This window comes from Cnephaeus nilssonii (genome assembly GCF_951640355.1).
Source record: "Cnephaeus nilssonii genome assembly, chromosome: 13".
Taxonomy (NCBI): Eukaryota; Metazoa; Chordata; class Mammalia; order Chiroptera; family Vespertilionidae; genus Cnephaeus; species Cnephaeus nilssonii.
This window is the reverse complement of record NC_137084.1, coordinates 60,699,331-60,771,217: the sequence shown is the minus strand read 5'-3', so window position 1 is coordinate 60,771,217 and position 71,887 is coordinate 60,699,331. Positions and strand designations below refer to the sequence as shown.

General features: G+C 47.7%; 1 protein-coding gene and 1 pseudogene across 2 annotated transcripts; one reads left to right on the top strand and one right to left on the bottom strand.

The window, feature by feature from the left end:
- Positions 1-15,776: 15,776 nt before the first annotated feature.
- Positions 15,777-68,724, bottom strand: PANX1 (pannexin 1). The gene is made up of 5 exons (XM_079787135.1): positions 67,407-68,724; positions 39,603-39,742; positions 22,839-23,062; positions 21,115-21,773; positions 15,777-20,354 (listed from the first exon to the last, which is right to left on the bottom strand). Exons 1-5 carry the CDS (start codon positions 67,585-67,587, stop codon positions 20,275-20,277), a joined length of 1,284 nt encoding a protein of 427 aa, XP_079643261.1. The 5' UTR covers positions 67,588-68,724; the 3' UTR covers positions 15,777-20,274.
- Positions 41,493-50,203, top strand: LOC307109268 (small ribosomal subunit protein uS5-like; annotated as a pseudogene). Its single transcript has 4 exons — positions 41,493-41,619; positions 42,514-42,666; positions 43,859-43,929; positions 49,417-50,203. The product of its transcript is annotated as a small ribosomal subunit protein uS5-like (transcript).
- Positions 68,725-71,887: the final 3,163 nt, after the last annotated feature.

Here is a 71,887-nt window from a genome sequence, read left to right as displayed (position 1 = left end):
CATTATATTCCACAAATGAGTGAGATCATGTGATATTTATCTTTCTCTGACTGACTTATTTCGCTTAGCATAATGCTCTCCAGGTCCATCCATGCTGTTGCAAGTGACAGAAGTTCCTTCCTTTTTACAGCAGCATAGTATTCCATTGTGTAGATGTACCACAGTTTTCTAATCCACTCATCTGCCGATGGGCACTTAGGCTGTTTCCAAATCTTAGCTACGGTAAATTGTGCTGCTATGAACATAGGGGTGCATATAGCCTTTCTGATTGGTGTTTCTAGTTTCTTGGGATATATTCCTAGAAGTGGAATCACTGGGTCAAATGGGAGTTCCACTTTCAGTTGATTGGCCCTTACTTTTCAATTGCCACAGAAGCATTCTGTGTGATATCAGCCCTTCGTAGGTCAGGTCAGCCCTCACATTTTTTAAGCCACCTGACAGGACACTAGGTGAGGGGCTGCTTCCCTCGCCCAGCAAGTCCTCAGTTTCTTTGTCTAAAAAACAAGGGGAGACCTCCCTTATTTGGCTCAGTGGATAGAACCTCGGCCTGTGGACTGAAGGGTCCCGGGTTTAATTCTGGTCAAGGGTACATGCCCGGGTTGCAGGCTTGATCCCCAGTAGGGGGAGTGCAGGAGGCAGTCGATCAATGATTCTCTCTCATCATTGATGTTTCTATCTCTCTCTCCCTCTCCCTTCCTCTCTGAAATCAATAAAAATATATTTTTTAAAATAAAAAACCAGGGGATTAGACCTTTTTCAAGTTTTCTTTCATTAGGAAAAAAATATGAACACCCCTTGTGTTAACAGAAATAATTGTTATAGGATGCATTTTTCACATCCGATTGCCTGTTTCCCCCCCATTAGACTGAGATGTACATGTGGTACATTTCCAAATTCCCAGCCAATAGCAAGTGTCTGACACATAGTAGACACTCATAGAATATTTGAGGAATAAATGAATATATGTTTTAATGAGAGGAAAAGTGGATGGATGAGTGGATGTCTGAAGCAATCAGGAGGGCTGCTGAAGATGATGTGATGGTGGGTGATATCTTGTGCCAAATGACTGATGTTATACATTTCCATGTACATATGGGTAACACAGTACTAGTCAAGGACAGACTAGCACATAGTATTTACCCTTAAAAAGTTCATGGTAAGGATGGCAGACAAACATATAAACAGAATTATCACAATGTTGCAAGTCTAAAAGAGCCTATATCGTTCAGTACAGGCTAGTTAATGCTGCAGTAATAAATAACCCTGCATTTACATTGTCTTTTTAGAGCTCATGCTATATGACCATGACCTCCACCTGTACTGTTCTCAGTCCAGGGCCCGGGCTGACAGCCACTGTCTGGAACATTGCTAGTTGCTGTGGCAGAGGGAAAGGGAGCACTCCCTGCTCACTCGCTCTTCATGTGACTTGTCAAACTCACAAGGCCACCGTTAACTCCAATGGGGCAGAGGGAGAACTGGAAACATCTGGTGAACAGTATTCATGATTATTGCTCGGAGGTCCGAACAGATTGTGCTGGGAGCATGACTAAGGGCATTACCAACTCTGAGCCGGTGACTGGGGGGCTCTTCAAAGGGCAGCTGCCCCTTGAACGGGGTCCTGAAGTGCAAATACTAGTTACACTGCTGCACAGGGTCTGGGAAGCCAAGACTTAGGGTTTGGTCTGCAGGTAGGTCAATCGCGTTTGCGCTGCCTGAAGGTGCCCAGGTGTTCCACCAGTGCACGGTGCGCAGTGCATAACTCTGCAGTAGGAGTAATGGTTTCTGCTTTGCTGGTGCTTAAAATCACTGATGGTTCTTGGAGCACTGGCTCTGTGCCCAGAGAGGTGGATTGGGAGCAGAAGGGTCACCCGAGTAGCTCATTCACAGAGGACTACACGTTTAGACTATTAGTGTTATTTTCAAAAAGGTTATAAATATAACCACACAGACTTCCTGAGAAGAGGATATTCATCATACACTGTTTCTGAACATAGAGTCTACAAGCTCCTTGAGTTAATATTTTCTAGAATTCCTGTAATCGTCTTTCATTGTATTTTTGATATGGAAGTTATCATTCACTAAATGTTCACATTTAAGCTTTCCCCAATTTATGAAATACTGGTTAGCTGTTCATTTTCTATCCAGAGCCTTAAACAATGGAATGGGCTGAGCCCCTCTTGACCGCACACCCCTCTCACTGTTTACTTTACCAGGTTTACCACCATCCCCGCCTTTCTCTTGGGGCTTCTGCTTACAGTCGCTCCTCTGACTCAGATGGGGTGGTGCTCAGAGAAGAAGCAAGCCCAAAGTCAGTGTGGGGTGTGTTGTTGTTGTTGTTGTTGTTGTTGTTGTTGTTTTAGCATAAAGTCAGGAAGGAGTCCCACAGTTCTATTAGAATCTGATGGTTCCCATAGAGACAGAATGAATGGGTCAACCAACAAGAAGTTATTGAGAGTCCCTGTAAACTCAGCCCCTTGTTGCAGAGCCCAGTTGAGGAGTTTGGAAGAGGGAAGTGGGTAGGGAACTGGGATTTGAAGACAGGGAGACCTGGGCCGGGCAGGCTGTGGTGTGGGTGTGGCTAGTTCCCAGATCTGTGCACAGACAGTGGCTGTGATTCAGAGAGGCAGACAGACAGACATCATTTGGAGCTACTGCTCATTGCTCTGGGCCCCATTGCCACTGGCTGGTCCATTGTGGTCAGGATTTGTGTGTTTTTTTAAAAAGATTTTGTTGTTGTTGTTGTTAATCCTCGCCCCAGGATATTTTTTCCATTGATTTTTAGACAAAGTGGAAAGGAGAGGGAGATAGAGAAACATCTATCAGCTGCCTCCTGCACACCCCCTACTGGGGATTGAGCCTACAGCCCTTTGGTGCATGGGACGTTGTCTAACCAACTAAGGCACACTAGGCCAGGCGTGTCCAGGTATTTTAACAGGCACCCTGGCAGTTCCTGGATGTTGATAGAAAAGGTAATGGGGCAGCCATATAGTGGGTTTCGGTTTTGTTGTGAAATTATATTTACATGCCAGGCATACTGACTCTGACTTAAATTGCATCTAAATTTGGGAGGTGGGTCTGATGAAGGTTATGGGGGATTAACCCTTTGCACTCGCTTGCTTTTTTCTCAATTCCTGCTACCGATGCTAACCTTGTCCAGTCACACTCGACATCCGAGTGCAAAAGGTTAAGGAACTCCCTAACTCACACTGACAGGTATTTACTAAAGATCTTTTAACTTCACATCATTGTGCCTTTGCTGGGGATTTTACAGGCAGAACAAAGATTGAAGAGAATTGAGCGAACTCTAAGGAATGATGAATTTAATATATTTATACCTTAAACATGAATTTAAAAAACTGAAATATACCTTACTCCAGTGTAGCTCGGATGCCATCTCCAGGTCTTTCTCCCTGGGCCATGGGTAACATTCTCAGCAGGAAAGGCTGGGGCCTGGGCTCGTTCCACCCACGGACCCACAGCAGTTCTGGTGGCTCAGGGACAGAAGCCACGCCAGCCGCAGGCAGCTCTCTCCCCATTAGCTGCAGGGAGCAGAGCCTTTGCCAACTGGGCTCCCAGAGTGCCCGCTGCTTCCGCGGTGATGGCTTGCAGGTGCCTGTTTAAAAGTGGAACTGCGGTGTCCGGGGAGCTAGTTCCCAAGGCTCATGGCACAGATGAATCGCGTGCAGAGCCTGTGAAAGTGCAGCTGCCAGGGCTGCGCCGCTGCATCTCCATCAGTGGATTGGAGGCGGCAGGAATCTGCGTCTCCAGACACACCGGGGGATCCTGGTGGGGCCACCCCGGGAGACACTAGTGTGGGTGGCAGTTAGGACCATGAATTCTAGTCAGGCAAGTCTCAAGTCTGTGCTCCCGCCTCTGAAGCCTCATCCTCTTGATTTTAAGTGGGGAGAAGGGCACCTTCCCTTGGGAGGCCAGCGGCCCCCCCAAGACCATGAAGCTAGTCAGCGGCAGGGCCGGACTAGCGCTCAGGTTTGCTGGTCCTGATGCTGCACTTCGCCTGGTGGCAGAGCAGCTCCGGAGGCTGTGGGATGGCCCCTCCCCAGGTCTCCATCCCCTGCAGGTCAAGTGGGAGTGCTGGGCACAGAGGCGGTCTGAGGGAACATCTGGATGAACAGACTATTACAGTGGTATAATTTTGGGGGTCCCTTCTCTGGGCCTGGCTCTGCGCTTGTGCTTCTGAGTCCTGCCCTGCGGGAGCTGGGCTACCCTACCTATCCGTGCAGTGAGCACTCAGGTGATGGCTACCAGCTTTCCCCTCCCCATCTCGGGACAAATCAGGGCATGACTCCCTCATGCAGCCTCTCTTACCCTCCAATTTGCCTCCCCATTCCCTGTGTCAGCCCTCATGCTCCTCATCTATAAAATGGGCATAATCAGCCCTCTCACCTGCACAAGGAGATGGCACCAGTCCTATAACATCGTGCAAAGGGAGTTCCTGACCCCTTTGGTCCCCTGCTCACTAAGGATGGCCTTCACATTAGCAGCAACTAGCCCTGAGTTCAGAGTGGGCTCCACAGGAGCCAAGGGGTATGGTGCACAGGGGGTTAAGGGGTATGGTGCATAGGGTGGGTAAGGGGTATGGTGCACAGGGGGATAAGGGGTATGGTGCACAGGGAGGTAAGGGGTATGGTGCACAGGGGGATAAGGGGTATGGTGCACAGGGGGGTAAGGGGTATGGTGCACAGGGTGGGTAAGGAGTATGGTGCACAGGGGGGTAAGGGGTATGGTGCACAGGGGGGTAAGGGGTATGGTGCACAGGGGGGTAAGGGGTATGGTGCACAGGGGGGTAAGGGGTATGGTGCACAGGGGGGTAAGGGGTATGGTGCACAGGTGGGTAAGGGGTATGGTGCACAGGGGGTAAGGGGTATGGTGCACAGGGGGGTAAGAGGTATGGTGCACAGGGGGGTAAGGGGTATGGTGCACAGGGGAATAAGGGGTATGGTGCACAGGGGGGTAAGGGGTATGGTGCACAGGGGGGTAAGGGGTATGGTGCACAGGGGGGTAAGGGGTATGGTGCACAGGGGGTAAGGGGTATGGTGCACAGGGGGTAAGGGGTATGGTGCACGGGGCCAGGAGGGTGCCCCGCCCTTGGAACAGCTCACTGGTGCTGCTTCAGGGGTTCTGTGAATGCCAGCGCCCCTGCAGAGCACTGGGGATTTGTGTTGTCTTGGAGCTGGCGAAGGAAGTTAGAGATATGTATGTGAGAAGGTAGGGGTCAGCAGGCATCCAGAGGGCCCCGGTTAGGGGTATCCTTGGGGAACCTCATTGTTCCTGCAGTTCCTGAAAGCTTCACCGTTTTCCTAAACAGTGGATCTCAGCAGATTCTGAGAACCGCTGAAGGTTCTCTGCCCCTGCTGGAGCAGCCCCCTTCTTCCTTCCTCGGCCCAGGGCAGGGTAGGTGGTACGGCTCAGGGAGCCCCCCAGAGTCACCTCATTAGAGCAAGGCATTCCTATCACCTAGGAAATGACAAGGGTTTCAGCATCCCTGTGTCAGGAACCGGGGTGAAAGACCGAATACCAGAGCAAAAGATGCTCCTAGCGCTCTTACCACTTAGGAAGTTACCAGGGGCAGAGAGCAATGCATGTATTTTCTATTATCTCACAGGCAAGTAAGTCAATGCCTGTAAAGTACCCAGTGCCTGACACATGGTAAATTAATAATCCTAACTCTCGTCAAATGGCCTGGTCCAGCCACATACATGAGTGACGTTTTGTTTTATTTTCTGTGTGTGCTCTCCAAATTCTCCCCCTATGAGCATATATTACTGTTCTAATTAGGGAAACATGTATACACCCCGCTGGCAAATCCCACCCACCAGACCTGACTCCTTCGGGCCTGGATGCTGGATCATCAGAAGCCTACACCCCCGCATCCTCCTTTTTACGTCTGTAAATTGGATGGATTCTTATTGTGAGACACCCACTATGGACCTGCAAATGCAGTGGAAGATTACCACCTGCGAGTTAAAATAGGACAAACACAATGAATTCTGATAAAATAATGAGAACTCACATTAGGCTTAGACTCTCTGTGCCAGGCACAGGCACTGTCATAAACAAGTAGAAACCCACTTATGTGCTCCCACATTGAATCCTCACAATGGTCGTCTGAGGTAGGCGAGATTATCCCCATTTTCCCGTTGAATATGGAGTCGTAATGAGCTTCCTGAAGTCACGCAGCAAAACCACAACTAGGTGCCAGTCTGTCAGCCTGCGGAGCCCACCCACTCAACCCTCTTTAAATCTATTTGGGAAAGAATTCCTCCCAAGCCAGCAATGCTTGACTGAATTGTTGCGTGTTGACAGAAAAACACGTTAGGAAATTACGATGTGCGTTCTCTTCCTGAGTAATTCAGTCCCCAAATCATTCCGTGGGCAAAACAAGGCAGGGGTCTATGGAGAGCTGTGGCTCCATGTGGGGTGTGGGTACCAAGGTGAGTGAGATGGACAGACACCCAGCCATGACTGTGACTCCCGCAGGACAGAGGGACAGGGCCTGGGAGAGGGAACAGTGACTGCAGGACTTTGACTCCTTATGTTTCTGTATTGCCTGATTTTTTAATTTTTGGAAATGAATGTGTAATCTTGAAGAGCATCATCTTTATTTTTTTAATTAAAAAGAAAAGGAAAGAGAAAGGAAAGTAGAGACCAAGAGGAACAGTGACCTGTTTGGGGGTGAGGGTGGGGAAGGTTGGGCGGGAGCCCAAGGCTGGGAATAGGAGCGCTAATGCCTGAACTGTGTGGTTTCCATCAGCGCCCACAAAGGCTGCACAGTGGGCCTGGGGGCGGGGTTCCCCAGTAGCTTCTCCAGCCTCCGCTCCAAATGCTGGAGCTTCTCGCCCACAGGGCCCATCTGGTGTATCTTCAGGGGCTCTCTGAGTCAGGGATATTCCTGAGTCGTTTTGAAAATACCCGTCACTCTTACAACCCTCCCCTGTCTTGGCTGCCATTCACTTGGGGCCCAGCCACAAAACTCTCCTCTTGGAAAAGGTGGAGGTTTTCTTGTCTTAGAAATGACCTTTCCACAATCTTTATCAGCCCAATGCCCTACCACTGGGTTCTGTGAAGACACTCCCAGTGCCTGCCCTTGCAGCTTACCTGTTGTGAGTGGGTTTCTATTTGAGATAAGATAATAGGTACTATTTGTTGACCTATTGAGTGTGACCTTGGTTCACATTATCTCACTGAATCCTCACCACCGCCCTGACAGGCAGACATTGGTACCGAGAGACATTTTCAATGACTTCCCCCAGTCACTTCTTATAAGTATTAAAGCTAAGGCGCCAACCCAGATTTTCCTAATCAGAACCCAAACTGAATCTTTCAACATACCACACTGCCTTTTTATCATGCTGCAAAAGTTTGGGATTTTTTTAGGTTCGAACAAAGTTTACTTGTGCTGTTTGACCTTTTTTTTTTTTTTTTTTTTAAGGATTGAGAGTTTTCTATGAGCTGACACTGTCTAGTGCCTATATTTAGACATCTACTCCAATCCTCATCCAACCCCCCTGACTCCTGTGTGACAGATGAGGAAATCAGTAACCAACATCTCACAGTGGCCAGTGGTGGCCTCGAGACAGAACTCGGGCAGCTTGTCGTAAGCACCCTGTCCCTTAACCCCTTGACTATGTGCCCCACCCCAAAGCTAAGGGAACATTCTCACGGGCTTGTGGAGATTTAGTGAGCTAATGTACATATTCACAGGCTGTTTATGGAGCCCCTGACTGGGCAGACAGCTCACAGAAGGGAAATAATTGGAAACATACCCCGAGTCTTTCTCGGCCTTCCCCTCCCTTTTTGCCACCGTCCTTCCCAGAAAACTCCATGAAGCCAAAGGGCCTATCGGTTTGTTCAACTTTACAGCCCCTTCGCTGGTCACAATAGGAGTGGAACAGCCTTTGTTGAATGAGTGTATGCCACCTCATGGTGCCGCTGAGCGGAGTTTGGCCACGAAGGCTCCTCACCAGAGTTTTGTGTCTAGGGAAACCAACCATCTTTGGCTCCCTGCCCCAACTAGATCAATGTTCAGCTTGGGGAGAAGCCCGGTTCATCAGCTGATGTGCTGAACAAAGACTGTCCTGGGTCAGATGGGAGAGTACACTCGCCAGACTGCAAGCCTGGAAGCAAGCACCGTAGAGTGAAAAGAGCCCTGGGCTGGGAGTCCAGGACCTGGGGTCTTATACTCTCGGCCTCCTCCCCTCCCTGGGCCTTACCATCCTTGGCTCTAAAAGGAAGGAGTGGACCAGATGAGCTCTGGCCACAGGGCTTTATTCAGCAGGAAGACAGACTGAGCAGGAGTGTGAATTCATGGTCAGTGGGAATCGCTGCTCCAAGCTGGTGCCCATCTCCAGCTAGAGCTCAGAATCAGCTGCCAGAAAAGAAGGCCTGACAATTACTGAGCTCTCTGCAAGTGACATGCCTTTGTGCTATTCTGTGAGCTCCTCCAAACAAGCCTTTGTAGAATCCTCTTCAGCAATAAAAAGGGACCAACTATTGACACACGCAACAACTTGGACGAATCTCCAGGGCACTGTGCTGAAAGGAAAAATGCCATTTCAAAAAGTTGTATGGTATATGATTCCATTTCTATAGCATTCTAGAAATGACAAAATTATAGAAATGAAGAACAGATTAGTGGTTGCCAGGGCGTGGGGATGGGTGGGTGGGGGCTGACTATACAGGAACAGTTCTCTATTTTGATTGTGGTTGTGGTCACACACATCTGCACACGTGATGAGGTTGCACAGAACTATGCACATACACACAAATGAGGGCATGTAAAGCTGGGTGAAGGGGAGAGGAGACCTCTCTATTGTTGCCATTTCCTGTGGGTCTCTAATATTTTCATCTGCAGATGGAAGATCTGAGGCTCTTGGAGCTCACACACCTCTGAACAGGGCAGAAAAGATTCGATTCCACTTCTCCTCTGACCCCTGAATTGTGAGCTTCTCTCTCCACTGCAGCCTTGAGAGTGGAAAGGGAGCTGCCGGAAGGCGGCCCACACAACCCTGTTATTCTCCACTCCAGGGGAGGATGTGGAGGGCCCATTTCTTTTTCCACCTGGGCAGTGAGACTGTATGACGGAGCCAGCTCATAGGTGGGAACACGCTTCTGGAGGGTGTAAACCATGCCCTCTTATTACCCTTCTTTACCCACCTTCATCAAGGCTTTGATTGAAGGAGAAAGAATGACCCTGAACACGTACAGTTTGATTGCTCTCACATTTCCTCACTTTCTCTCAGCTACTTCTCATCTCACTTCATCTTGCTGTGTGCTTGGCACTTGCTAGACTGAGGTTGGGTGGAGAGATCTACTGTGAAGACACTAAGACAGGAACTGACAAGGACTTAATGAAGCCTATAGCCTTTTTGAGTAGAACAAGAGCAAGTAGCAAAAAAAAACCAAGACAAACAAAATAGCAACAGCAATTAAGTCAAAAGAGTGTGTGGGTTGGGGAAGCAGCCACCGGCTCTTACTCCAAACTAAAGCTGCTTCAAAGGGAGAGGTCTTGTGAGCAGGTGATAAGTACTCCAGATTGTTGAGTTTCAGGATAGCAGAGAATACATATCCCATTGTTTCTGATGGGAAGGACAGATCATCTTTCAGAAAGGAGTTAGACTTCAAGGGAAGAGAATCCCAGGCCAAAAGAACATCTACAAAGACACAAGTACATTAAAGTGCATGTCATTAGGTAGGAGCAGCCATGGGTAAAACATTGATTTGACCTATTCTGTCCTCTATGGTGGCCACTGAACACATGCGACTACTGAACACTTCATTTATTTAATTTTGAAAAATTCTCATCCCTCCCCTCCCCTTTGGTAACCATCAACTTGTTCTCTATATCTATGGGTCTGTTTCTGTTTTGTTTATTCATTTATTTTGTTTTTATTTTATTATTTTTCAATATATATTTTTTATTGACCTCAGAGAGGAAGGGAGAAGGAGAGAGAGAAACATCATTGATGAGAGAAAATCATTGATTGGCTGCCTCCTGCATACCCCCTACTGGGGATTGAGCCCACAACCCCAGTATGGGCTCTGACCTGGAATCAACCACTGAGCCATACCAGCTGGCTGGGCTATTTATTGTGTGTTTTTAAATTCCACATAGGAGATCATACAGTATTTGTTTTTCTGTTTGATTTATTTCACTTAGCATAATACTCTCTAGGTCCATTCATGTTGTCACAAATGGCAAGATTTCATTCGTTTGTATGGCTGATTAATATTCCATTGTTTATAAATACCACATTTTCTTTATCCATTCTTCTATCACTTAACTAGGTTGCTTCCCTATATTGGCTATTACTGGTAATGCTGCAATGAACATGGGGGTGCATATATTTTTTTCAAATTAGTGTTTTTGTTTATTTAGATAAATACTCTGAAGAGAAATTGCTGGGTCATAAGATAGTTCTATTTTTAATTTTATGAGGATACTTCCATACCTTTTCCCATAGCGGCTGCACCAGTTTGCAACCCCACTGTCGGGTTGCAGCCCCTCTGCTAGGGGCTGGACCTCCGTGGACATGGCAATTGGAAGAAGACATGAGTAGCAGAGGGAGAGGCATAGGGGAGAGACTTGACTGCAGACCATGTAGCCATTGCTAACACAAGAGCCATCAGACAAAGCAGTTCTTCAAAATAGCCCCCGCAAAGCAGCCGCGCACCGGCTGGTCAGCAACACATATTTGTACCAACTTAGACAAAAGAGGCTTCTTGCCAAATGGTGACATCAATATTTGGGTTCTAGAAAGGTACACCTGTGCAGTGCATACAGTAAAACTGCTGTGGCATTGCCTTTGCACATGCGTAGGGCACATGGGCCTTGAACATTCGGTGTACTCTGGTCAGGGTACAGCAAAGGAAAGCAAACTGGACAGTGAAGATTTGGTTCCACTTCTCACCAACAGTGCACAAGGGTTCCCTTTTCTCCACATCTTTGCCAACACTTGTTGTTTGTTGATTTATTGATTTACTCTGACAGGTGTGAGGTGATATTTCATTGTGGTTTTAATTTGCATCTCCCTGATGATAGTGGTGTTGAGCATCTTTTCATATGTCTATTGGCCATCTGTATGTTCTCTTTGAAGAAATGTCTATTCAGGTCCTCTGCCCATTTTTTGATTGGATTGTCTGGGGTGGGGGTGGTGTAAGTTATATGAGTTCCTTATATATTTTGGATGTTAACCCCTTATCAGATGTATCATTTAAAAAAATATCTTCTCCCATTCAGTAGGTTGTCTTTTCCTTTTGCTTTCCTTAGCTATGCAAAAGCTTTTTAGTTTGATGTAGTCTCATTTATTTTTTCTTTTACCTGGTATTTCCTTTGCTTGAGGAGATAAATCCAAAATGATTGCTAAGAGTTTACTGCTTATGTTTTCTTCTAGGCGTTTTATGGTTTCAGTTCTAACATTTAAGTGTATAATCCATTTTGAGTTTATTTTTGTTTATGGTGTAAGAAAGTGGTCTAATTTCATTTTTTTGGCATATATCTGTCCAGTCTTGCCAATACTACTTATTGAAGAGACTGTCTTTACCCCATTGTATATCCTTGCCTCCTTTGTCCTAGTACTGAGCTCTTTAAATGAGGCTAGTCTGAAATGAGATGTGCTGTAAGTATAAAATCCACACTGGATCAAAGACTTAGAACAAAAAAAAATGTAAAAATTCCAACACTTCTTATATTGGTTACATGTTCAAATAATTATATTTTGTATGTATTAGGTTAGTTAAAATTATTACTTGTATTATTGTCAACTGTTTCATTTTGTTTTTTTATGTGGCTTCTGTTAGGGTCGCTGAAGGAGGAATGCACGAGGCCAAAGTGATTCGGGATTATAAATGTATTAGGTCATCTGCATAACAGATGGGCTGAACCCCAAAATGGCGCCTGCACCCAGGGATGGGGAGTCAGAGATTTTAAAGGACTCTAGGTGGGCTTTTTCTGGACAGAGAATTCTCTATGCAGGTCCGGATCCTGGGAAAGTCTGGAGGGGAGAGATAATGATCTTAGCAAGTGGAATGTGGTCTAAGGGCAAGGGAATGTCTGTTGTGAAGTGGCCGGAAGGGCAGTTTCCAGAGGGAGGGGGCATCGATTCAATTATTTGACTAAACCTAACAGCTACCAGAAAGTTAAAATGACTTATGTGGCTCTCATCGCAGGCTATTGGGTAACCTGTCTTGACCATCCTTTTTCTTTGTCTAATGCTCTTTTTTCTGCTCATTTTTGAAGCAGCCATAGTTTGGGGCAATTTCTTTTCTTTTTTCTTAAATGAAGCCTCCCTTATCTCAAGAGATGATATTATTTATAAAGTACTTAGAAAGATGGTAAAGAGCTTCAACGGCCTCTGTGTTTATCAGTACTTTCTTTGTAACAGACAGTTTTGATATTCAAAATGAATAAATGCATTGACAAAATCTTTAGGGTCTCTTTACCTCTGAAATCACCATTAGAATACTTCGTTTTGCATTCCATAAGTTTCCATGGAAGCTGGGGTTCTATTGGACTCCCTGTTTCCTGAAGTAATGCAAATTACATTTCTGGGGATTTGGGAGTGATTTCTGACAGCACTTTAGAGTCTCTTGTTTTCCTTTCCTTGTGTCTGAGAAAAGACACAGTGAAATGCTGGAACAGGTCTCTTGCTTTTCCTTCATTCCCCACACTTGAGTTGCTTCTCCTTTCCCGAGGGGTCTGCAGTGTCTAGTGTACCACACAGTAGCATTTATTTGTTCCTTCTCTTTGTTCATCTCAAAGTCAAGAGGGGAGCATAGAGCCAGAGGCCCAGGTCAGCAGCCTCCAGTTCGGGTCCCTCCCCAAACCCTGTCCTCACCCCTGGGTGGTTGTGGGGGTGGTGGTGGTAGTGGTGGCGGTGATGGTGGGGTGGTGGTGGTGTGGTGGAAAGTATCATAGACGAAGCCTCTTTCCTGACTGGGCACAGATCATGAACAGAAAAGGTGTCACCATTCTCCTCTTACTACAGTGGTATCAGTGTTCAATACTAGTTCCGACTGCAGGGTTCCAATCAAGTGGTGTATGTTAGTGAGGAGACAAAAGCAAGCTAGTAGTCAGGATTCGGGGCCATGGTGAGGGGGAGAAAGTAGACTCGGGAACCCAGCTAGATGGAGTTACTAAGGCAACCCAACTGGGCAGGGATGGGAGGGTGCGCGAGGGAGACATAAACTTTAAAATGTATGAATGTTGCTCAGACAGGCAGCTTGCAGATAACCAATCACAGGACAGTGAGATATATAACCAATCCCAAGAATGTTATTAGTATAGAATTCTTTGAAAGGACCAATCAGAAACTAGCAAGCATATATATAAAAAAAGCACACCCCCTTCCACTCCCTCCTCCCCACACACACACACTCTAGATTCTTGGATTGATGGCAGGAGACATGCTCCCCTGCGCCCATGTGGCTTATGGCCATGTGGGGTTCCATACATGTACTAATAGACTTCAATTTGCTTGAACTACACCCAGCTGCAACATGGAGCCTCAGCTGCCCCTTTTCCAGGACTGGCTTCTCTCAAGCTTTGCCTCTGTTAACCGTTTTTGTCGGTGAATTCGTTCTTCAGTTTGTGAGACAATGGACTTGGACCCAAACCCCACATTTTGGTTTCATTAGAACCTTTAGAGCATGAAGTGAGGCAGCTCAGCTGTCAATGAGCATGAGTGCGGGTGGAGAAACCGCCAGCTCCTTCCGAGCGGCCCCCGCTAAGCCCTCCATCACTGAAGTGGGAGGATGGACGATGCCTTGTCCTTGGCCGCCTGGAACTGGGCAAAATGGAGGAGCAGTAATGAGAACCATGGTGGGCCCGGGGTCAGTTCCCTTCTAATCTGGTGCTCCTCTCCACACTGGGCATCCTCAGAAGGTATTCATGGGGAACATGAAGGCATAAATAATTCCTTAGTGTCAGGCCAGGGGCCAGGTGCTGGGGATACAGGGACAAGGAAGGCACCACCCCTGCCTTCGAGGGCCTCCCACGCTGGTGGGAGACAGACAAGAACACCAGTGCAGTACTGCAGTGCGCTGAGCATGGAGGCAATATGCAATCCCCGGCGCAGGAGAAACACCTGGATTGGGGAGAGGTCACTGAGAACCTCCCTCGGGGCACGTTACAGCTTTGTTTTTCTATTGCGGTAAAATATACACAAAAAACCTACCATCGTCACTATTTTTAAGTGTACAATTTAGTAGTGTTAAGTACATTCACATTGTTGTGCAGATCTCCAGAACTCTTTCCATCTTGCAAAACAACGCTGTACCCATTAAACAACTACTCTCCGTTCTCCCCTGCCACAGCACCTAGCAACCACCATTCTACTTTCTGTCTCTATAAATGTCACGGTTCTAGTGACCTCACATAAGTGGAATCATATGTATGGTTTTTGTTTTTTTGCTTTGGTGTGTGTGTGTGTGTGAGAGAGAGAGTGGCTTATTTCACTGAGCATAAAGTCCTCAAGGTTCATCCATGTTGTAGCATGGGTCACAGTGAGACTTTTAGAGGAATTCAGGAAGTGACCAGAGCCTGACATTAGCACTGGGAATGGAGAGGGGCCTCAAAAAGATGTGCAGGAGGTTATACTACAGCTCAGAGACTGAGAGGTTGGGATTAGGACAACTTCCATGGCAGGCAGAGCCTAGGGTGACCCCCATGGTCCCCCAGATGTTCATGCCCCATGTAATCTCCCCCCACCTGACCCCACACCAAGTGTAGGTGGGACCTGAGACTTGCTTCTAGGCAACAGAATATGGCACAGGTGAAGGGATTTTACAGATGTGGTTAAGTTCCCAAAGCAGTTGATTCTGAGTTAACCAAAAAGGAGAATTATCTTGACTAGCCTGATGTAATCAGGTAAAAACCCTTAAAAGGGGGATGGGATCCCAGCTGAGGTGAGAGACAACCCTTATAGGCTTGATGCCATCAGCAGTCATGTCAAAGAAACCCATGTGGCAAGGATCTGTGGGCGGCCTCTAGCCAACATTCAGTAAAAAGAAGTCAGACAATCAGAAGGAAATGAATTCTGCCAACAACCTGTGGGAGCTTGGGAGCCGCTCCTTCTCCAGTCAGGCCTCTGATGAGAATGGAACCCATCCACACCTCCACTGCAGCCTTGTCAGACCCTGAGCGGAGGACTCAGCTCAGCCATGTCCAGACTCTTGACCAAGGGAACCTCAAGAATTTAATAAGTGTGTTGCTTTAAGCTGCTAGGGTAGCGGTAATCTGTTATGGAATGATAAGAAGACGAATACAGCTTCCAAGGTTCCTGGGATGCCGCCCTAGGAAACAGCCAGGAGCAGGAGGAATATCACCGCAGCTACCATGTCCGGAGCACTCACTCGATGGCAGGCACTGTACTAAGATCTTGAATGGCTCTGAATTGTGTTAATTGACCATTGTACAAAGGAGTCCCCCTCCCGGGAGAAGTGGGCAGGCCAATCATGTTTAGCAGCATAGAGTCTGTACTCCTTCCTCTCCAAGCCCAGCCAAACAATCCCCAATCAGAAAGCCTGTGATTTCTGCTTTAGAAATTCCAGAATCCGTGGGCCCTTAATCAAGCCTTTCTTCCTTCCGTTATCACCAGCTGGATTTTAGTAAGTACCATGGAGCCCACTGAATTTTATGCATCCAGCGGAGAAGAATGAGCCTCAAGACATTTCAGGAATCATCTTCCCTGAAGAGGAGGCAAGGAGTATTCAGACATTTTTTATTACTCAGAGAAGTTTTATTTAGGTGGACACAACAGTGCAGAACCAAAACAGCGTTTCACCTTTATCCATGGACACTACAGCCTTGATTTTAGCTTGTCATCCCCCCTTAAAAGAAGTCAGCACGACCAGAAGGAAGATCTGGGACAATTGACCCACGTGGGAATGAATGCAAAATACAAGAGTGATAATCACCCAAACACAGAGCTTTCAAGGTGCTCGTACTGGTTTTAAGGATCGTTTTCTAAACCATATGTTCTCATCCTTCGTGGAGTAGAAGCCATAATTTTTTCCAAATGACACAGCAAAAAGAACATACACATTTTCCTTTAAAAGTTTTGAAGAAATTTAGTCATTAAAAAGAATTTAAATTACACCCAGAAGCACCACTTACAGAATACCATTAAATTGTACTTAGGATGCTTTTAAAAAGCCACCTTGCTACAGAGGAGCTGATGGCTCCAGTTTTGTAGGGACGTTGGTGACGCTGTAGAACTCTGCAGGATTTTCCTCTTCTGGTGGGCAGCGGGGAAGCACTCAAGGCACCAGGAGCTTTTATAACTTTCAGGAACTTGAATAACAATGACTGATCAAGCCGCATGCTTTAAGTGGCAAAGTGTTTTCACTGCTACCAAGAGAACCCAGAACACAAAACATTTCATTTCCAGCAGGCAAAACCAGTCACAGATGAACATTTATGATATTCCACAAATAACACATTATCATCCTTCTTTAAAGGTTTCACTTGTGAAAAAACGAGCCAAAAGGCCAATGATTGCCCAGCAGGAGCCAGTTCATCTCAAAGCTCCGGGATGAAACCTCAATTACCGACAACTGCACATTTCAATCAACAGCCCTTTTCATGAGGTTCTTCTGGGAAATTACGGAGACCAGGACCTCTAAAACGTCAGTCGCCCTAATCATTGCAGAGCAACACTGAACTCGTACTGAACTTGGAAAGTGATCACGACTAACTTCACAATGAAAAGCTAAGAACAGTCACTACTTATCTGTAGAAACCTATTCATCTGCAGAAATAGTCCCCCCTCTACCAAGAAGCTAAGTGAGCTCCCTTCCCCCCTCTCCTGCAGAGAACCATCTGCCTTTTAAAATCAAATCACAGTTGCCAACAAATGAGGAGTTATCACACTGGTGTGTTTATGGATTCAACAAACATTTGAGAATGCCTCGTACACGACAATCATTGTTTTAGGAGCTTCGGGTACAGCAGTGGGTAAAAACTCCCACCCTTGTGGATTTTCTATTTACTCTGGACTGACAATAGCAAAAGGAACCAAACATGCACGCATTTAAAAAAAAAAAAAAAGTGTGCACCTGCCTCTAAGAGCTGAACTAATTCTCCCAGGAACGAGGCCCTACTGCCCTGCAGTCCTGCCTTGGCTCATTCTTGGATAGGAGAGGATACCCCGTCAATGGGTTGCTTCCACAAACGAAACATGAACATGCCACAAGACCCACCACGCAACTGGAAGTTCCCAGCTCCCTCACAGGACCACTACGGAGCAGGACAAAGCATTTTACAAGTGTTAGTCCACCCTCCTCACCTTCCAGGGAGGCTGCCTGGGGACAATGATTCGGATCTGGAATACGTAGCCCCTGGTGGCCAGAGAGAGAACAGTGGTCAATGCCACCTGCCTGACCAATCCAGGCTACCCACGCCAATTCTTGTAACTTTTCCATCTGACTTTAGAAAACGAAGTCAGTTACTCAATAGGTACCCTTCACTCAAAAGCGAGCCTTCCGCGGAGGCTCCCTGTGGGAACACAAGGGCAGTGGGGGTCTCCGCGCTGCTGTGCGGTGGCCTTCAGCCATTAAAGCACAGCTTAACCCTGGGTGTGTGGGCTGTGACCCCGGGAGGTTTGTTTAGTGTGTGTGTGTAGATCTGAAAAGAAGGTATAGAGCTTTAAAAAAATATTTCCAAGGGAGTTTGTAACCTCCCAGAAGTTTAAGAACCTCTGCATGGGAGGATCTCCGCCTGTTCCTTGGTAAGATTATACACGCAGCTGGTCACTGCATTCAGAATGAAGGGCCCAGTCCCAGCTGCAACACGGGTGCGACGAGCCTGGTTCAGAGGCTGCCTGGTGGTTTACTAGGCAGACCTGGGTCAGAGACAAGGTCAAGTGCTACTTGGGGGTGGGGGGCAAAGAGTTCATTTAGGAAGTTTGTCTCCTTTTATAGAGCAATGAATGTCTCCTCACCCTCAGGAATCTGGCTGCTCAAATTAGTTCACTAAGCCAGGAACACACAGTGGATAGATGGGTTAACTTTCCTAGTAACACTTTTTTTCCAAGCAAAAATGTATGCCATCCACCTCAGCTTCCTGGCGGCATGACTGTTGTTCTCAGGCAACCAGCCCATGGGCTGGTCCTCCCCACCCCGTGCCAGGGCAGGTATGAAAGGTGATTGGAGTGACTGCAGCTCTTCACTGTTCAAAATCACCGTCTATGCCATGGTCTTGCCCAGGTTTCCACCTGGGGGGCATATGGCTATAGAGCTACTGGGAAAAACTGGAACTAGACTCTCAAAACCATCAGCCACGGACACTACGAAAAAGAGAAAGACGACAGGTGTTTCCCAGGAGCGCAAAGCACCGGCTGTGCGTTTTCTGGAAGGGCCTTTATTGTGGCTCCTCTTCTTCTTGCACCTGCCTCTGTCTTCGCTGCCTTTTACTGACTCTGCACTCCTCAAAGATGGGGACCTGTCTTTTTCATGCCCACCTGGTCGGTGACTAGTGTCACAGACCCTCTCAGAGCTCCGAGAGTGGGAACGGGGACATGAACAGAAGCCAATTATAACCCTGATGGGAGGATGACACATGGCGGGACTTAAGAGAATTCCTGTCTCCTAAATAATGTATCCACTTTACTGCTTCAAAATACACATCAGGGACAGTCTACAGGGAAGATGAGGCCTTTTGAAAGAAAAGCATAGCATAGAAAAATATATATTTTCAAATTATAAAAAGCAATGAATGTAGAGTATGGTGACCGAACATCTCAGATACAATGACATGAACATGTAGCAAAATTGGTTACTTAAGATTACTGCCAACTCCACTATAATTTATTGGTAATAAATATCACATAATAAGAATAATTTAAAGCATTGATTGCATCCTTGATTATTTATTATTAGCTCTCCATCTCAGAAACCATCACAGAAGCACAAATGAAACCCGCCTGCCTTTGTGAGTATTCTGAAAGACAAAGAGCAGCTTATATAACTTTTGTTCTTCACAAAACTGTTACTATATCAGGTCAACACTGTCCCTAAGAGCCACATGTAAACTTCAAGGTTCCTGAAGACGGCTCGCGTTAGCAATGTGTTCTCTCTCTAAGAATAAAAACGGGGAGGTCCACAGGTGTCATTTTTACAAAGTTTGTATAAAATGTAAACATAGTTAGGATGTCTTTACATGGTCAGAATTGGTTAGAGTTTTTATATAGTCTTAGCTTGAAAATGTTTACAAAATGATGCTTGGGTATATTAGGTAGCCTTTTGTCACATTTATTCTATAATTCTCCATCAATGTTAGAGTGTTCTTCCCAAATGGCCTCAATTCTGACACCATATGACACTAAATTAAATGTGTAAAAGATGTGCTTAAATATAAATAAAATACACTGCTAAGCTGTGCTGGCTTCAGGCCCACGGTATGGCAGCTGTCGTTTATATGTTCTGATCACGGTAGGTAAAATGTCCCTCGTTTTAAACATCCTGTGTTCAGTTCATTTGTTTACGCAGCACCCTGTTTCAAATGCTTCTGGACAGTGCCTGAACCAACCTGTGCTGAATGTGCGGATTTCCCCGAGGGCTCTTTCAGAAGCCTTCTTTCCTGTACAGCAGTCACAAGTCAGGACCCTTTAGACTCTGCCTTATAAACTAACTTGTCAGGCAGAGCAGTGCGTGGACGGGTGCCCTCCATACCAGGCTGCAACCAATAGTGGTTAGTGTGGTTGGCCAAGGCTCTCAGGTGGCAGTGTAGAGAGCGCCAGGGTGTTTCTCTACAATTCAGGACAAGGCCAAGAGCAGGTCCACCTCTGGGTCCACAGCCAGGGAACATTTTTCTTGTCCAGCAGTCATTAGGGCACGTGGGAGATTCATACGGAGTTGTATCCTGACATGCTTATTATTTCACAAAACAATAGTCTCCCGAGGTCCGTGCTTTCCCGTAGCTCCGAGTCTCATCGCACCATCTATACAGAAAGGTGTTGCTTTGAGGCACTAAAAGGGCTACCACTCTTACTCTGATTAGCCTTTCCACTTTTCATCTGATGAGAGCTCACAGACTTGCTGTGGCTTACTCATCTCTGCATTGCTTCTCAGAGGAAGTGCACGAACGGCTCTCCCACAGCATTCGGAGGGCCATCATTTTCATTAGGGACTCCATAAGTCGTGTCCCGCCATTACCAAGAGCCATTTACTGCGAACCAGATGAAACCTCACAGAAGCGCTGCAGCCAAAATGAATCCCACGTCACAGAAGTCACGGCTCTGAAGTTCCTGAAAACGATCATCAGCAAGAAGAATCCAGGAGTCTCTGTCGAGCATTCCTCTCCCCATTATTTGCTTTAGTTTCACTGTGTGCATTCAAATCTGTCAAAATGGAAAGCATCTATCTGTGACAGAAGTCACATAGCACAAATTAACTTCTCTGCTGTTATACATCTATCTCATGTTCTTTGCCTTAGCCAATTTCACTGCAAGTGAAGTTAGGTCAGGGCAACAATTAAACCAATACACTATCATTCCCTGCCCACCCCCCACCCCCCTGCTACTCCCTTTTTTAAAAAATATATTTTTATTGATTTCAGAGAGGCAGGGAGAGAGAGAGAAGCATCAATGATGAGAGAGCATCATTGATCACCTGCCTCCTGCACACCCCTTACTGGGGATGGAGCCTGAAACCTGGACATGTGCCCTGACCACAACCTTTAGGTCAATGATCAAACAACTAACCCATGCTGGCCGGGTCTTTCATTCCCTTTTGAAAGAGACAGAGAATAAAAGACAAAAGGATCAGAGGTACAGGGAGAAAAGCCAGTAAAACAAGACCAAAAAATAAGCAAGAATGACAATAAGGGGTAATGTTTGAGCAAGAGGCAGAGTATGGAACAGAGAGGAGGAGGAGAAGGAAGAGAGAACGGTCTAGAAAAAGCACAGAAGCTTTCCTTCATTGGAAATTTGGGGCCGCCCCAATTCTTTCCCTTTCTCTCCTAGCACTGAAGGGTTTCACTTAAGATCACACTAGGAAAATGGTTTAATGCGGAAGGGAGGGGTGGCAAAGACTGTCAATCATTCATAAAAGGGTGCTGCTAAGGCTCTCTGTGGGTTCCCAGGTGAAAGCTAACCCTACCTTTGAGCTCTGCCGTCTGGTTCCCCTGCTCCTCTCCCATCATCTCAGACTGCTGGCGATTTTTGCCGTCGACGATATCCATCTTGATCATGCCAAGGTTCGTCAGGAGATCCATTGGGTCGATGCCCTGACAGTTGCTTTTAATATTCTCCAGTACCTTCAGACACTTGTACGACTTGAGTTCACTTATATTCTCCTCCAAGAAAAGGTTGTAGAGGCTCAAGTCGTTGTACCCTTCAGACTTGAAATGCAGAACACCAAAAGTGGGCAGGATTTCATATACTTTGAGAACACCTGTCTTCTGCCGGAACGGAACAAACAGCGTGTAGACAACCACAGGAACCAGCAGAACGTAAACCACCAAGTTAATGAAACTGAGCAACTGGAAGACGCCAACTGCGATGAGCTTGCACTGAATCTGATCGGGGACGGTGCTGTCATTTCTCAGGATCCCTGATTTGATGCTGCAGACAAACTCATCTGAGAGGGAGGAGAGGCTAAAGTAATAGCCCAGGTAGATGCATGCTAGCAGTAAAATGCTGAGTGTTAGCACCCGGCAGGTGATGTACTTGACAATTAAATTATTAGAGTTTTTCTTTGTCTTCAGGTACTGTTCCACAATTGGGTACTTGAAGTGGCTTTCAGATATCTCCCACAAACTAATAAGAAAATAAAAAGCATTTAAACCCTTACCAAGACCATCAGATAGTAAAGACATAAACACATCTAACAATATCACACTAAAAATCTCAAACGCCTTCCTTCACAAACTCCTCTACTGATAACTTCACTCACGTACAAGAGAATCAAATCGGGTTTGGAAAAACAAAGAATGAAAAGCAATAACAAAACACCTTTCCCCTTAATATTTTTAAAAAGGTCTACTTAGTTAAATGAGTTACATTTGTAAATTTGTTGAACACCTGTTACCTAGTGAATGTACACATTGGTTACATAAATTTGATAGTTCTTATTCTGCTGCTTTTTTTAAACTATAATTTTCTGCTCACTCAAATGTGCAGAATAAAGTAAAGAAGAATATTCTGGCCCAGCTAGAACACAAGTGCTTCCTGTTGGCAAGGGCGGGAGGCAGACCACACAGTGGGTGTGGGCCCAGGCTGTGGGCCAACAGACCTGGCTCAGGCCCCATCTCGCCCACTGATTGCTACAGGACAGTGTTTTTATCTACAAAGCGGGAAATAAATGCTCTTGATGCTCTGAGGATCAAGCGAGATCATGTTCTTAGAGAACACAACATGATGTCTGGGATAGATTAAGTATTTTTTAAATGAGAGCTATTAATACTGTTACTATTGTTAATAACAAGAATCAGAGGAAGAATGTAAAAAAGGCAAGGCACCGCCTACTCATTCCCTTCTCTCACACCTCCTTTCTAAGCTCAGTGGTCTCATAATCCTCCGTGCTCCCCCATTAAGGTGTAGGTAAAAGCAAGTGAGCCACACCCAGTACCCTAACCTGTTACCTCTTCCAGTGAAACAGTGATGGTTCACTCAACAAGGAGGACTCTTGATGTGAGGACAGATGCTGGGGCATACAGGTGGGGGTGAGATGTAGGGAGAGCGAGTCTTCCCGGCCCCCCTCCGCCCCCCGCTCCCACCCCCCATCTACTGGCAATGGGAACCCGAAGCCCAGACGGGCAGGAAAAGGGCATAGAATGTGTGTACGACAAAACCTGACTCGGTACCTGCAGGGGACTAAGTTACCTTTGTCCTACGTTCTCATTAGAACCGGGAACTGTGCAGGGACCATCTCTCAGGTCGAGGTCACGCACGCTCTTCGCGGCTTTAATGGCGCGGTTGTAAACTTTGTCAAGTTCTTCTATGATGAACTTCAAATCTGAGCAAATATGCGGAGCAGCTGCAAAACGCCAGAACAGGGAGGGCAGGTACAGCAGGATGGCGACCAGCAACAGGATGTAGGGGAAAAACTGAAACACAAGAGCACACCATGGGATCAAAGGTCCTCGGAGGCCACCTCACGCGCGTGTGGCTTCCTCATTCTGAGACAGAGGCGAGCGCCCATGCCGCTTGTGGGGATCAGGCTCATTACCGAATAACTGCTTCTAATGGCTAAATTCACTTGTCCAGGTGAGCTTTGATATTGGTAATTACCTTTGTCCTTCCTTTCAATAGACTTTAATTGGAAATAATTGGCCATTACAGGGTGACATAGGATGTCTCCTCTCTCTCTAATCACAGAAAGAAACAAAAACAAATAAATAAATAAATAAATAAAAGTACTCCCATATCCTTTTGAGTAATCCCTCAACAAAACCCCAATCAAAGAAGAGATCAGTGTCACAGTGGCCTCTGCTAGGCTCTATTTTAAAAATTGCTGTAGTTTTAAAAGGTCACTAAGAGTTAGAGCTCCGCTTTTTTCTTTTTTTTCCCCCTCTCTCTCCTTCTCTGGAATCTGGGAGAACGACACAGAAAGGCATAACTTCGCTCACAACAAATGAGAAAAACTCTGGCTTCAGTGATTTAGGAGTCATCCCACCCAACCGCTGAAACAAGCAGCTCACCATCGGGAAACGAGAACAAACCTCCCACACCGGGACAGACCTGAGCGCGGCCCAACACCCGCCCTTTCCAGCTGGACAATCTCAAGTCGGGAGAAGCCGACCACACGGGCAGCAGTGTCAGGAGGAGGAGGGCATCCGGATGGAGATGGTTGTGCAAAACAAACAAGAGGGGGTCCAGAAGTCGGAGACGGCAAAGAGCACCCTGCAACCAGGTCTGTCGGGTGGTCAGGGAAGGCTTGGCCTCAAGAGAAGATGCAGGACGTCCATGAACTACAGTCAGCACCGATCTGAATTTCAGCTCAGCCAGTGGCCTTGGGCAGTGAGGTCACTGAGCCTCTGACCCTCAGTTTCCACAGCTATAAAGTGGTCATGTAATACAGATATTAGGAGAATTAAATAATTTATGAAAAATGCTTAGCGTGGCATGTAATAGGCACTAAACCATACGAGCTAAAAGCAACGAAGGGCTCCCTGACGGGCACGTTATCTTTAGTCCTCACGATGACCCTGGCGAGGCCTTGGCGATGGCTGTGTGCTGCAGGTGGGGAGAGAAGTCCACAGCCGTTGCCTGGCTGCAGAGCACAAGGCTGGTGACAGAAACAGAACATGAAGCCTGGCTTCTGACCCCAAAGGCATGCCTGTCCCACCATAATACACTGCAAATTGGATTCCTGCTTTTGGATTGCTCCCTTCCCACCGTTCCTCGGAGTTGGATCGGGAAGAGGTCCGAGCTGACACAAAACCTCCACTCTACACCTCTCTGGGAGCGGCATTAGCAAGGGTACAGAGAGTTCTCGAATAGCCTCTGTTACCATCTATGTTTCCATGATATACCCGTCAAGACTAAGAAACCATCATTGGCACATTACTAGGAACTAAATTACAGATTTTACTTAAATTATTCCAGTGTTCTCATGACTGTCTTCTTTTTGTTCCCAGAGCCATTTTGGGGCATCCATTACATCGAGCTGTCACGACTCCCTAGTCGTCTTGGTTCCGTGACCACTCCTGGATCTTTCCTTGTTTTCCAGGAGAATAATATTTATAAGTGCATAAAATACTTCAAACAATTTTGCATGAGATTCTTTTTTTTATTTTATTGATTGCACAAAGAGAGAGGGAGAGGGAGAGGTAGAAACATCAATGATGAGAGAGAAACATCAATTGGCTGCCTCCCGCACGCCCCCTACTGGGGATCAAGGCTGCGACCAAGGCATATGTCCTGACTAGGAATGGAACAGAGACCTCCTGGTTTATGGGTCGACACTCAGCCACTGAGCCACACCGGCCAGGCTTGCATGTGATTCTTTATTAACACATTCATAGAATCTAACAGATGGTCTCACAGCAGTAACTCTAAGTCATGAGGGGGAGACAGTATTCCTAGTTATCTGTCGTTTCTGTGGGTGAAAAGTCCCACCACTATGGACTGTGGCACGCACACTTTAATGTTAAGTTCCTTAGAAGTGCATTAAAAATAAAGCTGGCATGTGTTTCCCATCCCAGTTACAAACTCCCTGATGCCATCACAGACCCCAGGTTAGGTATCCCTGCCACAGAGGAAAGAGAGAAATCACACGAATGGCTCTGAGCTTCGCCAAGCCCTCTCACCAACACAGCGGCTTCGCCTAGGGGTTCTGGCCTAGGACGGGCCTTCTCAAGATTATTAACCCAATTTGCATAGGGCTGCCGCACACTGACACCACAGGCAGTGGGTAGCTGAACTGGGGCTGCATAATTCGGGGTTGGCTGCATTGAGAAAGAAGCGGTGTTCCTTCAACCCTTGCCCACTGTGAAGGGTGCCCATTAGCATAAAAATGTAACTGGGCCACAGAGTTTGTGGTGTTTCCACCGCCAGGCATTCTTCTTCTTTTAAAAAAAATATATTTTATTGATTTTTTACAAAGTGGAAGGGAGAGGTAGAAACATCAATGAGAGAGAAACATTGATCAGCTGCCTCCTGCACACCTCCTACTGGGGATGTGCCTGCAACCAAGGTACATGCCCTTGACCGGAATTGAACCTGGGACCTTTCAGTCTGCAGGCCGATGCTCTATCCACTGAGCCAAACTGGTCAGGGCCAGGCATTCTTCTTGAGAGTCACAGAGGGAACTATTTCTAACTCAGGGACGTGAGATCTATTTATAGAACACTTTTCCTGTCAAAGTTATGTGAATAATAGCATTTTACCTCAAACTGTTCTGAATTAAAAAGTGACTCTTTTACACGCTGTGGCAATTTTTCTAACATGCCCACTTGGTGTAATAATTAGTACCAGTTCGCCGTTCTGCCTGGCTTATTATAATTAGGAAAATGAATGTTTAAAGGTATTATGTACTGGGTGTTTGATTTCTCCCCAAAATATCCTTGTACCTTGACCACCCCTTAGAAACATGGTTGAATGCCACCATTCCTTGGTGTTCTCCAGTTAAACCTTATTTCCCACCATCAAAAATAAAAAGGCAACTTTCAGTGAATCTGTAACAAGGTGGTATTAAACTCAATTCAACTAAAATACAAATTGAAAAAAGCATTCAATTATAGCCAAACCTTGGTTCTCGAACATCTCCCTCCTTGAACAATTTGGCTCTCACCTTGACAAGCCTTTCATGCTGACACCTGTATGACCAGTCGTGTCTCTCAGGTGACAAAGGAGCGAATGTGCAAGTAGGAGTCCGTTTACCGCTACATCTCACGTTGTTAACATGTCAGGAAATTGTTCTGTGAATATTTTTGTGATTTTTTTTTGCTTTTGTTGCTGCTTATTATTATTAAATTTTCAATTTTTACTGTACATTTCATTTTTTTGTTAAATTTTCATTTACATTTCATGTCCTTTTTGTTTTTAAAGTGTTTATTTATTTTAAAAAATAATTCTTTATTGTTGAAAGTATTACATATGTGTCTCCTTTTTTCCCCCATTGACTCCCTCCAGAATGCCCCACCCCCGCCCCAAGACCACACTGCCCCATTGTCTGTGTCCATGGGCCATGCATAAGTGCATACACAGTCCTTGGTTGATCACCTCCCACCCACTCACCTTCCCCCATCTCCCATCCAAGATTCCACATTCTGTTCCATGCTTCGAGTCTCTGGATCCACTCCCTTCATCAGTTTGTTCCTTAGATTCCACATATGAATGAGATCATGTGATACTTGTCTTTCTCTGACTATTTCACTTATCAGGATACTCTCCAGGTCCCTCCATGCTATCTCAAAGGGTAAGAGATTCTTCTTTATTATTGCTGCATAGTATTCCATGGGTTAAATGTACCATAGCTTTTCTACTGATGGGTACTTAGGCTGTTTCCAGATCTTAGCTATTGTAAAGTGTGCTGCTATGAACACAGGGGTGCATACATTCTTTCTGATTTGTGTTTCGGGTGTCTTAGGATATATTCCTAAAAGTGGGATCAGTGGGTCAAATGGCAGTTCCATATTTAATTTTTTGAGGAAACTCCATACTGTTTTCCATAGTGGCTGCACCAGTCTGCATTCCCACCAGCAGTGTACTAGGGTTCCCTTTTCTCCACATCCTCTCCAGCACTTGTTATTTCTTGATTTGTTGATGATAGCCATTCTGACAGGTGTGAGGTGATACCTCATTGTCGTTTTAATTTGCATCTCTCTGCTGATCAGTGACTTGGAGCATTTTTTCACATGTTTCTTGGTCATCTGTTAAAGCCATGGTCAGCAAACTGCGGCTCGCGAGCCACATGTGGCTCTTTGGCCCCTTGAGTGTGGCTCTTCCACAAAATACCACGGCCTGGGCAAGTCTATTTTGAAGAAGTGGCATTAGAAGAAGTTTAAGTTTAAAAAATTTGGCTCTCAAAAGAAATTTCAATCGTTGTACTGTTGATATTTGGCTTTATTGACTAATGAGTTTGCTGACCACTGTGTTAAAGGGTTTACCTATAAACAGTATATTAGACATGTGCTGTATATAAGAAAGGTTAAAACAGGGAATCATTTGGGGGTCTAGAACAGATTTATTAAATTTATGTTATTTCTAATGGGAGAAAATGATTTGGTTTTCAAACAGCCTTCTGGAACGAATTAAGTTCGAGAACCGAGGTTGCACCATATAGTCTTTACAATCCTTCCACCCAAATAAGGAGCACGGGAGACTGCTGAGTTTTATGACTGCATCTGCGGGATGGACACAGCTCTGTCCACAGCACCGTCTCCGCCCAATTAGGTCTGAGATGCTCAGCACCTCTCACAGCTGTGACGGCAGCGTTTCTGCACGATGTCCGAGGGGCACTGAGTTCTTCCAAAGACAATGAAGCTTCTGAAAGCAGCGCGGGAACAAGCAGTTGGCACACTTTTCCGTCTACCTGCCTTAAAATATTGTGTTTTGCCCAGCCAGCGTGGCTCAGTGGTTGAGTGTCGACCTATGAACTAGGAGGTCAGGGTTTGATTCTCGGTCAGGGGTTGCAGGCTCGATCCCCAGTGTGGGGCATGTAGAAGGCAGCCGATCAATGATACTTTCTCATCACTGATGTTTCCACCTCTCTCTCTCTCCATCTCCCGTCCTCTCTAAAATCAATAAAAACATTTAAAAATTGTGGGTTTTTTTTCCTATAAGGGGCTATCATGAGACCAACAGAACCTCCAGGTAGGAGGAGGCATGGAGGGGATCCAGTATAACCTCCCTCCATGTTCAAATCCCCTCCGCCTCATAAGGCGAAGAACTGTCCAGTTAGGACTGAACAACTCCTCCCTGAAACGTATGTGATCATGTCTATGGGATTAAATGCAGATGGGAAAATTCATTCAAAAACATCTCCTGGGCACCTGCCAGGGGCTAGGCAGTGGGCTGAAAGTGTACAACCAGCATGTCAAACTCACGGCCGGCACGCCTCGTTTATTTAACCAACCAAAACATAAAAGTGATGGCCGCAAGAGACGTAGGTACTAAGTACTGAGGGAACAGAAATGTTCTTGGGGAGGTCAAGGAAGGCTCTGAAAAGGAGGTAACATCTGAGCTATGCTTTAAAGCAGCGGTTGCCAACCTTCCGGACCTCACAGACCACCAGTGGTCCACAGACCACCAGTTGGCGACCGCTGCTTCAAAATACAGTGAGGCAAAAACAAACAAAAACACCCCCCTACCTCCCACCCCACCCACCCCCCACACACAAAAGATAAAGCATTACTATATTATATTAAGACTCAGCTCAAATTTCACCTTCTCTGTGGCCCTTCAGACATCCTCTTTCCTCTACTGGAATCCTTTCTCCTTGCCTGCTTGGTGAATTCTCTCCCATCCCAGGCACCAAATGTAGTGAGTGAGCCCACAGTGAGGAGTTGTCAGAGCTGAGGCTGGAAGTGTATACTAGGTCGAATGGCATTCTCCAAAACTCATGTCCACCTGGAACCTCAGGATGTGACACCGTCTGGAAATACAGTCTTTGCAGATGTAATCAGTTAAGCTGAGGGCATAATTAATTAGGGTGGGCCCTAACCCGGTGACTGGTGGCCCTCTAAGAAGGCCACAGGAAGACAGACACACCGGGAGAAGCTATGTGAGGACGGAGGCCGAGATTGGAGGGATGGTGCAACTCTGAGCCACGGCGGATGGCTGGCAACCACTAGAAACTAGAAGAGAGGCACAGATTTCTCCCTGTGAGCCCTCAGGAAGGAACCAACCCTGCTGAGACCGATAAGGGCAGAAGTAGAATGTTGGGGAACCAGCTAGAACTGTAAGAAATATTAATCACGCTCTGTTAACCGTGACTGTTTTATTCTGATTAAAGAAGGCACATTCTAACCTGGCTGGCAGCCGCACTCCAGATCTGGGAGCTCACCTAGAGATGCAGCCCTTCCTCCCCTTTTGGAGCGGCCTGTCATCATGGAAAGATGAACAACTTTGCTGCAGAAACCAGAATCGCCAGCCCTTTGAAGACCCCAGCCCTTTGCATATCACCAAGCCCTTTGAAGACCCTAGCCCTTTGCATATCACCAAGCCCTTTGAAGACCCCAGCCCTTTGCATGTCTGTAAACTGCCCATTTGCCCTTTTGCCTGCTTTCTTTTGCCCTTCTACCAATATAAGCAGCCGGCTTACGGTGGGGTGCAGAGCAGATTTGTGGATGACCTGCTGCTCTCCCGCGCTGCTGGCAGTATTGGAATAAACGCTCATATGTCTCTGCTTAATTGGCTCAAGTAGTGACAGGCAGCACAGACCCGTTGTTTGTCTGGTTATTAACACTTTGATTTCTAACTTCTGGCCTCCAGAGCTATGAGAGAGGAAATTTCTGAAGCTACCACGTTTGTGCTAATCTTTTATGGCAGTCTTCGGGAACTCACAAAAGGGTAAGCAGGGACTGAATTATGAAGCCCTCGGCTTCCTCCCATACACACAATGGGAAGTCACTGGTTGATGGCGTGATAAAAATTGATTGTAGAAAGACTATTCCAGCCAGCAGTGGAGACTGGGGAGCACTGGAGAGGAGAGAGACACGGCAGGAGGTTCCTGCGGCGGAGGCGGAGAGTGATAAGCGCTGAGAGTGATAAGCACTGAACTGAGGCCGAGGCAGCAGCAGTGGGGAGAAGGGAAGGTGGGTCTGAGAGCTACATGCAGGGGGAAACATACAATTCAGTGCCCACTTGGTGGTGAGGGATGAAAAGGGGGAAAAGTGAGGCTAATTCTGGGTTTCTAGCTTATCCAAGGGCGTGGTGGGGGTACCATTATAGTTAAAATGGAGGGACAAGAAGGAACAGATTCCTAGTAGAAAAGGGTGAGATGGGAAGCAGACCCTACGATGAGAAGTTCTGAATGTGAGATACCTGTAGTCAGGGACATCCTGGTAGACACACATCGTAGATAACTGAAAATAAAGGGAGAACGTCTGGCTGGCCTTCTGACTCGGGACTTTGTAGCATGTAGATGGTTGAAGCCAAGAGCTTAGCTGAGATCATCCAAGGAGAATGTGTAGGAGGAGGAGATAGGAGGACCAGGGAGAGATTTGAGGGCCTGCCATTTAAGGGTCGAGAAACAAGAGAATTGAAGAGATGTGAAGGAATTGTCAGGAAGCAGGAAGCAGATAAACCAAGAACAAATTGTACTGAGGAGGTGAAATAAAAAGATGTGCAAAATATATTTGTTTTTGGTTTTATGATGTTTAGACAGTACCCACTTTTAAAAAATCCCAAATATGGATGTCAAGAGTGAGGGGTTACCCAAAAAGGCTAGTGCATTCCATGAGCAGCTGACAGAGGACAGAGAAGAAGGTGGTAGGTCATTCCACTCTGCAATCAAGGGAAGACACCCCAGGCTCTGTGCTGGGTGTTATTCTGGGTTTCTAGCTTATCCATGGGACCTAACATAAGGAGAAACATGGAAGAGAGATGGTAAGCACAGCATTTGTGTGTGTAAGAAGGAAAAGACTCCTGTCAACGGGATTAGAACCCAGTTAATGGAAGCAAGGAAAAACCTTCCTTAAGCTCTGTATGAAAATGGAATGGCCCTGGCTGGGTGGCTCAGTTGGTTGGAGTATTGTCTCATACACCAAAAGGTTGCGGGTTTGATTCCCGGTCAGAGCACATACCGAGTTGTGGTTCGGGCTCTGTTTGAGGTGCCTACAGTAGGCAACAGATCAATGTTTCTCACATGGATGTTTCTGTCTCTTTCTCTCTCCCTTCCTCTCTCTCTGAAGTTAATGAAAACATATCCTCACGTGTGGATTAAAAAAAAGAAAAAGAAATGACTTGTCCTGTGAGGCAGGGAGTTCCCTTTCCACGGATCCACTGGACGGGCTTTAAGCTCTAGATCAGGGGTGGACAAACTTTTTCCTGCAAAGGGCCAGACAGTAAATGTTTGTGAGCCATATGGCCTCTGTGGCAACTATTCAACTCTGTCACAGTGTGAAAGCTGACCCAGGCAATGAGCAATGGAATGAGCATGACTGTGTCCCAGTAAAACTATGTGTAGAAACAGATGATGGGCTGCATGTGGCTGGAACACGAACATGATCATTTGCCAAGTCCTGCTCTGTCTGCATCCTTGCTTCTCGAGAGTGATCCCCAGACCAGCAATCTCAATATTGCCTGGGAACTTGTTAGAAATGCAGAATGCAGGCCCCATGACACCCACTGAATGTGAGTCTATATTTCAACGAAGACCTCCATTGATAGGCCTAGGCACAGAGAGGTGATTCACATGCACACAGAGTTTGGGAAACATGGGTGTAGATGAGTGCTACCTACATTGGAATTCAACCTGGGCCAACAGCATCAGGAATCTCCCCAAAATGGATAAAAACCATACTCTTGGCCTTGACGCTCCCCCCCTTACCCCCCCCCCCCCCCCCAGGTTCCAATCCAGTGGTCTGGATGTGGCTCAGGAGCCTATATTTTCACACAGATAATGCTAAATTTTGAAACCTCTGGTCTGGAAGCCTCAGAGGACCCCTCTAAGTGTCTGTAAAGCCACTTAAAAGAACTAAAAAGAGCCCTAACCGGTTTGGCTCAGTGGATAGAGCATTGGCCTGCGGACTGAAGGGTCCCAGGTTCGATTCCGGTCAAGGGCATGTACCTCGGTTGCGGGCACATCCCCAGTAGGGGGCGTGCAGGAGGCAGCTGATTGATGTTTCTCTCTCATTGATGTTTCTACCTCTCTATCCCTCTCCCTTCTTCTCTGTAAAAAACCAATAAAATATATATTTTTAAAAAGAGAACTAAAAAGATTTGACAAATCTGTTAATTTTACTTTCTTGTTCTTGTTGTTTTCCCTTCTGTTTTTCAGTGTTTTTTAAAAAAACCCTGTTTTCCTGTTTCAGAAAGAAATCTTGCCTAACAGTTGCCTACGCTATGAACTTGACAAAGAACGGAACACCCCAAAAAGCCAGTTATCAAAAAGTCCTTCGGCGCCACCTGCTGGTGTCCTTGAGTGCACCCACATTTGCACAAAAGATTTCCCTCAGGGGGTACCGGAGGCCACCAGCAAGAGAGGAAGAGAAAGGAAAAGGGAAAGGAAAGGAGAAATGGAAGAAGCAGGTGGGGGAGAAATTACAGTATTCATTATACCACTGCCATAAACTCTATGCTGATGACAATCACATTGAAATATTACATGGAGTAACTTCTTTGGGGGGAGTTTGGGTCTCCTGGTTTTAACCCTGGCATCAGAACTGAACTGAGAAGTGTCCACCTCACCTCTGTGCCTCTCACCCAGAGTCAGATGCTCCTAGAGAGCTACGCCTGCTTCTGGACAGGACGTACGAGCTCCCCGTTCCTCTCCTTCCTCCGTGTGTCCTTCCCTCCACGGATGTGTTCACACCCACCACGAGTCACACACTGTCCTAGCTGTACACCAACGAGCAAGACCCGAGCATGGTATCTGCTTGTATGGAACCGAGTCCTAGAAATAAACCATCACTTCAGTAGAATTAAGGCAAGTAATTGCCATAATCCCCGGGTGATCCCAGGGAATGTACAACCAGGCAACACAAACCACAACGGGGTGCAGCTGGTGTTCTGCTTAGCCAGCACCCCCTTCTTAGGCTCTGTGTCTTAGGCAGGGCACGTGGCATTTCCTGGAGGCTTCACGTCGACCCCGCTGGCTCTGGAAGCAGTTTGAACTGGCAACAACCCTCAGTCTAGGGGTTCAGAGGAAGCTTCTAGGTGGAAGTGACATTGAAGCCACGGCCAGAACAATACATCAGGAGTTCGCCAGATCTGGGGGCGGGGGAGGGTGGCCAGGGGAAGAGTCTTCGAGCAGGGTGTGTTTGCACAGAAACCAGGGACCTGAGGGAAGTCAGGTTCCCTGGAGCACACGGGGTGGTGAGGCTGCATCGAGAAGTGAGGCTGGGGTGGTTCACAGGGGCCAGAGGGAGAGTGAACACAGTTAAGACAAAATGGTTTGCTTTTTCAAGGCGATAGAGACATTTCATAGGGACTTGAAGGGCTGTTGTTGTTGTTTTAGGGAGATGACAGTCAGACAGGCAAAAAAGAGCACCCGTGATTATGTGGAAATGGCGGGAATGAGTGCAGCAAGGTGAGGGATGATGGTTGGCCACCCTAGAGAGGTGGACGGAGGGATGAAGGATTTGGACGGAGGGATGAAGGATTTGGACGGATGGATGAAGGATTTGGACGGAGGGATGAAGGATTTGGACGGAGAGATGAAGGATTTGGACGGAGGGATGAAGGATTTGGACGGAGGGATGAAGGATTTAAGAACTACAGAAATCAGAACTGATGGGACTCGGGGACTGACAGGATGTGGGTGGGAGAGGAAAAAGAGTCAAAATGGCTCTGATTTCTGGCTGAGGTCACAGGGTGGATGGTGTGACCTTAACTGAACTACAAGTCCAGGGGGGACAGGAGGGAAGGTGAGTTCAGCCTTGAACTAGTGTTGGAGGCGCATGCCAGACCTTCAAGTGTTCAAGTTCAGGACACACTGGGAGTGTGGACGGGAGCTGAGGAGAGCAGGCTGGTCAGAGGTCAAGCCCTGGTGTTGGTGGCATATGGAAACTGAAACCAGGGGGATGATGTGACCCAGGGACAGGGTGCAGTGGGAGAAAAGAAAGTAGCCTAGGACAGAGCCCAGAGGAGCCCCAACTTCTCAGGATTGGGCAAAAAGTCTGCCAGGGAGACTCTGCCCCAAGGCTCAAGCATGGTCCACAGAATTGGATGCCAAAGCAAAGCCAAGGAGGATGAACCCTTATGAGTGAGAATTAATTTAACAACAGTTGGTGATCTGGGCAAGATCAGGTTGGTGGAAAGAAATGTGAAGTGTTAATGGGAAGAGAACATGCAGAAAAAAAGAGAGAAATGGGGGCTGAGCTCCTTCAAGCAGAGATTGGGGAGATCTAGAACACAAGTGGGGCACAAAGGGGTCTGGCCTTGGGTCAGGAGAAGGGGCCTCTTCCATTTACCAAAAGGGAAGGAAAAGGCTGGTGCTGCCACCGGGACACCTGGTAGGTCTGATGGCAGAAGCTGAGCTTGTTTTCATGTCCGAGCTTCCATTTGCTTTGAAAGTGGTGGGGGAGGGGGGGAGATGATGTAGCTGGGTGTCAAGTACATCCTGGGAGCCAGGATTCTACATGAAGGAAGTGCGGCAAGGGTAAGGAGGAAAAATATGGGAAGAGGACACACAGCTTCGTGCCCAGCCTGAACTAAGGATCTCCCAGTCAACTGTGGGCTCTGCTGCTGGACAGCATTCTGCTGGAAAGACTCCTTGTGTCCAGCTGGGAACTTCCACCCACAGGTTAGAGTGCAGATGTCTGAAGCCACACACGTGTGAGAAACATCTGAAATCTGAAGGAGGCCATGGGACCTTGCTCTCCCACTATCTGGCCATGGGACCTTGGACAAGGCATCAACTGCCATGGTCCTCAGGGTCCCCTCTGTGAAGTGAGAGCCTGGATGAGGTGACCCCAGTCATCCTCACAGACACAGGTTCATTGAATGTGGGCAGGGCTAAAGAAAACGAACGGGAAAAGTTTTCTGAGCTTGAAAAAGAAGCCAGCAATCCCACGTCTGGGTATCTACTTCAGTTCTTTTGAAGTAGGGACAACAGATACCTGTTATACCAATAAAGGCCTTCTTACAGGACATCAGTCTTTCGTTTGCACAGCACACCCTTCTCATTTCCCCATGATCCCCAGCTCTCTCTCCCCTGCCAACGCCTCCTACTCCACCACCTCCAAAGCCGGAGCACCCCTCAGACCTCGTCCCTGTTACACTCACTCCCGAGCCAACCCCATCCAGGCCCACAGCTTTTAATCCCACCTATCCTCTGACAACCGCTATACAGGGTGGGGCAAAGGTAGGTTCACAGTTGTGAGCACACGAAACAGTTTATTCTTGTATTATTTTTTAACTAGAGGCTTGCTGCACGAATATTCGTGCAAAAATAGGCCTTCCTTCCCCTGGCTGCCGGCACCCGTTTCCCTCCGGCATCCAGGACCTGGGCTGCTTTGCTGCAGCCGCCACCAGGCATCTGGGACCGGGGTTGCTTGGCTCCGGCTGCTGCTGCCACCCACCCGGGACGTGCTCCAAGCTGTGTGAGGCCACTCGGAGCACACTCCCACCCCTGGTGTGTATGTGTCCGCTGGAGTGGGGGCGGCAAGCAGTCCCCTCCTGCCCATCTGTGCGTGCAGCTCCTCCTGAGCGGTTGTGATGCAGCCTCCTCAAGCCGGTCATGACGCTCGGCTAATTTGCATATTACCTGTTTTATATATATATATATATATATATATATATATATATATATATATATATATATATATAATTGTATTAGTTTCCATACAAACAACTGTAAACCTACTACCTTTGCCCCACCCTATATTTATGCCTCCACCCACCCTCGGATCTCCAGAACCACAGCCCACCGCCTACCTGGGCCATCAAGAATCTCTGATTTCACGTGTTCAAGCAGAATTATTTGGTTTTCCTCCTAAACCTTCTCCTTCCTCAGACTTCTTCAGTGTAGCAAATGGTCTCACCTTTACCCAGAACCTAACACCTTGGTCATGTCATGTCCTTGATTCTAATCTTTCTTCTTCTTCCCAGTCCAATCAGGACATCTTGTTGGCTCCACCTTCTGCGATGCCCCAGCTCTGTCTCCTTCCCACCAGCCCTGCTGCTATCAACCGCCTGAGCCCAGGGGACCAGCCCCGCTGCCCGAGAGCCAGGTCCAGCCACAACCAATCGTGCACATGTCCTCCACCTCGGCAGAGCCGAGTAACGGCAACGGTGACCACACCTGGCAACGATGAAAAAATGTGCCCTCTGACCCTTCAGGGCAAAGTTTGCTGACCCCTAGTTTAAGCATCTGATCACCGTTGACAATCCTTTAGTGCAGTGGTCGGCAAACTGCAGCTCGCGAGCCGCGGTTTGCCACTCTGTTGACTAACGAGTTTGCCGACCACTGACCTAGACTCTCGATTCCAATAATTACAGGCTGTTGTTGTTCCTTGTGATTAAGCTCCTAGTGTAATCCTCTAACCGGCAATAAAACACCACCTGCTGCTCTTTGAGTGTTTGTTCTTTGCCTTCTCAGAAATAATGACGTCCCTTCCTCTCCATTTTCTGATCAAAACCCTGTGCCTACCAAGTGGCGCGCTCCCTGCCTCTGTTCGCTCCAGCAAACCTTCACTGAGGATTAAGTCCTGGAAACACCATGCTCACCCTGCTCAAGGACCTGCAATGGCTCCCATTGTCCCCCACCGTGTAGTCTGTACACCTATGTAGTTTTCAAAGATTCTCTATAACCCGGCCTGACCCTCCAAAGTTGATCAAGGCCCCACTGCTCCCCAATAGAATAAACCAATGCCTTCCCCTCTCCCAGAAGGTGCCATGTGCCTTCCCCAGGCAGTGCCTGCCATCCTTTTCTTTCTCTGCCTTCTTATTTCTATCATTCCAATAAGTTCAAAACTCTCTTACACTGAAACAAAACCAAACTTCCTAGACCCCAAACCCTCCAGTTACCATCACGTTTGTTGCTTTCCTTTCTAGGACAGAGATTTTTCTAAAAAGGAAAACACATCTGAAGAAACTGTCTATTACTGTCATCTTTCCTCACTTCCCACTCACCCACTGCCATCCGGTGCCCACTTCTCCACTAAAATCACTCCTGTCGGGATGACTAATAATTTCACCAAATCCAGTAAGTTCTGTTCCACCTTTAGTGCACTGTTCTCTCAGCAGCATTCAACCACACTCTCCTTTTTTATCTAGCTTTCTGTTTATTCCTTCTCAGTATCTTCAGTATCTTCTTCACATGTTTGTTTTCCCCACTAAACAGTGAGTTCCTAGAGGAAGGGACCACGTCCTGTGTGGTTCTCTGATAGCAAATATACTAGAATGTATATGGCAGGTCCTCAGCCAATGTTAGCAAACATCAACTCCCTGCCACTTACTATTTACAGTTTGAGAACTCCCATTTCCCTGGGAAATTCTCCATATTATCTTGATTCTTTGAACATTACATTAATGATTATTTTCAAGTGTGTGTCTGATAACTACTATTATCTGGAACTCCTATGGGTCTGTTTCTAGTTCTGGTTTTTCTCTTGACTTTCTTACACCCTGCTTATTTTTAACTGAGTGCTGAACATTACATGTAAAAAACTGGTGCAAGAATCTGAGGCTCTGGATGAAGGGACCCCTCCTCCAGAGAGACTGGTTTATTTTTGCTTCTGGTTGGCAGGTAGGCTGGAGAGACACTGACAATCCCATATCTCACTCATTCCGTTGGTATTGAAATGAATCACACCAGGGCTCTAGTCCCTCTGAGGGCTGGTTTAATTTTGGATTCGCACTTCTCTTCAGCAATGGCCTTTCAAGCCTTGGGTGTTGAACAATGTCCTTCCAACTAAGGCAGGTCCCAATTTCAATTTTTGTCTCCAGCTCTATGAACCTGGCAAGAGCTCTGCTTAGATCCCAAGCCAAACTTCCATCCAAACAATCTAGAGCGCCACCGCCAGAAGAGAGCTCCTTAATCCTCACTCATACTCAAAACCTAAGGCTTGCCTACCATGCTGCTCTGTAAGATCTCCCCTCCCACCTGCAGGAGCAATGGGAGCCCCGAGACCTGATTCTAGTCTCAGCCAGCAACTCGTCCTGTGACTCCTAGGCTTGGCCTTTCCTGGGGCCCTTATCCTTCTGTGTAAAATGCAGGTGGATCAAAATCTTTGGCTTTCTTCCTGCTCTAAAAGTTTTGCAATCTCTCACCTTCCTGACGTAAGGACAATCCCAGGCTATACATTCCTCTTCGGCGGATCCATCATGGCCCAGCCCGGTGACCGATTACAACTTTCTATTCTCATAAGAACATTATAACAAATGGACGTAAAACAGCATGGATTTAGATTTGCAAGCAAAGTTGTTCAATTTCTGGAACTGTTGTGCCCTTTCATACTGAAGAGCCTTATTATTTCTTGCCCTGGCTATAAAGTCATGCAAAATTGATGAGAACCCCACCAACGCTAAGGCTGGAAAGTCAAAAGAGGAAAGCCCAACCCCAAAGAAGAGAGTCACTGTAGGGCATCACTGTGCCCAACGGCACGCCATCAATAAACATGAGGGGAACAGGCCTGAGTCACAGCCAAGGACTTAAATTACCCTTTTTATACAAGAAGGACGCTGACTGTGTTTGGCAACAGGCCAAGGCGGGGGAGAGTCCAACAAACTTCATCCTTCGCCTTTTCAGAAGCTAACCTACCACACTTTCCTCAGTGGAGGAAAAGACACACACGTGTTCTGTCTGTGTTCACCCTGGACCAAAGAACCAGTGGTGGAAGATAATGACAGGCTGAAACCAAGCCCTGCTTCCATACATGCAGAGAAGACCTACTGGGGCCTCTTCACTCTGCCCAGCCTCTTTGCTCCCTCCCTCCCCCACCTCCACCACAGAGCTCCTGGCCTGCACCTCTTCCCTATAGGACACAGGCGTCTCCTATGCAGTGGCCCCCCTTCCTTGCAGTGTCTGCGTCCGTCAGAAAGCAGAGGAATCTATTCCAAACGCTGTGCTGCAGCCCAGACGCCCAGAGGGAGTCATCCCTGGGTGTCTCGGTGCTCAGTCACGCGCTGGCTAGAGGCAAATGAACTCTCTGTTGGTCCCACAGCTATGTTTGGGTCCTCTCTGCCACTACCTAACAATGCTCATTCAGGCGTTCAAAATGTACTGAGAACCCACTGTGGGCCAGACACTCAGGCGGGCATTAAGGATAGAAAGGTGACGAGCATACATGCGGTGCCCGCCGTGACGGAGCTACAATGCAAAAAGTGCCTCAGTTTCCCCATCTGCTAAATGAAGGTGCTGGACCAAGTTCCTCTGAGGCTCCTTTGGATTTTAAAGTGCTGCGGTTGTACAATCGGAGTTAAGCCCTGGTTGGCCGTATGTTATCTGGGTGGCAAGGGATGGCCCAGCCTCTCTGGGCCACGGTTCCCACATCTCTAAAGCAAACAGGTGACATGTGAAAAAGTCCCCATTACCTTGTGCAGGCACAGTGGGAGGTTTCCAGAGTCGCCCGGCAAGGAGTCCGTCTGCTGAACGGCAGCCCAACAGTAAGAATCCACGAAGGCAGCCTGACGCCAGGAGAAAGAACTCGGGGAGAAACAGCTTATCTGTGTACCTGAGAAACAAAAACAGATCGTACCCAGGTGAATGGAGGCGCAGGGTCTGGACCCCTCCCACCCCGCCCACCTCTCCCTCCTGCCTCCGGTTTTCCAGTGTGAGCTAAGTCGGGGAGCACCACGCAGGTGTAAGGGCAGAGCTGAACCAAACGCCCACGTGTGTGGTAAAGCTGAGCATTTGAGAGTTTTGGGGGCCAACACTGGTCATGACAGCAGCTTGGGCTCAGGTGGGGAAAGACTCTTGAAAGAAGTAAAACCACCATAAAAAGGAAAAGTGAGGCCGAAACCGGTTTGGCTCAGTGGATAGAGCGTTGGCCTTCGGACTGTAAGGTCCCAGGTTCAATTCCGGTCAAGGGCATGTACCTTGGTTGCGGGCACATCCCCAGTAGGGGGTGTGCAGGAGGCAGCTGATTGATGTTTCTCTCTCATCGATGTTTCTGACTCTCTATCCCTCTCTCTTCCTCTCTGTAAAAAATCAATAAAATATATTTTTTTTAAAAAAGAGAGAGAGAAAAAAAAAAGAAAAAGTGAGGAGGAAAAGAACCAGAGCCGAAAATGTACAGAGGAAACCTACATAGAGTTGGTTCCCTTTGGGGTGAGGAATGAGAGAAAGGAGGGGGACTATAGGGTGTATGTGTGTGTGTGTGTGGGGGGGGGGGGGCAGGGAGGAGGAGAGTCAGGGCAGACAAGTAGACTAGACAGGAAGGCCTCCTGGAACAAAGAAACAAAGACCTTTTAGCCTGAGGAAGGGAAGGCTAATGGAACATTTGGCAATACTTTGCCTGATGACAAATCAGCAGTTTTCCATCTCCTCTAACAAAACAGGCGCAGGCTGAAACTGCAGCCCAAGTGTTTACATTTGGAAGGAAGATGCTCCAAAAGGCAAGCCTCCAGGCAGGGAGACGGGTGCTGGATGGGGAATCGGGAGGGCTGGGTCCTGCTCGCTGTTACCTTGCTCTTCTGGGAGCTCGGAGCTCAGTCTTCTCCTCTGCGAACTGGGAGGACATCACTCTGCAAATGCTACTACTGCCTACTACCTGAAGACGCTTCATGCTCCCCGAGGGTCCCTGACTCACACAGGCCATGTGGGAAATAGGCCGGGACTTTTGGGGTGCAGGGCTGAGGCTGTGTCCCCCCTCCTTGACAGCAGGCAGAGCACCTGGCACTGAGCCTCTCCTGGCAGCGCCCAGCCCAGCCGTGCTTCCCTGTCCCATCAGCACCCGTAGGAGCCTGGGTGTGTCACGGGGACCAGCTGCTGAGGCCAAGGGCAGGCACACTCTCGTCCACATCCTGTGCAGCATGAGAGGAAGTGTCAGACGCCTGGGCTCTGATGTTAGCTGTACTGAAACCTAACTCTGCCACTCACAGCTGCGTGACCTCGGGTCACCGAGCCTCCCAAAGCCAAGGATCTCCAAAAGGGCGATGGCATTAACGTCTACCTTCTTAGTACAGCGCCTGGTTCCCAGTAGTGGCTTAATAAGCACTATACTCTTCTACACGAAGTAACTAGTATATTCTGTTACGGCTTTAAAGGTGGGGGCATGCCCACCTTCCTCTCCTCCCTCCCTACAGAGAGGGGACAGGGATGGTAAGAAGACACTGAACCGAATTTCCCTACTCCCCAGGACACAAAAAGCCTCGAAGGGTCACCTTTCCCTGGGGAGGGGGTGGCCTTTATAGCTGCGACAGGAGAGGGCAGTGATGGGGATGTTGCCCACAGAGTAGATTCTTGTGGTGGCGGAAGGCGCAATGGGCAAGGTCCTGACATCCCTTCTCCTTCATCGGTGCCTTTACGTCCACAGGCATCTAGAAAGGACCTCTCAGGAAGAGCCCGTGGAGATCACTGTGAAAAGCCAGGTGCCACCAGAACATGCCGGTAATACCTGCTAGGAACGGCTTACAGATGAGTTGGGGGTAGGTAAGGTATTTCAAGGTCCCTTCCAACTCTCTCATCCCATTCAACTTGAGTTCTTACATTTTACAAGTCAGGACAGCACAGGACCATGGGGCCAACATCACACTGCTCTCCCATCAGCAGGACTTGGTCAAATGCTTCCCATGTGGTCCCGCCCACCAAGACATCCTGAGCATGATGACAGAGGCAAAGAGGGACAGGCAGGCTCAGGTTACCCATGGGTGGGTCCTGGCAAGTCGCTTGCTTGGCAACATCTGCCCAACTACTTTTTCATGAAAATGGACAATGCTGTTAAGATTTCGTGAGAACCTGTCTGGCCCATGTGTTCCTTAGGTATTGTGCTCTTAGTACATGTAGCCAACATGTGGCAATATTTTTTTTTTCTTTGGAAAATGGGCTTCAAGTTCTGTCTTGGGACCTCAGAGGACTACACCAAGGCAGTGGTAGAAACTGCTGGAGCATAAATATCTAAACTTTTTATTTCAAAGCTTTTGCAAAAGAGCAGGAAAGGAAATACAACTGAGTCACGAGAGACAGAGATGAGGATGTGCTGAGCTCACAAGTAAATGTCCTTCATCTGGAATAGAAGGTGAGAGGAAAAGATGGCGGACAACCACTATTCAGAGGACACCAAGCAGCTCTTAAATCATGACCTCATTTAAACCTCACAACCAAGTTGAAAAAGGGAGAAAGAGGGAGAGGGAGATGGATAAAGAGATAGAGATAAAGAGATCCGTGTTATTTTCATTTTATCCTGGAGGAAACCAAAACTCAAAGTAGTTCAGTAATCCCCCACCCAAGCTAGAAAATGGTAGCGCCAGAATTTGAAACTGTGTCCGACTCTCATTCTCTTAGAACACTTTAAGGCCATGCTGAAGGAGGCCCTGGGAGCCAGGGCTCAGCTGGAGTTGAGATGGTTTGAACAAATAGTTCCCCCAAGTGACCAGAACAGGCAGAGCTTCCTGGGAAGGGTCGGGGACAAATCTGGGGAACCAGACCAAGCCCCAGGTACTGGGTATTCCCAGGCCAGAAATGGGAAACAAAGGAAGTCAAGAGCCAGGCAGGTGCAGAAGCCAAACTGGGCGTGAAGAACAGGAGTCAAGGAAGGGGGCAAACAAGAGGGTGTGGGGGAACGAGCCTGTGCTGAGTGCTGCAGCCCCACACCTTCACCCAGGGCATGACAGCTCAGCCTGGCTTAAAGGCACCCGGGTCGGGGTGCTCAGCTGTTGCCATGGGGCTAGGATGCTTGGGTCCTGGACCATCCTGATCCATCTCCAAATGTACTCCCACATCCTTTACCCCACTTTTCAAAATAGTATCGAAAGGTGCACAGGTGTTTTATATTTGGCCTAGTAACCTTCCCATTAGGAAAGCTTCCAGTTTCCCCCTGGATTATTCGTCCTAAAGCTCAGTTCTAATCCTGGCATTCCCTTGGCTCAACTTTTTTCACGGGTTCTCCTTTGCACAGCGTATAAATCCAAACGAATGCTCCAGTCCAACCCAATTATTGCTGCAGCTTGCACAGGCCTCATTCATTCCTAACTCTGAGCCTTTCCTTACAGTATTCCCTCTGCCTGGGGCCCTCTCTCCAATACTTGTTTGTTAAGTCAGTGCCCCTCCTCGTCCACCTCCATGGCTCATCTTTCAAAACCCACCTCAGATGGTCACCTTCACCATGAAGCTTCTTCCCCAGTGAGTTCCCAGAGCTCTTTAAAGCCCTCAGAGACATGCAGATAATCACCTTCATCCATGCTGTATAAACATGCAGTTATGTCTCGTCTCCTCTAGTAAGATCTCAACTCTTGGCCGGTAGGGTTGACAGAAAATCAATCTCTCTCTCTCTCCCTCTCTCTTATATAAATAACACCTGTCTGGTGTTTTAAACATTTCAAAATACTAATATAAAGACTGTCTCAATGTTCAAGTATCCCTGCTTGATAGCCAAGAAAACAGCCCCCTGACCCACAGCGACCCTCTGGCCCAAGGGCCCGAGTCCCACACTCTGCCTCCACCCTGCTGTGTGTTGGCTGAATGAGCACTGATTCCTAGCGGGGAGCTTTAGTGAGATACGCACTGCCCTCACAACTGCAGAGCAAGCATGCAGCGAGTCTCAGGTTTATACTGGGAACAGAGAACACCACTTTCCCCTGGCTGAGAGTGCAGAGGGAGCTGTGGGCTTTACCCTCCTGTGTCTGGCCAGATATTATGAAAGACCACAAGGAGGAAACATGTGTTCATGGGCACTGTGGAAGCAGCGACAACAGCTGCCAAGTAAGTAACCCAACCACAGACGTCCTCCCTGCCCCTCTTCTTGGACTCGGCGTGGAGCCCAGGGAGCCCAGGCGAGGGTCACACCTTCTCCCTGAGTGGCAGCCCAGGCAGCTTACACCTGTAGCAGCTGGTGGAGCACCCGCGGGTGCACAGGACCAGAGCCGGAAAGGGCAAGTCTGTCCAGTGGTTTCTCAATGGCACTCACGCAGCTTGCGCAAGGCCCTCTCTGTTCCCAGTCCAGCCTCGGAAAGAGGGACTTTGGCCTAGTTAGCTATGGTCCCGCTCTCTTGAACAGGCTTTCATTTCACTCTTACGCATCACTAACCCCCATCTGAGGGGCTGTAAGTTCTGAGCAAGCCCCCCATGTCCCCTGACAAACGCAGGGGTGCTGTGTGAGCATGTTCCCGGTATTCGCGTCTGCATTTATATGCTACATACAACTGTGAGGTGGCACAGGACTCGGGCCTCTTGAGGAATTAAGAAAACTCACCAAAACCACAAGTTTAACAAAAAATAAAAACACGAATAGAAGGATCTAGGTAACTGGCTGGGAGAACTTTAGAGGACCTTTCAAATAGAAGAGATTTGAAGCTGAAATGACCGATGCATTGGAAAGGGTGAGGGGGCAGTAGAAGGCAAGCACAGGGAACTTTCCCTTGTGTGTACTTTTAGCCCCATTTTAAAGATGAGAAAAGTGAGGCACCGAGATCACGTGGCTAGTAGGTTGTAGAGCTGGTTATCAACCTGGGTGTCTGCCTTCACCTTCCAGACACAAGAGAGAGGAGACATAGAGCACGGGTTGTTGACAAAGGTTGAGTCAGAGATGGTAGAAAGAGAAAGGAGGAGACAGGAGAGTTTCTTTGAGGGAGACAATAGATCCTGGGGTTGCTGTTCAGAGGTACAAAGTAAAAATAGAGTATAATAATGATGATATCAATTATAATCATTACTATCTATATAACTTCTTAAAATGTACAAAATATTTTTATTTCACAAAACAAAAATTCGATTTAACCCTTTGCACTCACTTTTTTCTCGATTCCTTTATTCTAATGCTAACCGTGTCGAGTCACACTCGACATCCGAGTGCAAAAGGTTAAATTCAAAGTAATATAAATTATATTCACACACCACACACACACACACACACACACACACACACACACACACTTATTTATTTATTTATTTATTTATTTATTTATTTATTTAGATCATAATACAACCTAGAAAGAACCGAACTTAAAAATTCTGCCTCAGCCCTAACCGGTTTGGCTCAGTGGATACAGCGTCGGCTTGTGGACTCAAGGGTCCCAGGTTCGATCCGGTCAAAGGCATGTACCTTGGTTGCGGGCACATACCCGGTGGGGAGTGTGCAGGAGGCAGCGGATCGATGTTTCTCTCTCATCAATGTTTCTAACTCTCTATCCCTCTCCCTTCCTCTCTGTAAAAAATCAATAAAATATATTTTTAAAAAATTCTGGCTCATTTTAAGGTTGCCAAAAAAAACCTGAATACTATTACAAACTCTCAAGTTCAATGAGAATAATCATGTGAACAGGACCATGAATGTGCAGAACAGAGAAAGAGATGGGTAGTGGTCAGATCTTAAACACAGAACAGTGCACTCCCAGGACAAAACGGGCCTGGGTCTGTTTAAAGTACTTTTGACCCCAACATGATAAAACCGATGACCCAAAGGGTCTGCCCCAAAGGACCCTACCTTGCCAAATACTCCCAGCTCCCAGCTCTCATAAACTGCAGCAAAATTCTAAGACTCTCAGAATATCTTCTCTTTCTTAAGAAAGAGCCAAGGAACACCTTTCTGTTTTCTAGATAGATGCTGTCTGATTCATGAATCGTTCAATAAAGCCAATAAGATCTTTACATTGAAAAGAAAAAAAAGGGGCAAATTTCTCCCCTTTCACCTCCCCATCAGACTTCCACCCAGACCAGCTTTTAAACACAAGCAACTAAATATATCCTGGAAGTTCCAAACTGCCCACCACTGCCTTTGTTTTTGCAGGAACTGACCCCAAGGCACACATGAGTTTTAAACTGGCACAAAAATATAAGTACTCTCTGTAGCCCAAACAAAACAAAACTGAATTGAAATGATAGTCTTCTTTTCCTTTAAACCAAACGGACTCACCAGATCGCTTGTGTCCCCAGCTAAGCCTGACTTTTAAAGAGAAGCCGACCAGCAGGGCTAACATCTGCTCCTTTGCTAAGACGGACATCTTCAAATGTAAACTTCTAAACCAGTTCCAAGAAGTCCCCAGACACTTCGCTACCCACGCCACATTGTACAGAGCAACACACAACTGCTCAGCATTTCAGAACTGTCCTCCCCTCTGGGTCTCACACACCAGATAAAGGCCCCCTCAGTGCACACTGCTCTCACTAATGCGGAGGGAATAGAAGCCTGCACTGACCGACCACCGGGTCCAGGATGTGTGACCACAGGGAACACGCAACCAAGCTGGTGAGCCTCAGATGGAACCTACAAGGCTCCTTTAATGAAGTCAAGAAGGATGGCATAAACAATATAATATTATATAGCTTGTTAAGTGCAAGAGGGGAAAGCGAAAAGGAAGTTGGACTGAGACGACAGCCGCAAGGAACCACGAAGCCGGATTATTCCAAGAAGGAGAGACGAGAGAAGTCAGGAGCGGTTTGAGGGGTTTCTTTCCTGTGGTGGAGAGCCCAGTCCCTTAGCGTGCCCAGGAGTCTAACCCACACAGAAGAAGAACTTGTATAAACCCAATGTAAAACCTAACCAGTTGCCCAGTGAATAAAATTTTCATAGCTTGGGTACCAGAGGAGGAAAGGCATATAAAACCTCAATGTTCTACTAAACATGCAAAAAATTACTCGGTGTATCTAAGTATTATTTTATTTTAAAAAATGTTGTCCTCTGAGATGAACTAACTCAAACATACAGAAAACAATATAACAGATACCTGGGAGTTTAAAACAATATGGACGTTTTGCTGTAGTTACCTCATCTCTTTTTAAAACATGCTGGGTTTTTTTTTCAGACCTACAAAAATGTTTCAAGAATATTACAATGCTATGCAACCATAAAAAAGAGGAAATCTGCCATTTGCGTAAACATGGATGGACGAGGAGGGCATTATGGTAAGCGAAATAAGGCAGACAGAGGAAAACAAACAGTGCATGATCTCACTTATATGTTTTAGCTAATAAAACAGAACCCTTAGAAACAGGGAACAGATTGGTGGCTGCCAGAGGTAGGAGGTGGAGGGTGAAGGAATGAGTGAAGGTGGTCAAAAGTCACTAACTTCCGGTTCTAAGAAAAGTAAGTCGTGGGCATGTAAGGTATAGCATGGTGACTGTACCTTACATAGGTTAACAACAATAGATTGTCTATTTGAAAGCTGCTAAGAGAGTAGATCTTAAAAGTTGTCCTCACACACACACACACACAAATTATAACCGTATGAGGTGATGGAGGTTTACTAAAGTTATAGTGGCAATCATTTCACAATTAATACATATGTCAAATCATTATGCTGTACACCTTAAACTTACACAATGTTATATGTCAATTATATCTCAATAAAATGAAAAGAAAAAATAAAAGTTGTAAACCTGCATAAAACACAGTATCATTAAAAAAACCTATTTCAATGGAATGCCATACACTCTGGAATTTAGATTCAACCACTATCATCCTTCTGCCACATGTCCTCTCTCCATGCATGTGCATATGCACTATACGCATTCTTTTCTTTTTCTGAACCACTTGAGAGGAAGTTGCAAAGATCATAACCCTTTACTCTCAGAGTGTGTATGTATTTCTAAGAACAAGACATTCTCTTCTATAACCCAATGCAATCACAAAATTAGAAAAATCTGATACAATATTGCAATCTATATTCAGATTTCCCCCACTATCTTTTGAAGCAACTATTTCCCCCCCTTCCAACCAGAATCCAAGCCTGTGCCATCCTCCACATTTCGGTGCCCTGTCTCTTTAGTCACCTTATTCTGGACGAGTTCCAGTTTTTCTGTCATTCTCCATGGGCCCCGTGCTGGTGTCGGTCTGATTGTTTCTCTACGCTCCAGTCCAGGTTCCGTATTTCTGCAGGAATCCCAGGGGAGGGTGTGGGTCCTCCACAGGACACCCTAGAGCCCCCATCACCAAGACTGGTGATGTCACCTATGATGACCACTTGGTTACGGTGCTGCCTGCCAGGTCTCTGCTGTAAAATGCGCCTTTTCCCTGTGAAATAAGTGGTCTACGGGGAGACCCTCTGAGATATGTAACTATTCCGTCCCCCAACAAACTCTCACTCAGCAGGGAATCGAATACTTCAACTGTGGTTGCAAAATGAAGATTTTCCAACTTTTTCCTTCCCTCCACATTTATTAGTTGGCATACTATATAATGAAAGCCTAATATGCAAATCAACTGAACGGCGGAACAACCAGTTGCTAAGATGCACACTGACCACCGGGGGCAGACACTCAATGCAAGAGCTGCCCCCAACCCACAGGCCCCAGGCCAGCCAAGGTGGGTGCCAGTGGTGCCCCCCCCCCCACTCCCCAATCACCCCACTGGTTGCCCCACAGAGGGAGGCGACCAGCAGCAGTGCCGGGGGGAGGTGGGAGGGGGGAGAGTGCAGCGAGCAGGCGGTGCCAGGCCAGACAAGGCCGGTTCCAGCAGGGGTCCCCCAATCACCCCATAGATCGGCCCTGATTACCTGCCAGGCCTAGGGACCTTACCCGTGTGTGCACCGGGCCTCTAGTTTTACTATAAGCAGGAACTTCCCCTCCCCTGCAATTGTTTTTTAGTATCCATATGGACTCTCAGTCTCTTGTTTTTCAATGTTATAATCCATTACTGTTGTGCATCTGGATGCTCACGCTGTGTCAAAGTACCTCCTGTGTCCTTCTGATAGGCCCCTCTCGTCCACACTTCCTGGCACAAGATGTTCTGGGCTTCTCTTGTAGTCTCCCTGCCCCAGCCCTGCCATTCGCCATTTCTCCAAGGAGCCCTCCGTTCCTTTTAGTGGGTAATGAAAGTTTAAAGCCAAGATGCTGGATGCACTGACTACGGCTCCCAGGCCCTTTCAGAAGACACAGCTAGGAAATCAGTGTACGCGTGGGTGTGTTTATACTGAAATGTTAATGCCAATCCATCACCACTGGGTTCTTCCTTGCTGTTCCTATTCCATGTTTGTATCGCCCTTCTTTTACCGTGAGAACCCCAGCTCCCAACTGTATCCTAGTTACTCATTTGCTCAATCCTAAAATCCACACAAAATAATTTCAGAATTTTAAAAGCAAAGACGTCTCCTGATTTTCACTTTAAAAGGTTTACACTGGCTTCTTCTCTGAGGAAACAGCAAATGGCAGAGAGCACGGTGCTGTGGCCCCGGTCCCGGAATGGGAGGCCGCAGCAGCTTCCATGGAGGAGTTAGCAGCGCACGGGGCTGAAGTCGAGGCTGGGGTTGGGGCCAGGGCGGAGGCCGCAGAGCTCGCAGAGGCAAGGTCGAGGACTAGGAGTGGACCCCTGTCACCAAGGTAGGCCTCCTGGTCAAGGCATGACGATCGAGTCCCTAGAGGAGATCTGCCCCTTCTCCCGGCCCATCAAGGAACCTCAGGAGGAACTTCCCCTCCCCTGCAATTGTTTTTTGGTATCAACATAATCTTCAAAACCTTGCCCCCAGGAAAAAGAAGGACAAGGTTTTGAAGATTATGCTGGTGTAAAAACATACATATGCTGGCGAGAGGGTGCTGGCGAGAGGACCCGGTTCAAGGCATTTGTTACCACTGGATACAATGGACATGTTGTCTGTGCTCAAAGGGAGCAGCCACTGCCATCTGTGGGGCCACCATCCAGGCCAAGCTCTCTACTGTCCTGTGCAGCGAGGCTACTGGGGGAACAAGATCAACAAGCCCCACACCATCCCTTGCAAGGTGACCAGCCGCTGTGGCTCTGTGGCTCATGCACCTCATCCCCACCATAGGGGACTGGCATCATCCCAGCCTCTGTGCCCAAGGTGCTGCTGCTGATGGCTGGTATCCAGGACTGCTACACCTCGGCCAGGGGCAGCACTGCCACCCTGGGCAACTTCGCCAAGGCCACCTTTGATGCCTCCAAGGCCTCCAGCCATCTCACCTGTGACCTCTGGAAAGAGACCGTGTTCACCAAGTCTCCCTCTCAGGAATTCACTGACCATCTCGTAAAGACCCCACAAGAGGTTCTGCGCAGAGGACCCAGGCTCCGGCGGTGGCCACCACATAATTTTATACGAGAAAGAAATAAAGTGAATTTAGCCTGTTAATAAAATAAAATAAATAAAAAGGTTCACACTGGATGTTATGTCAATAACTGGCCCTTTAGGTTAAGAATAGAAGCAGAGACCAGTTAGGAACCTATTGTACTTGTCCAGGTGAGGGATAGTGTGAAGAAACAGTCACAGCACACGTCTGTCTGAAGTTTCTTCCATCACCTCTAGGTCCTAGCCTGGTCTAGGCCAAAGACTCTGGTTCCATGAAATGAAGATTAATGCAAAAGGTCACATGGGAGGTAGAAATGAAATCAACACAAATAACTCTACTATAATGCTATTTATGTGGGGTAGTGTTCTGGAGAATCACTAAAATTAACAAAATTTATGGATATTATAGGACTAGGGCCTATCACTCAAAATCTCTGCAGATTTTTATTAATTAAAAATTTTTAATGTGGACATTATTACAGGTGTCCCCTCCCCCTTCTGCAGATTTTGAACCTAGAACACTAACAGCAACGATCCGGATGAAAACATCCTAGTGGGATAGAGGGGTGTGATAAGTTGGAGCTGCTGTGTAAGGCACACAAAAAAATAAAAACTGCACAAAGACCAGAGAGCACTTCCGAAACAGGGCACGTGACCAAACAGAGCCAAGAGGAAGAGCCGGGGGCGAATGGGCACTGTGTGCCTGCCACACTCCTCTGCAGCTTGCTTCATCCAGGTCCTCTAACTTGGTGGCACAAATCATTCACATGCTGGGGGGGAAAAAGGCATATGAGCATCTGTGACTCCCACATTATCCTGGTATTCCCCTGTGTCAGGGGTGGGGAACCTCTTTTCTGCCAAGGCCCATTTAGATATTTATAACATAATTTGTGGGCCATACAACATTACCAACTTAAAAATTAGCCAGCTATATTTGGTCAAACATTTAATGAAGTCACCCCTAATGCCTTGGCAGGGCCTGACCAAATGATTTCACGGTCCTTATACGGCCCGCGGGCCAGATGTTCCCCATCCATGCCCTATCCTCTCTAATAAAATGGTAATATGCAAATTAACCATCACTCCGCTACATAAGCCATGCCCACCAGCCAAGCCACGCCCACCAGCCAATCAGGGCGAGTATGCAGATTAACCCCAATCCAAGATGGCTACAGCCACAGAGAGCAAGGTTTCCCAGGTAACAGAGGAAGCCAAGCTTTCCATAGCCGTTACAGGCCAAAGCCTCCACTCAAGCTACAAAGTTTCAATTATAGAAGGTAAACAAATTCAAACAAATGGCGGCAGAATGGAGCTTGAGAGAGCAGGCCAGGGTTGCTGGCGGCAACAGGGGAAGCAAAGCTTTCCGCACACCCTGGCCGGGCTCACCCGCTTAAGGCTACAAAGTTTCAATTGTAGAAGGTGAATTAACTGCCACAGAAATGGCTGCCGGAGCCCCAGGCTTGGCTCTGCTCCAGGCTACAAAGTTTCAATTGTAGAAGGAAAATAAATTCCAGATACCAGGGCCTCCCCTTGGGTTGCCAGGGGGCGTGGCCAGCCTGCAAACCACCACAGGCCCCTCTCTCAGGCCGCCCCACACCCCAAGGGAACCCCCACCCTTATCTGTGACACCCTTCAGGGCAAACCAGCTGGCCCCCACCCGTGCACCAGGCCTCTATCCTATCTAATAAAAGAATAATATACAGATTGATCATCACTGCAACACACAATATAGCTGCCCCCATGTGGTCAAAGATCCTGCCCCCATGTGGACACAAGATGGCCACCACAAGATGGCCAGCAGGAGAGGGCAGTTGGGAGGCACCCGGCCTGCAAGGGAGGGCAGTTGTGAGGGACCAGGCCTGCAAGGGAGGGCAGTTGCGAGGGACCAGGCTTGCAAGGGAGGGCAGTTGGAGGTGATCAACCCTGCAGGAGAGGGCAGTTAGGGGTGACCAGGCTGGCAGAGGAGGGAAGTTGGGGGCAAACAGGCTGGCAGGGGAGCAGTTAAGCATCAACCAGGCTGGCAGCAGAGTGGTTAGGGGGTGATCAGGCTGGCAGGCAGAAGCGGTTAGGGGCAATCAGGAAGGCAGGCAGGCAAGCAGTTGGGAGCCAGCAGTCCTGGATTGTGAGAGGGATGTCCGACTGCCCGTTTAGGCCCGATCCCACCAGGATCGGGCCTAAACGGGCAGTCGGACATCCCTCCAGGAGTCCCAGATTGGAGAGGGTACAGGCTGGGCTAAGGGACAACCCCCTGCCGTGCACGAATTTCGTGCACCGGGCTTCTAGTGTGCTGATAACAGAAGCTACTTCCCATCACAGAATCACCTGCCGAAGGAGAACACATGTCATTTACTAACTACTATGACTGAGTAGGAATTAGTTAGATGCTGTCACTCAATCCACTAAAAGAACCCGTCGGGGCACCAGTCATCATATTTAGTCCCATTTGTCAGATGAGGAAATAGAGGTTCAGAGAGATTAACTTCCAAAGTCGGACAGATAACATTTGGTATAGGTGCGATACAATCTCACGAGTGTGGCCCTACTCTTTCCCCAGTGCGATGATGCCCCGGGAATGAGTGACCAGGGCATGGGGCAGGGCGGAGTGGAGAAGGACAGGCACTGTGGAATGCAAGGCCTGTCAGTAACACACGAAGCAGCAGGAGAGGGCCAGCCTCAATCTCCCCAGAAGCCTGGTCCTGAGCTCTAGGCCCAAAGTTCACGTCCATAAAAGTGTCATCAAAAACCACAGAGCCAACAAGAGCAGCCCCATGTGGTCCATGGCTGGGTGTGAAGGCCTAACCCAGAGCACCTAGTGCTGCTTTGTGTGGAGGCAGACAGACTGTTGGCAGGGTGGCCGGGAATGCAGGCATGGAGTTAATTCACCCAGCAGGGGCCGAGGCTGGACCCATGAAGGAAAGGACCAGAAAGAATAAACTACATCATCAAAAATGTCACAGCAGGAATCTGACATGTGAGAGCCGGGAAATAGGTCCTTGTGGCAACTCCAGACTGGTCCCACTTCCACCACTGGTCTTAGTTTGGGCATTGAAAGAGGGCAGGGGGAAGCTGGGCACCATCCCAAAATGAACATGAGATATTGGATGTTGCCCCAGAAGAAGGGGGAGGGGAGTAGCTTAAGGAAAAAAATTAAAGGAACAGATCATCTAATGCCAAGGGGCAACTTAACAGACATGTTTAAGTATAAAAAGGCTTAGAAAAAATTACTGTCCAGGTGATCTTCGCTGACACAGAAGCCTAATCTGTGTGGAAAAAATATATAAAAGTCCAGTTAGAGATGGGGAAGGAATTTTAGCCTAAGGAAAGAAATTAGGTAAATCTATAAACAGAGGCTCTGGAATTTTTATTCCTGAATATTGTTTTTAAAAGATCCCATCATAGCCAATAGGCATTGGGTTTTCCCTTTCAATTACTAGCAAGTTACTTAACCTCTTTGAACATAATTTTCTCATTTGTAAAACTTCACAGAATTCCTATAAGGTTTAAAAGAAATGTTGGCCACAGTGTTAGCACACAGTAAGAACTCAATCAGTGGTAGCTATTATTTTTTTAAATATATTTTTATTGATTTCAGAGAGGAAGGGAGAAGGAGAGGGACAGAAACATCAGTGAAGAGAATCATCGACCAGCTGCCTCCTGCATGCCCCCTACTGGGGAATAAGTCTGCAACCCGGGCATGTGCCATTGACAGGAATTGAACCCGGGACCCTTCAGTCCCCAGACCAACACTCTATCCACTGAGCCAAACCAGCTAGGGCAGTGGAGCTATTATTTTTATTTCTATGTGGCAGATACCATGATGAGCATTGCAGATACAAAGATATAGGGTTCCTTTGTCACATCCTGTATTATTTTCTTTCTTTTTTTAAAAATCCTCACCTGAGGATTGTTTCCACTGATGTTAGAGAGAGAGGAAGAGAGGAAGGGAGGGAGAGAGGAAGGGAAAAAAAGGGAGGGAGAGAGACAGAGAGAGGGAGGGAGAGAGAAACATCAATGTGAAAAATAAACATCTACTGGTTGCCGCCCCACACACCCCAACTGGGAATCAAACCTGCAACTTGGGTATGTACCCTGACTGGGAATTGAACCTATGACCTTTTGTTGTAAGGAAGACAATCCAACCAACTGAGCCACATGAGACAGGGCTCCCGTATTATTTTCTTAGTGCACTTATAATTATTTCAATTTCACCTGCACTTACTGGTTTACTTGTCTTATCTTCTTCAACTCTTGAACATACAGCGGGCCTTGGATAACTAGGATCTTAGATTCAATGGGGCCACAGCCTGAAACTAGACCCAACTTTGTTAAGCCCTTTTGTATCATCTCTCCCTCAAAGATGCCTTTTGTGACCAAAAAGGGGCCACATGCTCAAGCCGACAAACTCAGGAGAGGCCTGAACAGTGGGTGTTACAAACACAGAGACTGAAAGTAACCACATAGGATGGTCTCAACATAAAAATTCCCAACTAAATGCCAGTAATGGCAGGTAGTCACGACATAGGCCAGTATCTTCCTTGACAAAGGTCAATCTTTATCTTAATTGAGCATGTCTACCTACTGTCTTTTTGCATTTAAGATAATATACCTTTGAAATGTCAGAGTAATCTCCTTCGCCAGATCCCAAAGGCACAGTCTCCCACCAGAGCGGGAGACCACAAAACCCTTCCTTGTTATCTTATTGCCCAAATACCATCTCTGTGCTTTAAATATTAATCATTAACTATCCCATACTCACCAGTATCAAAGAAGTATGTTTTTCCATTTTACTTTTTATCCAGTCTCAGAGATTTCCCCTCTTTGCTTTCTCTCGTTTCTCTAATACTAGTGTATCACCAATGGATTTCATATATTCCCCCCCCCCCCCCCCCCGCCCCTTACCTCTCCTCCTTTGATTAAAATGTATAAAATAAGCTGTAAAACTGCCATTCTCGGGAGCATTTTCTCATTCAATTGAGATTTGGCTTCTCAGCAACTGTCATCATTTTGGCTCAAATAAACTCTTATAAGACTTTTTCTTAGGCTGGACGTCCTTTCTTTGACACTTTTAACAGCTAGCTTTTGTAGTTCCTGCAACAAAGAAACCCTATTTTGTAGGAGGAGGCCTTGAGCATCTAAATTCAGTACTGAATCAATGATGAGAGACTCCAATAAAATGAAAAGAACTTCAAATGACTGTCACCATTATTTAGAATGGTCATGCAAACACAAAGACATTCTAAAAAGAACATCAAGGTTTCACATGACAGATGCAAAATAAGAGGCAACCACATTCATCAGAGCTGGTATTTAAGGCCACAGGCCACTATGCCAGCAGCTTAGCAGAGGGACCCAAGGACCCTGCCTCCCCAAGGACTCTGTTTTTTTCTGTCTCTATTATGGTACCAAAAAAGCACAGATGTCCTCCCTCATGCACTCAGAACTCAGTGGTGTTGAACTCAACCCCAACAGCATTCACTGGGTACCTCCTATGTACAGGATACCACGTGGGAAATGGGGGATTCAAGAGAAAGAAGGCAGGGTCCCTGTCCTCCGAGAGCTTATAGTCCAGTGGAAGCCAAGAAACGAATCACTAATGTTATAGACAAAAAAATTATCTGGGGTAATGGCTGAGCCAGGGTGGATGTTCATATTCGAAGGGAGGAAAATCCCAGGATGGGCAAACAGCACAAATAAAGGCTTGGAACTTTAGAGTAACAGCATGTCATGAAGGGAGCAGACTTCGTGCCTGGAACAGAGTCCAGCTAGGGATCAGATAAAGGATACCCTGGGACAACATGCTGGGAAGTCCAGACTGGATTCTATAATAATACCAAGACAGCCTGGCAGGGCAGGGCCGGGGTGGGGGTGGGGGGGGCGGGTTGGGGAGCTGCAGTTTAATGTCCCCGGGTCTGCAGTCCTTGCAGCCCTGGTCCTGATGACCTGCAGAGACTGCAATGCTGAACTGGGGGCTGGGCTGGCCGTGACTCTAACAGACCAGGCACTCCCTCCAGGGTGGGGTGAAAAGGCAGAGCACAGAGGACCTTCAGGGAAGTGAAAATACTCTGATATCATAATGATGGATACATGTCATTATACTTTTCTCCAAACCCACAGAATGTACGACTCTGGCGGGGGATGTTGATCATGGAGAAGGCTATGCATGTGTGGGGGCAGGGATTACATGGCAAATCTATGTAGCTTCCCCTCAGTTTTGCTGTGAACCTAAAACTGCTCTAAAAAAGTCTCTCTCTCTCTCTCTCTCTCTCTCTCTCTCTCTCTCTCCCCCCCCTCTCTCTCTCTCTCTCTCTCTCACACACACACACACACACACACACACACACACACACACACACTCTCACAGAGTAGCTGTTAATGTTGGTCCTAAGAGGGGGCGGGGGAGGCATTAGGAATGATTGCCTAAGTGCAGAGGTGAGTAGCAACATTTCCCTCAGGTCCAACCCCTCAGCTGTTCACCTCCAGGGCCCGGGTCAGCCCCCCAGAGCAGCTTTGCCCAGCCCCTCAACACACAGGGCTTCCTGCTCTGCCAGGTGAAGAGAGCCAACTGTGAGACCCACCCAGGACCTGGCTCCCACACTAGACCTGGCTCATTCCCGCCAGACACAGCCTTCTTCCTCAGCGTCCACTGTGCCGGGCCAGGCTTCGGCGGTGTCCCTGGAGCCCCAGGGCAGAGCTGCTGAATGTGACCAGCTCAGGTCCTTCCCAAGCCCGAGCATCCCGGGACAGACGGGAGGCATCAGGCACCCCCACAACAGCTCCTGATAAACTTTGCTGAAATACTTGCCCCATTCGAAGTACCATGGTGGAGACCAAGATACATATGACAGTCCTGTCCTCAAAGTGCACAGAGTTAATAAGCCTGAAATTAACTGCAATAACCCCTAACTAATCTCCCTATATCTCCAATCCATTGTCAAAGTATCTGGGGTGAGATTTTAAAATGCATATCTGATCATGTCACTTATAGCCAAAAGCCCTCTGACTGCTCCAGATAAATTCTAAAATCCAAATCCCACAGGGCCCTCCATGATCGGACCCCTGCCCATCTCTCCAATCTCTGTATACCAAACATGTCAAACTCAAAGGCTAACACAGGCTAAATACATGAGGCATGCGGCCTGTGGGCCACAAGTTTGACTTGCTTGCTTTATACCATTCACTCTTCCCCCTGCCCAACAGGTCCCAGTAACGCCAATCCTGTTCTATTTCTCCAAGAAACCACATCCGAGGCTTCACGAGTGCTGAGGGATAACTCGGCCCAAGTGTTGCTTCCTCAGAAAGCCACCCCAGTGCCTCTGACTGGACAAGCCTCCCTGCCATGGTGCTTGTTCCAAAGCACTTACAGCCAGAACTCTGCAATACTGGGAAGCCATCTCTCCTGCCAGGGTGCAAGCTCCCAGGACCACGTCCACCTTCCTCACTGATGGGGCCTGGTGCACAGCACAGCGCTCACTGAGCAAGTGCCAAATGAACGAGAACAGGAGTGAATGGAGACCAAAGGTGAACAAGAGGAATCACAGTAAGATGGGGCATGAAGCATTCAACCAGAATGCAGGGTACTGGAGAGCATCTAATAACTAATTTTAGTCCAGTGTCCGCATGTTACAAGGGATGAAACTGATTCTAAGGTGAGATGCCTTCTGGTCACACATGCTCCACACAGCTGTTCCTCACTATTCATAGTGCATTAGAGTGTTCCTCTAATTCTTCCAAGTGCATCGTTTTTCTGTTCTGGTTTTCATTTCAATGTGCGCAACAAAGAAAACACACTAATAACATGAAGGCTTTGGGTGTTTAGAGACTTAAAAGGAATAAAGCCTTAAGAAGAGTGTCAAGACCACCAGCCCCTGGACGCTCCTCCCTCTAAGGGACACTGGGAGAGGGAGGGAGGCAAGCCACAGTCCCCATCACCCAGACTCAACCTGGCGGAGCCTCCAAGGGCCCATGGGAGGAACTCCTGAATCTGAGTGAGAACTGGAGAGAAGCCTGAGGTCTCTGTCACAGCTTGGGTGGCTGCTCACACTATCCCTTCAGACTGTGGAAGCGCAGTGCATGCTAGTTTCAGAGTCACCAACATGTAGTACTGGCTACGAACCATGTGTCAGGTCCATTTCCATATATTATCCCACTTAATAGGTAACATTACCTGTTTGCAAAAGAAAACCTAGTGCTGTCAGAGAGGAGAGGTGAAACTCAGCAAGCCCGGGTAGAGCTGAACAAGAACTCTCTGAAAAGTAAGCTTTCCACCGGAGCGACCATGCTTTTTGAAAGCTTTGACAACCCTTACATTCCATCATGAGATGCGAAGCAGATGTTAACATTTATTTATTTATCTATCAATTTATTTAATATATATTTTTATTGACTTCAGAGAGGGATGAGAGAATCATTGATCGGCTGCCTCCTGAACATCCAGCACGGGGTGGAGCCCACAACCTGGGCATATGCCCTGACCAGGAATCAAACCATGACCTCCTGGTTCATAGGTCGACACTCAAACACTGAGCCACACTGGTCGGGCCACATGATAACATTTAAAAAAAAGATTTTTTTAAAAGGTATCTTTACATCCTATATAATAAAATCCTAATATGCAAATCAACCGAACAATGGAACGACCCGGTGGAACGACTGGTCACTATGATGCACACTGACCACCAGTGGGCAGATGCTCAATACAGGAGCTGCCCCCAGCCTGCAGGCCTCAGGCCAGCCAAGGCGGGTGCTGGGGGTGGGGGACCCCCAATCACCCCGCTGGTCGCCCCGCAGAGGTAGACGACCAGAGGGAGGCAACCGACGGTGGTGGTGGGGGGCGGGGCCGGCGAGCAGACAGTGCCAGGCCGGCCAAGGCGGGTGCCAGTCGGGGGAAGGGCCCTCCCTGACTGCCCCGCTGGTTGCCCCACAAATTGGCCTGATCACCGGCCAGGCCTACGGACCCTATCCATGCACAAATTTTGTGCATCGGGCCTCTAGTTTCTTAATAAATTGAATTTGCTAGTTGACTCAATTTAAATAGGAAACAGAGGACTCCGAATGAAACAACTTTTTTTAACCTTTAGTTTTAAAAAAAGGTGGAAAGAGGTAATTAAGATATACTTGGGCAGGGGAATATTTCATAAATTAATGATAACCAGCTAAGACCTGACAGTCTCTCTGGGATCAAACAGCCCAGAGAGAATGAGCAATCCCCAGAACACTGCTGTGTTACTGCAGGACCCAGAACTGCGTCATGTGAAATCCCAGTGCAGGCAGGGAACTATAAACTGAAACAGTGAGATGCCATTTCCATCATAGAAATGATGCTGACTGCTGACCGCGGTGTGAACTGGTATTCCGGAGGGCAATGTGAAGCACCTTTTAAACTGAAATGTGCACACCTGTTGACCCTCTAACTGTAAACTCCACCCTCAAGTTTGACCCCAGAGTAATGGCTCTCACAGTGTGCTCTGGAACCTGGGACTCTTCTAGGAGGTTCATAACCTTAAACCTATTTCCACGATAATACTGGGTTGTTATCTGCCATCTTATCCTCATTCTCTCGTTAGTGCATACAGTGGAGTTTCCAGAGGCTGCTGACATGGGTTATCGCCACAAAATGAATGAGAAGCAAATAGGAGAAGGCAGCGGTCTTTTATTAAGCTAAACATTAAGGAGATCTGTGAAATTAGAAAACAGTGCCACTCTTCTTACTAAGTCTTATTTTTGAAGTTATTTTTTCATAAAAATATATATGTTAATATGTAAGAAGGCTTATTTCAAATGAATGAAAAAAATTAAATATTTCTCAGTTTTAATTTCTAATATGATTGATACCTGCAGGTAGAGCACACAAACAAAAGCTCTTTGGACTCTTCAATAAAATTTAAGAGTGTTCCATGGTCCTGAGAACAAAAAGTTTGAGACCCACCACATTCTGAATGAGGAGGCACGTCCGGGGATGCTCACTGGACCATGTCTGCAGTGAGAAGAAGTGGCATGAACCTGCATGTCCTTTAGCGGAATGGTTAAATTCTCCATAGTCAGACTCTGGAAGATGATGCCACATCTCAACGAAATGAGGCAGATTTATACACACTGACATGAAAATATCTCCAGGACATATTACAGTAAATGAACAAATTGCAAATTTTTAATGCATGGCAGAATACTTGTTAAAAATTTAATAATGGTAAATGCTAATAGAATCAAATTTTTCCTTAGGAACATAGAGCAATGTAAAAGGAAACACACACACACACACACACACACACACACACACACACACAAACAGTAGTTACCTCTGAGGAAGAGACCAAAATTGGGGTGTGTAAAAAAAAAAAAAAAAAAAAAAAAAAAAAAGCAGAGCTTTAATTTAATTTCTTCTTACTGTCTGATCTTGACCACAAAGACACAGACATTAAAAGTATCTGGGAAATTCGCTCTGCTGCCCTCAGTAACCCAGGGCACATAGTTGTGCCCACCTCACTTCACCAGGCCCAATGCTCCCAAACTGCCTCCCCTTCTCCAAACTCTTACTGCCTCAGTCAGAGGTTTGAGAAGAAAGTGGTCCAAGGACGCAATCTGCAGGGAAGGATGGAGTTGGCATGGTTTTTTGAAAGGATGTCACTAATTCAAACCTAGCTTCTGAGACGTATGTTCGGTTTTTGCTGCAGATGGGAATTCCAACTATTTTGAAATAATAGAATATTTTCCACAGCCTCATTTTCTTTTCTTCCTTTTTTCTTGAGATGGTGGGGTGGGGTAACAGAAAAAGGGAGAAGTAAATCATTAAATACTAGAGGCCCAGTGCATGAATTCATGCATGGGTGGGGTCCCTTGGCCTGGCTGGTGATCGAGGCCTATCGGGAGGCTGGCTGGCAGGGGGGAGAGACCCCAGGAGGTTGGCCAGCCGCCCCCTGCCCCACCCCCGTTTCGGGACCTATTGGGGGGGGGGCTGTCAGCAGGGGGGAGGGGCTGCAGGAGCGCACTGACTACCAGGGGGCAGCTCCTGCATTGAACATCTGTTCCCTGGTGGTCAGTGCACATCATAGCAACTGGCCAACCGGTCATTCAGTCGTAACAGTCGCTTAGGCTTTTATATATACAGATGGATCTTGTAATTCACTTTTAAGTATTTTTATGTGTATTTTTTAAAATTTATTTCAGAGAGAGGAAGGAAGAGAGAGATAGAAGAAACATCAATGATGAGAGAGAATCATTGATTGGCTGCCTCCTGCATGCCCGACTGGGAATCGAACTGTGACCTCCTGCTCAAACACTAAACCACACCAGCCAGGCTCATTGGGTCTTTTAAAGTCAGGTAACAGTATGTACTGAAACAGAACAAATGCTATTGGGTAAGTTCTAATATATTTTTTAATTGATCTCATCATTACTAAATGTTTGCTATTATCTGTCAATTCATATTCCTTTCTCTATTAATCACACCTTATAGATAACCCCAAAATACTGACACTCCTGATAATTTTTTTCATTTACACCCTCTACTGAATGTCTACTGTGTATCAGTTTTCTGCTAAAAGCTATGGACAGAGCAGTGAGCCCAATAGAGGACAGGTGTCCTTAATGAAAGTACAGTCTGGTAGGGAAACACTATTCAACAAATCTACACTAATAAAAGAGTAAGATGCAAATTGACTATACCTTTGCGACGCCCACCAGCCAAGCAGGAGTGAGTATGCAAATTAACCCAACAAAGATGGCGGGTTAATTTGCATACGCAGGTACCAAGCAGCCAGGGGCAAGGCGGGATGCAGGCGTTTCGCACTACCCTAGCCACTCCAGGCCTCTGGGCAGTGTGGGAAGGCGGAAAGGTGGCTCTAGGCCGGAGCGAAGGCGGTGCCAGCAGCCAGGGGAAGGAAGGCCCATTCTTGCACGAATCTTCATGCATCGGGCCTCTAGTAATACAAATAATTACCTAACTGCAACTTCAGTGTCAGGAAGGAAATTTACAGTGTGCTCTGGGAACACATTAGGGAATCCACCAAAAGTTGCAATTTTACTTTCTTAAAACCAGGAGCACATCAAAACGCCTCCTCCAGTCTTCTGATAGAGTCACCTTTAGCAGGAGTGAGAGGTGGGGAGTATACAAGGCAGCATTTTTTCCTACTTACTTGAAATAGGGACTCGGGAATGCAAACTATCCTGGAAGATGATTTTATCCTTCGGGGAAATGATACTGCTCTCTCCCTTTCCCTTTCAATGTTGGGAGGAGAGAACATTTACAAAGATTTATACACACACACACACACACACACACACAAGCTTCATTTGTAATAGTAGACATTTTGAAAGAACCTACATGTACTTCACTAGGGGAGTTCTTAGAAGAATTATGATAAGAATATACTAGGCTACAGAATACGCTGCCTATTAAAAAATAGTGAGGTGACACTTATGCACTGACACAGAATGCTATCCAAAATATTAAGTGAGAAAATGCAAGTATGACTCAATTTGCTTTAAAAAACGTGTACAGGTTTTATTAATGCAGACAAAGGGGGCATTAAGGCTGCACAGGTCTCTACACAGTAGTCACCTCTAGCATGTGAGGAAGGAAGTTTATGACTCCTTTGGCATGAGACTATATTTAGTACCTACATATTTTGTAAAAATATCTAGGTACTATTTGTGCAATAAAAATACAACAAAAAAGTTAACAAAGAGATCCACACGCACATTAGCAGCCTCTTGGGACAGCAGGCGTCTTTCTGGAAGGGGCCAGGAGGCTCTCTGCGCTCTTTGGCTTTAAGTATGAATTGAGAATGTGCTGTTACGGGGGCTGTGCTCTGAGACCCTAAATATCAGCCCATTCTTATAGGTACCCTGAAAAGAATCAACCAGCTTTGCCGTCCAGTATATGCTGAAAAGAAGCCTAAACGTATTCCCGAAGATGTGCCTAAATTCGGGCACAACAGAGCAGATGACTTAAGCCATCTGGCTGCTGACTCACATGGAGAAAGCACAAGGGAAACTGTAACCGAACACGTAGGATCTGAAGCAGCTGCCGTTATATCTGTCCTTTGGCTCTCTGAGGCTGGCCAAATGACAGCAGCAAACATAGCTAACCCCAAGGGACCAAGTCCCTCTGTCCAGAATTGTGGCCGCCCACTGGGAGGGCAGCAGGAGGAGACAGCTCCCTGGCCAGACCGGACTCCCTTTCCCAGGGGTGCACTGGCTGCCTCCACTGCTCAGCAACAAGCATCCCTTTCCTAGGGTCTCCTCACACACCAGGTTAGGGCCCCAGGGAATCATAGCAGCCCTGAGAAGGCCTGCACTACAAACCTTCTCAAAAGTCCCCAAGAGCATGAACACCGTTCAGAGTCTGGTCTACTGAAAGGTAGCCGCACACTCCGGGAATTCGTTTCTCCAATAGTTTGGGTAAATACTGCTAGAATTTCAGAGCTTGGAGGCCACACAGTCGAGTTATGCTTGTGCTAGAGGCCCAGTGCACAGGTTCGTGCACCAGTGGGGTTGTTCACCCCGGTGTACGATCGGGGCTGGGGAGGGACTGCAGGAGGGCTCCAGGGCGTGTCCAGCCTGCCTGGTCCAGTCCAGATCAGCTGGACCCCAGCAGCAAGCTAACCTACTGGTCGGAGCATCTGCCCCCTGGAGATCAGTGTGCATGATAGTGACTGGTCAAACGGTTGGTCAAACGAACGATTGGACACTTAGCATATTAGGCTTTTATTATATAGGACAAGAGGCCCGGTGCATGAAAATTCAACCCAGCTTACCCCTCTCACAGTCCAGGAGCCCTCAGGGGTGGGAGGCGACCCAGCGATCAGGGGAAGGCGATGTCCCCATCACACCTCTGCTGCTGCCACTGCCGGCAGCACAAGCCTCGGCTGGCCCTGGTTACCTGAGCCTCGGGTGGCCCTGGGCAGCTGGGGGGTTGAGGGCGGGACTGGCCGCACCGTGAGCCTGCTGCCACCCCAGCTGGGCTGAAAGGACTGGGGTACTCCAGCGGGGCTGAGGGGACTGGGCGCCGCCCTCTTGTGGCTATGGGCACCGCCATCTTTGTGACAGTGTGATGGACAATTTGCATATTCCCTCTTTATTAGATAGGAGGATTCTACACAGAGTTGACACCCAGCTATTTCCTAAATCTCCCCCACCCCAGGGTGAAGCATGCTGCCCCTCTAGAGGCATCTGGGGACAGCTGTGTTGGAAATGAGGGTCCTTCTGTGGCACAAAACTGTCTCCCTACAGCCTCCACCCTAGGCCTGTGTGAGCTGCTGTGGAGGCAGAGGGGCCAGAATCTCCATGGAGTGGACTCACCTGCAGCCACCATGCGGGCACCCAGCAGAGCCTAAAGGCCCGCTTGCTGCCCTGCCCGTCGGTCTCTAAGGCCTGGGCTGGTTCTGTCCTTCTTTTCTGAAAGGAACCCAGTGAACTGAACTAGTGAGAAAATGGGCCAAAGGCTGAGAAGAAGCCTTTAATAGGATACCCTGTATGTTTTATCATATGAGGCCATTCTCTCTCTAACCTTTAACAGTCCCCTCTCCCCACTGGCCAGCTTCCAGGACCAATAGAAGACAAATGAAGTACCTTGTAGGCGAGGCAGCCACAGGGACCGGTTATAATGCAATGCACAATGTACGACAATGACAGGCTACCCCAGGCACCAGAGAGGCAGGGTGCACCTCTCTTGAGAGGGAGGATGAAACCAGCTTTAAAGTTTGCAGGCCTATTTCACATTCTGGGCCAGTGCTCATTCCCCAAAGTGGTGGGGCAAGAGCGTCTGCATCATTTAAACTACTCCTCTCTCTTGTTGTTGTTGTTGTTCTCCTTTATTGCTTTGTTTTTGTACAAAAGCTGAGTGTGCACAAAACAAAATGCTACGTGACGGGACCCCACTGTACCAACTCCAGGTGCTAATTTATGTCCCTCTCCTCTTCTCTCCTGAGCCTTTCTTCTGGCTTTATCTGGTGGGTACTGAGCTTGACAGGTCTTCCCTGGTCCTGATGGCTTCATCCCACATGCCTGTCCTGCCCTTGGAGGTCCTGAAGCATTTGAGAAGACATGGGAGTCTGCTCGGCAGCTCTTTAGCCAAGTCCCGGCCAACCTTCACCTGCCTGGTGCTTGGAGCTCTACACTCCCTTGTCACTGAATCACACACAACTGGATGATGCTACCTGTCAGCATGTCTGTCCTAGTGGTAAACTGGATGGTAAACTCCTGCAGGCCTCAAACTCCTTTCATGTCCCCTCAACACCTAGCACTGCTATGTCCACAGCCTAAAGCCACGCCCTGGCTGCATAAACCCACTCCCAATGCCAATTAAATGCCTCTCACACAACCCATCAATGTGGGTGCAGGTACCCTAGGTGCCCCTCTCATATGTGGCCAGGATGGTAACCAACTCCTCCCTCCTGGCATCAGGTGCCCGAGACTGTTGCTCCTCCATGACAGGGACCGTGACTCATTTACACCTGGGTCCTCGGTGCCCAGCACTCGGTCCAGCCCACAGCTGGTGTCCTCTTACTCAAGGAGCACTTGCTGCAGGGAGAGACCATCTCCAGGACCCATGCTAGTCGGTGGTTTTCCTTCCTGCTGGAAGCCTCCGCAGCCGGCCATCCGGAAGGCGGAAGGGAAGGAACCCGTGGCCATGCCTACCCAGAGACAGGGAAAACGGCACACTTATTTTTCCACAGCGAATTTGGCAACTTCCTGAGAAGCTGAACAACTTAGTGCCCAAATCAAACGCGTCGTAACCCTTTTCTAACCAACTCTTCCCTCTATTCACTATTTCCTTCCACAAAAAACACTACTCTCCCCTCACCCAGGCCCGCAGCCTTTCCAAAACTCTGACCTGTCTCTGCCCTTCATGGCCTATTAAAAATGAGGTACTTAAAAAAATAAAATAAAATAAAAATAAAAATGAGGTACTCGAGTGCTGCTCGATGCTCCTCCATCTCTCAGAAATCACCCCTTCCCATCCCTTTCCTTCCACTCTTGGCCCCCAGGCATGCACAAGACCTCAACTGATGCCCCACCTTGCGGCACCCAGCCTCCCTAACTCCACTCCCCCCTCCTTCGCAGACCCTATATGCTACCATCGGGCTATTATTTATTTAAGTGCTGTTTTCAACGGGTCCATCCTTTGCTCAAATAAGAACTTCGTACTTTTTAAACCATCAAGTCTTTACACCTCTGTTCTAAGTGACTCAGGCCCCCATCACTCTCCTATTCCAGGAACCCTGACTAATGATCCTGCCTCAGCTAGGACCGCCACTGTGTCGCCCCCCCCCCCCCCCCCCCGCCCCTCCACCTTCCCCCTTCCAGGAACATGTAACATTTTTTGCCATCTCAGTATCTTGGCAAAGCTCTCACCTCTGCTTATCCAAATCCCACCCACACTCCAAGGCTCAGGCCCAACCTTTCCCATAGGTCCAGCTCCACCAGCCTCTGCGCCCCCACCCCCACCTGTCCCCAGCTGTCCGTCACACGCGCTTTCCCGTTGACTCAAACACTCTCTCCGGCGCTGAAAGTCAGAAGAGCTGAGGTGGAAGATCATACACTTTTTAGCCACCTGATCCTGCCCAAACCACCAGATTTTCGAATCTCACAGAACTGTTATTATGATCAAGTGAGAATTTACAGGAAGGGGACTCATTCATCTCATTCATCATAAGAACATCTACGTGGAGGATGTTGGTATCTGTCTATTACCTGCCAACTACAGGTATGTCCTATCATTCGCAATCCTGCAGCCTCCAAGTTTCAGTCAATATCCATTAAAATAAGATAACGATGGGATAAAATAACTTTTCACGGGGCACTTGTCTCCCTATCCAACGTTCAGCCACGCAGGGACTTCTCTGGCACAAAATCTTAGATGACAACACGAATGTGTGCAGGGGACAAGGGGGGAGACAGGTGTTCTGGTGGCAAGGGCGCCGGTCATGAGAGTGGAGATGAACACGCAGCCACAGTCGTGATGAGCAGGGCGCAGGAGACACAACTGGGGTGTAAGGATGCGAGCAGAGTCCACCGGGGCACAAACGAAGCCCCCGTGCACAAAGAATGCTTCAGACCATAAAACCGGGGCTACCTTTCTGCCCCACGTTCACACAGCTCAGCAGGGAGCACTGCCAGGGGCACCGGACAGGATCACTTCTCAGGGCCCGGCCCCACCCAGAATGCCGGCTCCGCCCGGCCCGCCGCCCGCTCCGCCCGCCACGCCCCTCCGGCCCCGGGCCCTACCGATGGAGATTTCCTGCGCGTAGGCCAGCGAGATGAGCAGCAGGGGCAGCCCCGCGGCGATGTACGTGACCATCTTGTCCACGGCCAGCTCCAGCCGCAGCCCCTTGAACTTGGGCTCCGAGGGCTCCTTCAGCAAGAAGTCCGAGAACACGTACTCGGTGGCCAGGTGGGCGATGGCCATGGCCGCGGCGCGCCGGGCTCGGGCCCGTCAGACCCCAGAGGGCAGGCCCGGGAACTGTCGGTGTTGGGAGCGCAGTGCTTGGGAGCGCAGCGCGGCGCCTTCACTCCGGCCCCGGCCCCGCCGAGGCTTTCGCTTTCCTTTTGCCGCCTCGCGGGTGGCTTCCACACCAGCCTTTGTGCCTCGGCGCGCGCGGCTGCCAGCGCCTCTGCTGGGCGCACGAGCTCTGCGCGCTCCGCCGCCGCCGCCGCCGCGCAGACCCGCCCCCACGCGCTCCGCCTGCGCAGGTCCCCGCGACGCGCGCGACGCCCGGGCTCCGCGCCTCTCCGCTGCCCGGAGGCGCGAGAATCAACCAGGGAACAGAGCGCTTCGCTCTCGCCCGGGTCCTGGATCCGCTCCGCCGGGCGGCTGAAGCTGCTTCCAGGCCGGCCCGCGCGCTCAGCCCGCTCGGCTGCGCTTTTCCGGAACCAGGAGGCCGACGGAGGACCCGGGGGCGTGGAGTTTCCGGAAACCGCGGTGACGCGGGGCGGAGGGGCACGGCAGCATCCCGCGACCGGGGCATCTACATCCCCAAAGAGATCTTCCCACCATAGAAGGACCTCAGTCTGATCATCCTCGCGCTCCTCCCATCCTCCTATTCCCACTTCTAGGCACCCGGAAGTTTTGAAAACATTTCTGAAAAGCAGCCCCTTACGCGGTGGACAGAATGGCCCACTTTTACATCCCACCCCCAACATTTCCACCTGATGATTCAGGTTAAAAAGAGCGGCGAATGCTTCAGAGAGCAACAAGGCAATCGCGCGGTGTAGTCTGAGCGCGTGGGGGAAGAGGGAGCCCTGGGCCCTTCCAGGAGCTCTGAGTGGCGATGAGCACAGGGGACGCGGTGGGGAGCCCTGATGTGACTGGGTCTCAGGCCTCAACGCTGCTCGGTGGAGCTTCTGCGTTCCTTGTCCGAGCCTTGGTCTGGGAGCCTGCGGAGGGGTGACTGAGGATGAGTGGAGCAGCTTTCGAACCACTTACAGAAAGTGGATGCTGAGAAAATAGACAGGAGATGCTCTAATCAGCAACATGGGAGCAGACCGGACCTTTAAACATGATGTCTCCTTGGAGCCGGGCTGGACTGCCCTCTCTGCTTTGTATGTGTGGTGGGTGGAGGGGGAGGGGGGGGTAGTGGTGGCGCCCATGCACACAAGCCTCTTCTATATGTTCTCAGCTCCCACATGTACTTCTCCACCCTGGCCTGCCCTCTGAGCACTCCTCCAAGGGCCTACTCAACTCTCCACTTGGATGCTCACTGGACTTCAAACTCATAATGACCAGAACCGCAATCCTCATCTTCCTCTCAGCCTGAACTTTAGTCTTCCACATCTTGCTAAATGCATCACCACCCACCCATCTGCCCAACACTTCCTTCTCTCCCAGCTGCCATAACCGACTTCCAAATCCTCTTGCTTCTCTCTCCTAAATATAGAAAATTTGGCAGTTCTTCTCTCCCTGCACTTCCAACACTGCCCAGTTCAGGCCACCAGCCTCTCTCCTAACCACATAGGAATATATCCCCTAGGCCTGCAAGCCATTCTCTCCCAGCTGCCAGAGGGAGCTTTTAAAAGCTCCAATCTGATCATGTCACCTCCCCCTTCTTAAAGTGGACGTTGCTTTTAGAATCAAATCCAAATTTCTTAGCATGGTCACTGCCTGTCTCACCAGCTTCACTACTTCCCATACAGCTCTTCCAGTTGATCAGGCTCCTTGCAAAACATTCCCATGGTAGCCTTTTTGCCTGTCCAGCTCTTTTTCACCCTCTTTATCTCAGATGGATGCCACTTGTCCAGGAAAGTCTTCTCTGAGGTCGCTTTGTTATACATTCTTGCAATACGGGCACTACTGGTTATTAGCTGTGGGCCTTGGGAAAGGTACTTGACCCTCCTGCGCCTGCTTTCTCATCTACAAAGTGGTTATACCTCTTATGATTGTGATAAGGATCAACTGACTTAACCTATATAAAGTGCTGAGGACAGCTGATGAGTGCTCTATAAGTGTTATCTGTTATTGTTGCCCTCTATTTTTTCTTCTTAATATTAATCACAACTATAATTCAACAGGTATTTGTTTAACTTTTCATTAATGTTTGTCTCCCCCTTAAAGCTTCATGAGGGCAGGTCCATGCCCAGGTATACCACTCTTATCTCTAACACTTAGCACAAATGCCTTGTACATAGTAGGTCTTTTAATAAATATTTGTTAAGTGTCTAAAGGAATCTGAAACGTTTTCACCATGAAAACTGTTTAAAAACAAGTAAACCAACTTACACTCATTTATCCGCACACTCGAGGCACATATTAGAGGCCAAAGATGGGCCGGTTCTGGGCTTGATGGAGATAGGGAAGCAAAGATGAAGTGGACACATTCCGTTCCCTCAAAGACCTCATGGGTTAGTAAGAGAAATAAGATGTGTGCACAATTAACTATAATACAAGTTGGAAAGGGTAAGTGATTTTGTGAAGGGTGGGGTGTGCCAAGGGGGGCGTGCATAAAAGACTGAGGCCTAGGATGGATAAGTCTGTGGCAGGCAGAGCTGGGACAGGAGCTTTCCAGGAGTGAATGAAAGCGTGGATGCTGTGACCTTTCTCTCCTTGTCAAAATTGACACATCTAACAGGCTCAAATGTCCCCTCTTCTGGAAGCCTTTCTGAGCCCCCAGTTGGGATGAATCACTCCCTCCCTAGCACTTTCTCCTGGTCCAGATTTTAGCTCCTTTTCCCTTGTGTGGTGGTGGGTTGCGTCTCTGCTTTCTCATTACATATCAAGCTCCTCTGAGGGTCCGAACAGAATCTGCAGTTTTGTAAATTGCCCTCAGCCCTGGCAGAGTTTTTTTACATTTAGCAGAAAGTCAGTCCACGTTTGTTGAATTTACAATAGAGGCAAGAAAGAGAACATGCTAGGAAATGGGAGGTAGAGATGTCTAACACTGATAAAGGGAAGACGAGGGGAGGGAGTCAGAGATGAAAAGGGTGGGGCCAGAGACCCACAGGTTGAGAACCGCTGCTGTAGAACCTAAGACCATCGGAAAACACAGATATTTACATTACGATTCATTAACAGTAGCAAAATTACAGTTATGAAGTAGCAACAAAAATAATTTTATGGTTGGGGGTCACCACAACATGAGGAACTGTATTAAAGGGCCGCGGCATTAGAAAGGTTGAGAACCACTGCTCAAGAGCAAGAGACCACAGAAACCCTCATTGTTATTGCCCAAATCCCCTCTCTGTGCTATAACTATTAAATGTTAACTACCCTATACTCACCAATGTAAAACAAGTACATGTATGTTTGTTTTACTTTTTATCCAACCTCAGAGATTTTCCTGCTTTGCTCTCTCCCGCCTTTCTAATCTACCACCAATGGATTTCATGTAACTTGGCTTATGTCTTCTCCTTTGATTCTAGTGTATAAAATAAGCAGTAAATTACATAAATGTCTAATCACTATGTTGTACACCTGAAACTAAGATAATATTGTATGTCAACTGTAAGTGAAAATTTTTAAAGTTATTAAAAAGATGAAAATAAAAAACAAAATAATAAGTTGCAAAACTGCCATTCTCGGGAGCATTTTCTCAATTCATTGAGATGTTGCTTCCCAGAAATTGTCATCAGTTTGGCTCAAATAAACTGTTATAAGGCTTTTTCTTAGGCTGGACATTCTTTTGTGGACAGTTGTCATGTCTCCTTAGCAACTGTTGGCTGTGACAGTTTCTTAGACTTCCCTTGTTTTGTTATTGCTTTTTTACAATCATCGTAAGGTACATTTGGGGATAAAATAGTCCTCCTGCCCCCACCCCTTCCCCAGTGCCATTTGTTTGAAGGAGGCCAAGGCAGTAGTGGGCTTCAAAGCTACTGCCCCACAGCTGTTTTGTTTGTTTGAGACCTTTGACTTTTGACTCTTGAATATGAGACCTTTTGCAACCAAAATAGTCAAAGTCAAAATAATTAAGCTCACTACACTGTCTGTTCTGTTTATATAGTCATTCATTCATTTATTCAAGTAATATTTGCTGGGCAACTATTCTGTATCTGTACTATGATCCACGCTGGGGATGCAGCAGTGAACAAAACAGGTCAGGCATCTTGCTTTGACTGGAGCCAAATTCCAGTCAAAGAGGCAGACAATATTAAAATTAACAGAGCAATTAAATGTTTATGTAGTGTGATAAGTGCTACTAAGGAAAACAATAGAGGTAGGCAATAACAAGAAGAGAGACCCACTTTAGAGAAGGCATTCTGGGAAGCTCACAGCTGGA

Bases quoted from the DNA above. Each gene is read 5' to 3' on its own strand.
- PANX1 (XM_079787135.1), bottom strand. From the start codon at position 67,587: ATGGCCATCGCCCACCTGGCCACCGAGTACGTGTTCTCGGACTTCTTG. The intron at 39,743-67,406 runs GTAGGGCCCGGG...TTTGTTTCTCAG, and splicing joins CGCGCAGGAAATCTCCATCG to GTACACAGATAAGCTGTTTC. The intron at 20,355-21,114 runs GTAGGGTTAGCT...CCATTTTGACAG, and splicing joins CCAGACGGCAGAGCTCAAAG to ATTTGAATGCACACAGTGAA.